General features: G+C 40.7%; 1 pseudogene and 6 gene segments (V, D, J or C); all 7 read right to left on the reverse strand.

Moving 5' to 3' along the window:
* Positions 1-5,116: 5,116 nt before the first annotated feature.
* LOC128106805 (T-cell receptor alpha chain V region CTL-F3-like) lies at positions 5,117-5,748 on the reverse strand. The segment is given in 2 exon segments: positions 5,117-5,532; positions 5,697-5,748. Coding segments are annotated over 2 exon segments (468 nt in total).
* Positions 5,749-16,080: 10,332 nt separating this feature from the next.
* On the reverse strand, positions 16,081-16,606 carry LOC128106821 (T cell receptor alpha variable 22-like). The segment is given in 2 exon segments: positions 16,081-16,382; positions 16,555-16,606. Coding segments are annotated over 2 exon segments (354 nt in total).
* A 6,890-nt stretch (positions 16,607-23,496) lies between these two features.
* Positions 23,497-24,108, reverse strand: LOC128106837 (T cell receptor alpha variable 5-like). The segment is given in 2 exon segments: positions 23,497-23,897; positions 24,057-24,108. Coding segments are annotated over 2 exon segments (453 nt in total).
* A 17,802-nt stretch (positions 24,109-41,910) lies between these two features.
* LOC128106853 (T cell receptor alpha variable 23/delta variable 6-like) lies at positions 41,911-42,543 on the reverse strand (annotated as a pseudogene).
* A 2,459-nt stretch (positions 42,544-45,002) lies between these two features.
* LOC128106869 (T cell receptor alpha variable 22-like) lies at positions 45,003-45,582 on the reverse strand. The segment is given in 2 exon segments: positions 45,003-45,355; positions 45,531-45,582. Coding segments are annotated over 2 exon segments (405 nt in total).
* Positions 45,583-53,740: 8,158 nt separating this feature from the next.
* Positions 53,741-54,326, reverse strand: LOC128106885 (T-cell receptor alpha chain V region CTL-F3-like). The segment is given in 2 exon segments: positions 53,741-54,108; positions 54,275-54,326. Coding segments are annotated over 2 exon segments (420 nt in total).
* Positions 54,327-60,970: 6,644 nt separating this feature from the next.
* Positions 60,971-61,560, reverse strand: LOC128106901 (T-cell receptor alpha chain V region 2B4-like). The segment is given in 2 exon segments: positions 60,971-61,320; positions 61,512-61,560. Coding segments are annotated over 2 exon segments (399 nt in total).
* Between the last annotated feature and the right edge of the window lie 10,071 nt (positions 61,561-71,631).

The raw sequence follows: 71,631 nt of genomic DNA on the forward strand, positions 1-71,631 counted from the left end.
CAAAATGAGCAAGAAAAAGATGTGATAGATGTTGCTAGGAATATTGCAGATGTGTTACCTCATGAGTAAATTAAGAAGTACAAATTCAAATAAACATTGTAAACATATATTTAAAAAAAAAAAGCCAGCAAATCTGCAACAGACAATCTTCACTTTGATGAACTCAAAGTCAAATTCAACATACATCGAACTGATGAGATACTCAGCTCCTGTTCAGTCCCTTGGCTTTTATTATAAAATACAACATAACTTAAAAGTGTCACCTGACATATTCTAGGTCCTGCCCACTGAGGAGACTATGCCATGCACGGACACCAGGGGGCAGGAGTTATGAGCCTTGCATTCCAATTCCACTACCACAATTTCTCTCTCTCTCTCTCTCTCTCTCTCTCTCTCTCTCTCTCTCTCTCTCTCTCTCTCTCTCTCTCTCCTCGCTCTCTTCTCTCTTCTCTCCTCTCTCTCTCTGTATGTTGTCAATCAAAATGAAGTCACTGAGTACCTTAACAGTTAGCATTCAATGAGACTATTTTGTTGCAAAGGAAGAACACAAAGAACAAAATCCTCTTCAGACAGATCAGAGTGCACAGTGTGGTAGCAGTGAGCAATGAGAGCAGGAACATTGGAAGCATATTATATTCAATAATATAGGGAGGTGAGTTACAGATTCCAATACTGAAAACTGGAAATGAATCAATATTACTTTGAGTTAAAAAAAAAGAAGCAACTAGACATAATTTCCATAATAATGGAAAACACCGTTAGCTAAACGTTGTGAAATCTTGATGACATCACCTATGTGTACAATGAATGAAAGTGGGTAACATGAATAAGTCCAACTCAGTCATTCATTCTAGCCAGATCCAAAAGATGTTTATGATAACTTTATGATCACCTGGAAAATGAAAACTGTAAGGAGTATTTGGGGAAGAACAGTCTTCAAAATGTCTTACTTTTTTAGCACCATTTAAAACTCTGGACCATGTGATCATACCACTGGACTCTCCTTAGACCTTGAGTCTGTTTGGGTAAGGGACTTTGGAACATGTGCTTCATTATTCCCTCATTAAGTATTCTTCTAATCTGAATAATTTAATCACCTGCATGTTCTAAAAAGAATATCTTAGTATAATAATTTATCACATTAATAGTCATATTATGATTTTTATGTGCGTAAATCTAGCTTTGGATAAATTAGATGAACTTATTAAACAACAATCTCAGTATCAGGCAAGGGAGTTTTTGTTCAGGGAAGCCATTGAGGTATACAAAACAACACAGGTTATTGTCATGTTTCTTGGCTGCGCACTATAACTAGATGGTGAGATTCTATGTCTAAAGCCTCCAAATTCTACTGTTGCATGACATAGAGAAGTCAACCTGGAACTTATTGACGAAAGTCCTCCATGCTGGTTAGCTTTCCTAGCACTGGAAGGTCCTATGCAGGCTGCTGTGGAAGAAAGGTCCCAAGAGTATTAACCAGAGCTGGACCCTGCATGCTGCAGTACTGAACTTCCAGGTAATATGTGCATTGTGGCCTGACTGCCTCAGAATAGCAATGCTTTCTGATTGGATTTGAAGTCTCCTCAACAGGAGGGAATTCATGCCTAGTCTGTGATATGGCCAAAAATCCCATGGTTCAAGAGGCCTTAGGAACTAGGGGGACTACTATTGTTATTTTGCTAAGTAATCATGTAAAACAGACTTCTAAGTGTGTGTCTATCCTCACAGATTATAACTAGGCTCACCTTTGTTTGGAGCATGTGTTTCAGGAAGTTTCTATCACAGATTTTTCCATACTGATTGGTTCAAATTGTCTTTAGTACTAGTTATCCCTCCCCACATCCCTTCCTCTACCCTGTCCTCTCATCCCCAGCTCTATTAATCCTGTCTGTTCCATTTCCCCATTTATGACAGTTCTTCTATTTCCTCTTCCTCTGAAGATCCCCTTCTCTCTCATGGCCTCTTATTGACACCTAACACGTATGGATATTCCAAATAAAGCACACATATTAAAAGCTAGCATCCACATATTTGAGAAAACACTATGCTTCTTTATTTAATGGATCTGGTTTATCTTGCTCAGCATGACTGTTTCTAGTTCCAACCACCTACCTGAAAATTTCATAATTTCATTTTTCTTATTTTCACCTGAATAATACCCCACTGTGTAAATGTACCATATTTTCAGATTTCTCTCATCAGCTGATGTACATCTAGAGTGTTTCTAACTCCTAGTGATTATGAATAGAGCTGCAATGATCTTGGAAGAGCAAGTATCTCCTTTTCCCCCTTTCTTTTTTTATATAATATTTTTTTCATTTTACATACCAATCACAGTCCCCCTCCCTCCCCTCTTCTGGATTATTCCCTACATTCCCCCTTCATCCACCCCTCAGAGAGGGTAAGGCCTCCCATGGGAGTAAACAAAGTTGGGCATATCAAGTTGAGGCAGGACCATAACACATGAGAGCAAGTATCTCTTTAGAAAGATGAAGATTCTTTTGGTTAATTCCTCAGGAGTGGTATAGCTAGTGTGGCAGGTTTATGGTCAGTATTTGGAGGAACCTCCATTCTGATTTCCATGTTGTTTATACCTGTTTGCATTCACATCAGCAATGAATAAGTCTTCTCCCTCATGTCACTCTCTCAGCTGGTGTCCTGGTCCTTTGGTTCTTAAAATTCCTCCTGCTACATTTCTGTGGTGTTCCGTGAGCCTTAGGTGTAGGAATTGCATTGTAGATGTCTTAACTGGAACTAGAGATGTCGCAGCACTTATTCTCTGCATTGTGAACAGTTGTTAAACTCTCCAGTGGCCTCTATTTGCTTCAAAATGAACCTTCTGTGATGAGGTGTGGTAGCTACACTTATCTCTTTGTGTAGTTACAAATATTTAAAGTACTGTGAGAAGCTGTATTGATTTAGGAGGGTGGCTGTAGTAGGTTCTCCTCTAAGGTCTATGACCTCTCCAGACATGGGTAGTTAACAAGGTTTACAGTATTTGGCCTAAATTCCTTCCTTTGAGCATGTCTTAAATCCAATAAAACATATATTTTTAGTTTCCACCAAGATAAAAGTTCTACTATTGCATCCTTGTGGGTGTTCTTGCCATGATGGTCATTTTGTTGTTGTTGTTGTTCATAGCATTTATACAGTTTGGTAGGAATATGTATTGCTTTTCTCCCTTGGAATCTTGCATATACTTGAAAACTCATCCTCAGGAAGGAGTCTTCAGGTCAATTCTAGATAAATTCCTCCAAGTTCTAAGTCTCAGTTATGTGGTAACATTAGCAAAGGGTTGTTACGTACAATCAGAGCAATAAAAGCCAACAGCAATAGCCCATCTCTTTTGGAAGAGACACTTGAAGCCCCAATGAACAACTTGAAGGCAGGATTTCTGTCGGGGCCTGCCAACAGTCAGCTGGGTAGCTGGGTAGAGGAGTGCGGATTGAAGAGACAATGAAGAAGACAGAAAAGAGTCGAGAGGTCTCCCGGTCCATGCTGGACAGCCCCAAGTTTATTTCACAGCCAGCTTATATACAGTTTTGAAGGATGGAGGTAGAACAATGCACAGCACAGGCATTCAACCGCTATCTATCCTGCCTTGCATCAAGGAGTAGGCAGTTTCTTTTTCTATCTCGATATACCTCTAGCTGGCATCAGCAGCCTGCATCTAGCTAGATAGTTTGTTCCCTCTTGTGGGATAATCAGAACTTTCTCACAGCCTTGGAGCAAACAAGCTTGAACTCTATTGACTCATAATAGACTTCCGATTCAAACTGGGAGACTGAGTCAGTTGTGGGCACCCACAGATTCCCATGCCTGGCACTGAGGTTTTTATTAGATTTAGCATTCATTTTAGGTTGACAAGCTCTCTTATGAGAGAGTCTATTCTATTTTGTGCCATTCAAGTAGTTTTTGGAGTTTAGAAATGCAATTTGACGTTCTATTTTGCTCCCTAGCCAGTAAGAATGCATGTACTTCTTTTCTGTTCTTTTTGTACACAAATATGAGTCTTTCTTGAGGGACACGATAGTCATTGATTTCAGATCTTCCTTCCATTACAGAGAGATAAATATGAGTACTAGAGCATTTTACTTTAAATAAGAATTTTGTTTCAAGAATTGAAATGTAACAAAACTTTTGTTCCTTCCCCATATTTCAGAAGAGTATCTGAGAATCTAGCTCTAATCCTAAGTAACTGACTACACCACATCCTCAGGATTTAGGCAAAGTGCAATGACCTATGAGAGTGGGCAGCCTGACTCCTACACGGTGTGTAGGAAAGAGATGGAGCTGCCTCTCAGGCATCATCTTGAGAGTTCCAACAGCTCTGTCTCCTGAGCAGCTTCACTAATTGAATGCTGTTGGAGAGTGAGAAGGTTTCAATGAGAATGGCCCCATAGGCTCAAAAATCTGAATGTTTGGTTCCGAGATGGTGGACTGTTTAGGAAGGATCAGTAGGCATGGCCTTATCAGAGGAGGTGTGTCACGGGTGGTGGACTTTGGGATTTCAAAGCCCAAGCCAGGCCCAGTCTCTCACTCTCTCTGTCTCTTGTTGGTGATCAGATAGAAGCTCTTAGCTACTACTCCAGGGACATGGCAACTGCCTGCTACTATGCATGTGATCACAATCATCATGGCTCACCCTCTGAAAGTGTAATTAAGTCCTCAGTTATATGCTTCCTTCTGTAAGTTGTCTTGGTCATGGCGTCTCTTCACAGCAATAAAACAGTAACTGAGACCAGAAGTCTGACTGAACTCTCTGTAACATTGGCCAAGGAGAGGAAGAATCTAATAGCTTATAGAGTAAGACTGAAGTAGATTTTTAAATACTAAAGCCTATATTCTTCATTTGGTCATAAATTTGTGGGGTAAGATCAGAAGATTGCTGGACAATTAAATCATTAAATTTTGTAAGACATCTTGGTAGAGATAAATCCCATGTCCAGCTTTTCTTGGAGATGTTTTTCTCTGAGAAGTCCTCACTTAGGGAGAGAACAGTATTTTTGTGGATCAAAGCCTGGGTTGTCTCTAGCAATGACTTCCATCCTATCCTATCAGAGTATCCACAGATTCCTAGGTTTCTAGGAATTTGACCTGAGATTGTTGCTGTTTTTCAGGAGGCTGTGTAGACCCCACTTAGAGAAGGCACAGAGCCCTCCCTCACAGGGCCACTCCCCTCAGCCTCCTGCACCCTGGGTTTGTGTGCAGCTTCCCCTGCAGTCTTCCTCACTGTGTCCCTCAGAGCACAGTAGTACAGGGCAGAGTCTGCCAGCTGCACTGAGGACTTCTGCAGGTGGAAGGAGCTGCTGCTCTTATGGAGAGTGGCCTGGAACCCTTGGTGCTCTGTCCTCTGGTTGTCTGTGGCACTCTTCAGGAGTAGCCGAGGGGCTTTGTTGGGATATTGCACATACCAGAAAACCACAGGAGCTGAACTAAGAGTCTTATAGGTGCAGTTCATCATCACAGGCAACCCCTCTGTGACAGTGACCAGGTCTTCTGTCTGGGTCACCGAGTCACCATTGCTCATCCCTAAAAATCAGTTAAAAAACAGATAAATAAATAAATAAATAAATAAATAAATAAATAAATAAATAAATAAATAAGGAGTCATTTTGCTATGTGAGGAAGAAGGTAAAGACTTCCACAGCTGTAAGACAATGACATTATCCACACTTAGGGTAAATGTAACTTACTGAGCATTAAGAGCAGCAGCAGAACTGAGCAGGTGTCAGGAAGCATGTTCATAGGAGAAAATGACACTTGGTTCTTGAGTGCACCAAACTCACAGGGCAAGTCTCCTGCAGGACCTTACTGAAACTCCTCACTCATAAACAAGGACCTCCTTCTGCACAGTGACAGTCTGCCACGTGAAGCCACCACCTGGATGCAGACATTAACCACATCTGAAGAGACAGCGCCCTCTGCTGATTTCCCTTCAAACTGCACCACAGATGTCTGCACAATACACTGAATAAATTTGAAACCTCTCTTAAAGAGGGAGGTCTCAATTCCACAATGGATTCCTGAAATCACAAATGTTACCAAGCTATGTGTATGCTATGGTATTTAGTAGTATGAATATGTATAAAATAATATTCATACATGTATATTAAATTTAATTTAGAAAATTTATCTACTTTTCTCATCTTATTAGCTCTTAGGGAATATTATCCAATGAATATTTTTTTATATTCACCTGGTCCGTATACTCCTGCAAGATACATCCACTCTTCCCTACCAACCCAGTCCCCCTCCTTTTAAAACAAATACCTTAAGGTTTGCATTACAGTTTGTCCTGCCCATATTCTTGGATATATGGCCTTCAGTGGAGGGTAGTCTAAGCACCAGGGGCTGCATTTTTCAAGAAACCTATTCTCTATTCCAGCAGCTACCAGCAAGCCCTAACTCCTTAGCTTAGGGTGGGACGCCCACCTTCCCTCTGTCCTACTGCAATTGCATCTGGCCTGATCCATTGCAAGTCTTAAGTGTGCTGTCAACCTCTGTGAGTCCATGTGTGCAGCTGCCCTGCTGAGTCCAGTAAACGCTGTCTCCTTGTAGTCATTCCCCACCTATTGCTCTTACAGTCTTTCCACCCCCTCTTCCTCAGTGACCTCTGACCTTCAGAGGAGGGTGTGTGATGTAAACGTCCTATCTGGAGGCTGAGTGTGCCATAGCCTCTTCTTCTCTGTAGCGCAGGAGTTCTGGTTCTCTGTAACAAAATCACCATGTGCTGCAAACAGGGAAAGGGAATGATGAAACTATATTTCAATTTTTAAAACTGGAGAAAACTCTCCTAAATTGTTTAGAGTGACTTGAAACTAACTTTATTTTGTGGTTTTTTTTTTTTTTTTTTTTTTTTTTTTTTGGTTTTTCGAGACAGGGTTTCTCTGTGTAGCTTTGCGCCTTTCCTGGGACACTCACTTGGTAGCCCAGGCTGGCCTCGAACTCACAGAGATCCGCCTGGCTCTGCCTCTCGAGTGCTGGGATTAAAGGCGTGCGCCACCACCGCCCGGCTTATTTTGTGTTTTTAATGTCTACACTATAGTTGGCACTTGCTAACTAAAACCTGGCCAGTGCAGTGGAAGGCCTGCGACACAGTGTATAGATGGAGTTCCAGAACTACTGGCAGGTTTGAGGACAGGCTGGAGGTACCTGTGGAGCAGTGTGCACTTGCAGCACAGAAGTACAGGGCAGAGTCTGCAGGCCAGGTGTCTGTGATGTGCAGGGAGAAGTGTTTGGCTTTCTTATCCTGTAAAACGGTCAGTCTTTCCTCCTGCTTTCTTTCCACAGTTGAACGAATGTCAATGACAAGCTGAGGATGTTCTCCAGGTCCTTGCTTATACCAAAGGAAGTAGGACGAGGCACTGTCTACATAAGTTCAGTTGATGACAGCGCGGGCTCCCTCCTGGACTCTAAGAGTGGAAGGATGCTGCTCCACCTGCTCACCTTGGCTCACCCCTTCTGTGGAATGTCATTCTTTATGCTCTGAATGTGTTTTGATAAGTAAAATGCTGATTGGCCAGTAGCCAGGCAGGAAGTATAGGTGAGATAAGCAGACAAGGAGCATTCTGGAAAGAGGAAGGTTGAGTCAGTAGACACAAGCCTGCTGTCCAGGGAGCAGCATGTAACGGCACACAGGTAAAGCCATGGAACACATGGCAACATATAGATGAACAGAAATGGGCTGAATTTAAATGTAAGAACTAGTCAGTATTAAGCCTGAGCTAATGGCCGAGCAGGTATAAATAATATTAATCCTCTATGCGATTATTTTATAAAAGGCTGCAGGACTGTGGGTGAGAGATTTGTCCTGTCCACGGCCACGTCGGAACACAGAAAAACTTCTGACTACACACCCCTATGCACAAAGATGGAAAGAAAGGAGAGGGTTGTCAGGTCATCACTGTCGAGCATTCTCTTTTTCTACAGTCACTAGAGAAAATCTGACTAAAATAGAGTTCCTCCTGGGTGTCCCAGAAACGTCCAGGAAATAATCTGTTGTCCTAAAATCTTCAATCATCATCCAGCTGCAGCCACAGAAACATGAATAAAGTAGGAATATATGTCTTCATTGTTCTTCCCAAAATTAAAGTAAGATCCAGTTTAGAATGTGATGACTTGTTAGTTGTTAGCTGTTGGTCAGCTACAGCTACGGGTTGTTGTTCTTTCTCAGGAACAATTCTACCTCTTATGTCATCCACTCAGCCACTGAGAGAAAGGCTGGGCTTCTGCCCTAAGCCTGCACAATCAGCACAAGGAAGTGAATCCTCTGCATACTCCCCAGCAGCTGAAGCCTACTACCACATTATGGCTGCATCCTCTACCAGTGAGGCCTCTGGTTAAGTGTCCTTTGATTGTATGAGGAACTCAGACACATAAAACAGCAATATGTTATATCAAGTGAGTCCTAGTACTGAGAGGTCAAGAATGGTATTTGTACACACTAGTAAGTGTTTCTTCTCTTTAAATCCACCACAGTTCATGTATAATATTTCATATATAAATATATATATATATATATATATACATGGTTTCATTTATAAATGTATATATGTGATGTATTCATGTGTGTGCATGAGTGCCATTTCATATGCCTAGAATTGTATTTACTAATGCACTCCCTTATTGCAGAATGCTCAGATAAGTCATCAAAAAACTCCGCCTTTTCTTGGAGACAGACAATTAGGCCAATATTTGTCCTTGAGAGAGCTATGTCACTCAGGAAAAAGCTTTTTTCAGGTCTCTCACAGGCTTTAAGTTGCAAGAGGACCATGTGTTTTTTTCATTTCAATGATTTTTTTCTTGATAATAGAAATATGAAATTTTTTTTTGCAGGCATCATACCTTTCAGAGAAGTTGGCCTAGAATCATAAATCTACATAGGATCTACTCTTTGGAAAGTTCTTAGGCATTATTTGATATTAAGAATAGCAACATCCATTAGGTTTACTCTCACAGCATCCAGTGATTGGAGACTGAATTACTGACAGAACAGCAGTGATGGATTCCCTGGAGAATCTGTGAAACTTTGCAATAAATCCAGCTTTGCTCCTTCCCATGGACCCTTCCATCCCCCGTTTCTAGCCCATTTCCTCTCTTTTGTCTCAACTGTGAATACCCACAAACACTATGTAACTGTGAACCCACTGTACAACAGTCTTGGGAAGCAGAAGGCCATCTTCACTGTCCTTCCTGTCCTCTGTTTCAGTTCCCTGGTACCATCCCCAGTCCTGTAACTGACCACTCACCTGTCCTCTCACTCTTCCTCCCTTCACTGAGGACTCAGCAGACCCTTGCTGCATTTCCTTTCCTCCCTGACATTCCTTTTTGTCAAATGCCCGAAGAGACACTCCACCTGGGAGCCTGGTGGCCACACATTTCTAGGAATCAGGTAGTCCATCTTTATTTTCCTTGCTGTCCTACATTGCAATTTTCCCAGTTTCACCCCAAGCCCTGTAGCTGACCACTTGGCAAGGGCCTGTCCTTGATCTCTGCTCCATTCCCCAGGGATTCCACCAAACCTTGCATACAAACCAGCTTCACTCATTACTATGGATCCTCTCAACACCCCATCTAGCCCATCTCATTTTCTTTGTGTCACCCTCATAAATAAAAACACTTTCTACTGCAGTGACTACACTGGCAGAGACTCAGGTAGTGATTCACTTTATCCTTCCTGTCCTCCATTACAAGCTCTTCATTCTCATCCTCAGTCTATTAAGAACCTGATTACAGGTCCCCTTCCTGAACTTCATTCATTGGACACTGCAACTCTTCGTTTAGATGCAGGGCCCCACCCCTTCCATCCCCATCTCTCCACATAATTCTTTGCCTTACTGCAACCTGCTTGCAGGGTCCCCTCTTTTCACCACACATCAATTCCCTATGGATTATACCTCTAGGTGTAAACAAGATCCTCTTAGCTTGTTAGCTTGTTGAAATAGGTTTCCATATGACGTCTCAGATGGTTGTGAGCTGCCAAATTGGCTCTGGGAATTGAACCTGGTTCCTCTCAAAGAGCAGCCAGTGCTCTTAACTACTGAGCCATCTCCCCAGCCCTTCATCTAATCATTTTATAATGGCATTTTGCAGATACTTTCTTCCTTGAAATGGAATTGGATAAGGGACTTCTATGAATTCTTCTGGCTTTGAAATTCTTTTATGCCACTGAACACAGAAAATACCTATAGAGAGCAATGTCAGGCATAGAGTGATAAGGGACTGGGGAGAAACTGTCTCATAGTGTGAAAACCTAAGGCCATTCACATTCTCGGGCATCTAACATGTCTGATATTTCCCTGACAGGTACCTAAAATATTAGATAAGATGTTATCTGTGTTTCCATAGCTCTCATAACATAAATGGAATGATAGTGGATCATGGGAGATATTAAATTTATAGTCAAATAAAATAAAATAAAACTGAACTTTGCTGAATATAGTGATCATATGTGGTGTGATAAGGTGGTGGACTAGATAGCCTAGGCAGAGATAAGCAGGATGCTCCTTGATGAGGCTCTGTTTTATCATTAAACCTAACATACCTCTCTTGTAAGAAACACATAAATCTTGCAACATGGAGAACCTGAGAATGACAGTTTATTAATATATAATAATTAATATAGATAATTATAATATATAATATAATATATAATAAATATGAAACCAAAGTCACATTGACAGCTTTCTTGGTGGCTTTCTGGAGTTAAGTACCCTCTTTCCAGAGATAACTGGGAGGCTCAAATTCTCAACAGAGGTAGTGATAAAGTTTGTGGGACCTGATTTAAAACAGAAAATTGTTTTCTCTCTCCAGATACAGAAAAGGTGGCCTATAGTATTATAAAACACAACGGAATTTATACTGAGGAAAAATTAGTTTACAAATTGAAAAGTCAGCACTATAACTTATATAAAAATATCAAGACAGGACGTGGTATCACCTAGCAGCTACTGTGCTTTGGCTTGTTCAGGAGATTTGGTGTGAGGATGGCTCTAGATAGAGAAAGGCCTGGCTATGGCTGAACCAGGAGTGGTGGTTGCTGTGGATGGGCAACAGCCCCTGAATGCAAGCTGTGGTTTAGGATGGAAAGACAGTGAAATAATTCAAGATGTCACCTAATATAAACTGGAAAGAATTAGTCAAAATTGATCCAGATGATGCGCCACTTCAAGAAGAGTTGGCAGATAATTCAACGTTCTCCTGAGCGAAGGCGGAAGCAAATGAACTAAAAGATGAAGATAACGTGATACATTTCTTCAGAACTGCTCAGTCACTGATGAAGATGACAGCTCAAGAAACAGCTGGCTTTGGAGAAGTTGAGCAGGCTAGAGAAGGACAAGTAAACTTTGAAAATCAACTAAATAAGCCAGGTGGTGGTGGGGCACGCCTTTAATCCCAGGGAGGCAGAGGCAGGCGGATCTCTGTGAGTTCGAGGCCAGCCTGGGCTACCAAGTGAGTTCCAGGAAGGGCGCAAAGCTACACAGAGAAACCCTGTCTCAAAAACAACAACAACAACAATAATAATAATGAAAATCAACTAAACACAAAAGAAATGAGACTGGTAAGTGAACTGGAGATGGTTCAGCAGGTGGATGTGATACTTGGTTTTACAATGATGAAATTCATCATCTTGAAAACGAGTTGGAATAAAAAAAAGGAAGTTAAAGAATGTGGAAAATGAATCAGATCATGAGAAGAAATTTAATGAACAATTGGCTCTTCAAAATGAAGAGACATAAAATGGAAACAAGAAATTAAGAAGAAAAAATGAACATCTTTGTCAGACATTACTGATGACCAGAAACAAAAAGGTTCACAAAAGGAATCATTTTGATCAGGAGAAGAGAAGACAGTGAAACCAATCACAGTACTCTAAAAAGAAACAAACAAACAAACAAACAAACAAATAAATAAATAAATAAATAAATAAATAAATAAATAAATGAATGAATGAATAAATGAATAAATGAATAACGTGAATTTGTTCAGTATCTGGATGAAATTCGAGCTTTGATAGAAGCTAATGAGAAACTTTAAGTTTAGGAAGAAGAAATGAGAAAGAAATCTAGAAGAGTCGGTACAGGAAATGGAGATGATTAATGGCTATAACAGGATGATAGCTATTGTGCATCAGACAGATACTACTGTGAACCAGACTTAAAAAGAGAATGGGCATTGTCAACTTCAAGTGTGAGAGCTCACAGGCCTTCTAGAAGCATGGGATGGACAGAATGATCCAGTCAGATGGCTGTGGATGCAAAACTAGAAGAATGGAAGGTGCTTTTCTCAATTGATACTTTTTCTCATTTTGTATCTTGACTGAACTTTAATTTTGATTTTTATTTTAAGGATTTACAACAGAAAATAACATTTACATTGCTTTTTAAAAAATTTATTGTATGTTTTGTCTAGAAACATTCTAAAATTGTTGTCTTTAATTGTCAAGTTCGTTTCTTAATTAAAAAGTGCTTTCAAGTCCAAATTAATCAGGAATGAGATAAGAAAAACATCTATCAAGATGATGTTAGACAACCTTTTCAGAGTACCTCTTTCTGTGCCTAATTGCCAAGTACCAATCTCACCTAATTCTACACCATACACTATCAAGAAGCTAGGATTATGGTTGTTGCTATTTGTGAACCCTCTGAGATGACTGAATCAGCAATTCTTATTGCAGAAGCTATCACTACTAGGGTCAACACTTCTAGCCATCCTCATGTAAATCTTACTGACAATTAGGAATTGTTTATTACCTGGGAAGCACAGATAATCTATATTTGAAATAGATGTACATGCAATGGGGATGAAGCTAAATGAATCAAAAGGGGTCAGGGTATTTGTAAAACTCTAGAAAGTAAATGTTTAGCCAATCCAGTTGCTGTTGTAACCACTCAGCTGCTGTTTCAACGTGAAAACACAATGAACAGATAATTTCTGAATGAGTGAGCATGGTTGCTTTCCAGTTCCTTACAGAGACAAGTGGCAGGCTAGAGTTTTCAACTGTGGAATTTATTCTGTCAACCCTTGAGAAACAGCAGTTGTTTAGATCTCATTTAATTATTGTATAATGAATTAGTCCCCTATTGTGTGACCTTAGGATGTTTCCAGTTTTTCTTTGTAAGCAATGTTTTTGTTATTGTTGTTGTTGGGGGCGGGGGCTGCTCTTTTTCTACTGTACCACACACATCCACTTCTTTTAATCTATTTAAAAAACATTTTTATTCATTTTACATACCAACCACAGATCCCCCTCTCATCCCTCCTCCTGCCCCCACCCCCATCCCTTATCTCCTTCTCCTAAAGGGTAAGTTCTCCAAAGGGGGGACAGCAAAACCTGGTACATTCCTTTGAGGCAGGACCAAGCCCCTTCCCTCTGCATCAAGCCAGAGCAAGGTGTCAGACCACAGGTAATGAGATCCAGAAAGCCAGCTCATGCACCAGGGATAGATCCTGATCACACTGCCAGGGGCACTTCGAACAGATGGAGCTACATAACTGTCTCCCATATACAGAGAGCTGAGACCGGTCCCATGCAGATTCACAGTTGTCGGTCTAAAGTTCTTGAGTTCTAGGAGCTTGGTTCAGTTGTCCCTGTAGATTTCCCCATCATGATCTTGACCCCCTCCCCCCTTGCTCATAGAATCCCTCTTCCCTGTCTTCCACTGGACTCCTGGATCTTGGCCTGGTGCTTGGCTGTGGATCTCTGCATCTGCTTCCATCAGTTACTGGAGGAAGACTCTATGATGACAGTTGGGTATTCTCCCATCTGATTACCGGAGTAGGCCAGTTCAGGCACCCTCACCACTATTGCTAGTATTCTAATCTGGGGTCATCCTTGTGGATTCCTGGGAACTTCCCTAGCACCATGTTTCTCCCTATCCCCATGATGTCTCCCTCTATCAAGTTATCTCATTCATTGCTCTCCCACTCCATCTCTTCCCCAGCTCAACCATCCCATTCCCTCATGTTCTTGTCCCCCATTCCCTACCCCTATTGCCTCTCCCAATCCCTAGTTTACTCATGGAGATCTCCTCTGTTTCCCCTTCCCAAGGTGATCTGTGCATCCTCTTAGGGCCCTCCTTGTTTCCCAGCTTCTCTGGAGCTGTGGGTTGTAGTCTGATTATCCTTTGCTTTACATCCAGTATCTACTTATGAGTGAGTACATACCATGTTTGTCTTTCTGAGTCTGGGTTGCATCACTCAGAATGATATTTTCTAGTTGCATCTATTTGCCTGCAAATTTCATGCTGTTACTGTTTTATACAGTTGAGAAATATGCCATTGAGTATATGCACCACATTTTCTATATCCATTCTTTGGTTGAGGGGCTCTAGGTTGCTTCCAAGTTCTGGCTATTACAAATAATGCTGCTATTAACATAGTTGAGCAAGTGTCCTTGTGATATGATTGAGCATTCCTTGAGTATATGCCCAAGAGTTATATCATTGGGTCTTGAGGTAGATTGATGCCCAATTTTCTATGAAGTCGCCATACTGATTTCCAGAGTGGCTGTACAAGTTTGCACTCCCACCAACAGTGGAGGAGTTTTCTCCTTGTTCTGCATCCTCTCCAACATAAGCTGTCATCCGTGTTTTTGGTCTTAGCCATTCTGAGAGGTGTAAGATTGTATCTGAGTCGTTTTAATATGCATTCCCCTGATGACTAAGCATGTTGAGCAATTCCTTAAATGTCTTTTAGCCATTTGGAATTCTTCTCTTGAGAATTCTCTGTTTAGCTCTGAAACTCATTTTTTAATTGGATTGTTTGGTATTTTGCTGTCTACTTTCGTGAGTTCTTTACATATTTTAGAGATCAGCCCTCTGTCAGATGTGGAGTTGGTGAAAATCTTTTTCCATTCTGCAGGCTGTCATTTTGTCTTATTTACTGTGTCCTTTGCCTTACAGAAGCTTCTCAATTTCAGGAGGTCCCATTTATTATTTATTGCTTTCAGTGTCTATGCTACCGGTGTTATATTTAGGAAGTAGTCTCCTGTGCAAATGCATTCTAGGCCACTTCCTACTTTCTCCTCACCCAGTTTCAGTGTAGCTGGATTTATGTTGAGGTCTTTGATCCACTTGGATTTGAGTTTTGTGCATGGTAATAGACATGGATCTATTTGCAGTCTTCTATATCCAGATCTGCCAGCATCATTTGTTGAAGATGCTTTCCTTTTTTTCATTGCACAGTTTTGGCTTCTTTGTCAAAAATCAGGTGTTCATAGGTGTGTCAGGATCTTCAATTTGATTCCATAGGTCCACATGTCAGTTTTTATGCCGTTATTAACTTGTTTTTATTATGATAGCTCTATACTAGAGCTTGAAGTCAGGGATAGTGATGCCTACAGAAGTTGCTTTATTGTAAAGAATTATTTTAGACATAGAAAGCAATGTTTTAATGAGAAATTTTGCATGTATATTACATTGCAGATACATAAATGTTTTGGTAGAAGAATCAATTGCTGCAAATATTATTATGATATAAATTGTAAATTCATCTCTGTAGTTTGTGATATATCTTTTGGCTCACATAATTTTTATGTGAATTATTTGTTTTATATTGCACAATTAAATGTATTATATTTTTTAAAATATCAAGACATTGTGGAAATCATGTCTTGATTTAATGATAAGATTTATTTTTCTTGCCTGATTTATTAGATTCTCAAATTAATTTTTTATCAACCTCATATTGAGCAGATTAGTTGGAAGTGTTGTCTAATGTTCTCTAAACACAGGATGAAAACAGTTGCTCTCAGTTTCCAATTTTGAGGACAGACCAAAATAATTCTGGAGTGTGCAAGAGGGGTTTATATTTTATGACATTAGCACAGCATTTGATAAAATAAAGTGTAGATTTTAGTCATGTGAGCTGATGTTTCTGAGCATCTATCCTTCTACAAATCAATATCACATCAGCTGAATTTAAGCTTAACCATCTGCAGCAGTATTTTCCTGGTTCCTCACACCTTCTTTGTAATTGGTGGAGATCTCATAAAGCCACAGCTGTGCAAAACCTGCTGTAGAGTCTGCCTGTGGCAGGGCTGTTGCGGCACAGACAGCTGCAGTTTGGGGCCAGGCTTCAGGCTTGCTGGGAGCACTGTGCCTCTGCAGCACAGAAATAGATGCCTGAGTCCTCCAGCTGGGCATCTCTGATGTGCAGGGTGCTGTAGCGCTCCTTGGAGTTGAATGTTGACTTTAACCTCCCATCCTCCTTTGTTCCTGAAGCCAGGTAAAACAGATTGGTGAGGCTGCCCCTGGGATTTTGCTGGAACCATTGCACACTTCTCGTGGTGGTAGAAAAATTGCATCTCAGAGCAGAATTGGTTCCCTCATGGAGACTCAGGGCTGAAGGACTCTGCTCCACGTCAACTCCTCTCACCCCTGTTGGGAAACAAAAGCAAACCAGAATCAGTGAGGATTTTTCACCCACACCTGTCTAATATCCCAGGAGACACCATGAGGTGACTGCACAGGAGCTTTGGGTTGGCTCATTCCCCTCCACCACTGACATTTATGGAGAATCCCTAAAGCAACTTAGGTGAGCACAACTCACAGCAAATCCACACCCACAGAATCCCCAGCACAGCACCCAGTTTCCTCTCCATGGCCCCTGTCCAATTTCTGGAGTGTCCTCTCTCCAGCTATGAGGGTGTCAAGTCTTGTGGGCAGACACACTTGTGCTTACACACAACAGGTTCTCTCCAAATCACCTGCCTTCCTCTTTCATCTGAGCAAGAAACCCCACCTACCTCCACACATGACTCTGCATGGTAATTGCTCCACAACTGTGTAGGCCAATATGCAGGTCCCAGGACAGTATATTTCTGATGTAACACTTCTTAGAAGAGAACTTGGGAAAAAATTGTGTGAGGAAGGGGAATACATAAATGCAAAATACTGGTGTGAAAACTAAGAACTCCAGTGGCTTAAGCAGAGCCTTGAACGTTTCCAGCACTATTTTTTATTTCCTAAAATAATTTCATACAATATATTAAGATCATAGTCCACTCTCCTCCAGTTCCTCTTAGATCTCTCTCACATTCTCACCCAACCAACTGCATGACTTTTCTTTTTCCCTCTCTTTAGAAAGCAAACAAATAGGCAAACAAACAAAATATCCAAACACCAGAATTTAAAAACAATAATGAAGAAGAAACACACACACACAAACCCATAAAAACACAAGACAGAAAACCATATAATACAGATAAAAAATCAATAGGACCAAAAAGAACACACAAACTATGCAATGTGATATAAAACACCTTTGGTTTCATTCTGTGTTGGCCACCTACTGCTGGGAATGGGCCCTCCCTTAAGTGTGATTAGTACACCCAGTGAGAAAGTCCTAGCAGGATTCTTTAATTACACAATGAAAAAAATCAGCATGCTGTAAAACTTGATATTAGCAGATCATCATGTGCATAGAAAATGTTCCCAATGACAGTTTTGTTGACTACAAAAAAAATGAGATATGGCCATATTTCCACCCTGACTTTTTTTCCATTGCTTGCCTTCTGCCTAGCTGTTTTGGACTGCTGTGCAGGAAAATACAGCTGATTCTAATCAGCCTATGAATGCCAGCTCAGGTTCAGTGAGGTCCTACTCCTTTTATTTTTCATACCTAATATTTTCCAGTTTTTCTCAAGTAGTTGTTCTTTTTCTTTATAGCTTAGAGTATATATATTCTCTCTACTTGTGTGTGTGTGTGTGTGTGTGTGTGTGTGTGTGTGTGTGTGTGTGTGTTATAAAATGTATTGGAATAATTTCTAGTTCTTTGAGTTTGGGGGATTTTCAACATGAAATTTTTTTAAAAAATGAAAGCAGTGAAGTTGTTCTCTCTTGAGTGTTCATCATCATAATGCCCAGTGAGATTCAATTTTGTTGAGAGAATTGTTCTTAAAATAGATTTGTAGACACACAGGATCTAGTGAAAAGGCTCTAGATATCTGTGGTTTAATAAAGAATGATTAGGAGCTAAATATCTGGTGAAATCCACACAGTCACCCCTACTCCGTGCCTTGTGAGTGGATTGCCTTATGTCCTTATGTCTCTTCTCAGCTCTTCAAACCTCTAGGCACCTTAAGAAAAAGTAGTTTCTAGGAACCTTGCAGTGCCCCCTAGTGGACCGACACCACCACCAAAAGTGACTTCCGGCCATCTCCACAAGTCTCAATAAACCAGCCTTTTCATTCCATCACTTCCTGGTGAAGGAAATGCAGATGGTCAGAAGACAAGACTGTCCAGATGGAGTTCTCAAAAGAAGAAATAAAAATGGCCAAGAAATATCTCAAAATTGTTCATCATCTTTAGCAATTTGAAAAATGCAAATTAAAACAACTTTGAGATTTCATCCCACAACAGTTAGAGTATCTCAAACCAATAAATACAACTGACAATGAAGGCTAGGGGAGGTTGTGGGAGGAAAGGAACCCTCATGCACTGTTGGGGGAAACAAAAATTGGTGCAGGTACTGTGGAGAATCTTCAAAGCACTAAAGACAAAATCTACCACATGACCCAGCAGTGCCACTTCTTGGTATATGTCTAAAGCACTCTACATCCTGCTCCACAGATACTTGATTAGCTATGTTCATTGCTGCTCTGTTCACAGTTACTAGGTAATGGAAACAACTAAATGTCCTTCAGTTGATGAATTGATAAGGAAAAGGTGGCCCCTATGCATTATAGAATATTCTTCAATGTAGAGGAAAATCGCATCATAAACTTTGCAGGTAGGTGGATGGAACTAGAAAAGATTATTTTGAATGAGTTGACTGAGACTCAAAAAGACAAATGCCACATGTTCTGCCACTGAACTCGTAACTCCAAATCTTCAGATGGAAATGTGTAACTTGGAGAAACCACAGAAGCCAGAAAGGTACAAAAGGGAACATGGGGAGAAGCACTAGAGAAAGGAATAAGATGACAAGCGTACTTTAATGGGAGAAACAGGAAAAATGAGGTGGGGTATTTGGAAGGGGAAGGGAGGTCAACACAGAAGGAGAGAGAGCAGGGAGGGTGAAATAACAGTAAAAATGTCAAAAATAGTTATAAGGAAACATATTAGTATCTATTTACCAAAACTACATAAAATACACATAATTATAAATATCTATGCATACTTATACACACACACAATTTACATTAACTGTTTTCATCTGGGCTGACAATTCTTCCCCCAAGAGCCATAGATATTTCTAAAAAGAACCTCAATATCGGTCACATGAATCCCTCATTCAAGTTGTTGGTCCCAGAATTTCAGGAGACTCCTAAAACATTATAGACTATTGTATTCTTGACCTTGGTTTCATCCCAGAAGCTGCCAGTGAGTCCCTATTGCTGCCGACACCATGCATTTGAAACACAAGATCCAGAGGATCCCAGCTTGATCAGACTTGAAGTCCTTCTCCTGATGACTAACTTTCATAGTACCAGAGGTTGACCTGCAAGCTTCCAAAAGTTAGAAGCAATCAATTATTCTACCCAGCTACGATGCCTATAAACTACAAGAATCAATATGGCGTGAAAACCTACAAATGCAATAGCAGCACTCATAACTTGGTGGCAATCAACAGTTCTCTAACTGGACATATGAAATAACAAGAGAAATACCATTCCTGGTGCTGGAAACCTAGTCAGCTACCCAGGACAACGGACGACTGCTAACTTACTAAATCAGTGTAATCCCTAAATACATTCTAAATATCTGTCACTGTACCCACAGGTAAGTGTAGTCCTCAGCCTTTATCAAATAATCTCTTCTTTACAAAAGACACAGACCTGTTATAGAAACCATAACCAATCACAGGAGAGTCAGCTCTGAGGGCATGAAAGGGGCATAGCTGGTACTGGCTCTGCTCCCTTGTATGTGGTGCAGTGGTTGGAGTGAGAGAAAGATGCCCAGTTTTGCCCCTCCCACTTCTAGCTGATGAGAGAGCTAACTGACCCTCCTCTTTATCAGCTGCAACACTTGAGAAAGCAGGCCCTGCACCTCGTTTGGACAGCACAATAGAGATGATCTTGTTGATGGGGGCACAGGAGAGCAGCCCCAAGAATGAAAGCATGGGAGATCTGGTCCTGCCCATCACCTGACATATGGTGGTGTAGGTGAAGGAGAGACACCCCCATCCTGGCCCCCACACCTTGATGCCTTATGGCAGGTGGGAGAGCTGGCCCTAAGATAGTAAGGGTGGAAGGGATGTCCCTGCCCCTCACCAGCTGCAGCACTCGCCAGTCCAGGGTAACAACAGGATATCCAAGAGGAGTCCCAGTGAGGATCCAACATTGATTGAGTAGTAGAAACAAAGACCTCAAACTAGAACATTGAGTCTTTGTAATGAACACATATACATAAAAATATATGGATAAAAGAGTTACTGCATGACTCACTGTCACACTACAGCTTCTGTGATAAGATTTTCTTTTTTTTCCTCTTAAATTCTATTTTATGTTATTTGGGGTGGGGAGATTGCAAGGGCAGAGGGTGGATACAAGGGAACGAGAAATGAATGGGATCAAGATGCATGGTGTGAAAGACACAAAGAACAAATAAAAAGAAAGAAAGGACCAGAAATAGCACAAAGAAATGACTTAATGATGCAAGTCATAATTTGGAAATTAACCAAGTTCAGTAGACAAGAAATAATAAAAATCAGAGTAGAAATTAATAAAATAGAAACAAAGAAAACAAGGAAGGAACCTTTAACGTGTTGATGGAAGGAGAGCAATATAGAGAGAGAAGGGAAGAAGAAAGAATAAATAACAGCAGGTATTTTTTAAAAGCCATAGGGGAGCTGGGTGTAGTGGCACACACTTTTAATCTCAGCACTTGGGAGGCAGAGGCAGGTGGATCTCTGTGAGTTTGAGGCCAGTGTGGTCTACAAAGTGAGTTCTAGGACATCCAGAGCTACACAGTGAGACTTTGTTTCAAAATAAATAAATAAATAAATAGCCATAGGTGATCATATTTTACATTCTGCTGTGGAATAATGCTTTTGTATACTGGTTTAATAAAATGCTGATTGGCCAGTAGCCAGGCAGGAAGTATAGGTGGGATAAGCAGACAAGGATAATTCTGGAAAGAGGAAGGCTGAGTCAGGAGACGCCAGGCTGCTGTACAGGGAACACCATGTAATGGCACACAGGTAAAGCTACATAACACGTGGCGACATATAGATTAACATAAATGTGCTGAGTTTAAGTGTAAGAGCTAGTCAGTAGTTAGCCTGAGCTAATGGCCAAGCAGTTTTAATTAATATAAGCCTCTGTGTGTTTACTTGGTTCTGAGTGGCTATGGACCGGGCAGGACACAGGAAAACTTCCAGCTACAGTGTTCAATTAAAGTAATGTATAGTATATGTAAATATATTACACACACACACACACACACACACACACACACACACACACGTTAAGTATGCTACTTGAGGTGGTAATGCACTCCCAAGAGCCCATCTAACAAAAACCCAGTGCTGTGGATGAAAATCCTCTTTTCAAGTTGTTCATTAGGGAAGTCCAAGAGTTCCCCCAAACAGTATAGGGTATTACAGTTGCCTATAGTTGCTTCCCAGAATTTGAAGCTAAGTCCTTATTGTTAGAGACAGTGAAAGGTACTCTGCAAACTGCCAAGAACCAAAAGCAATCAATAGTGATACCTTTCTGTAAAGCTTTTGAACAATAGCAATGACCAGCTCAACAAGATATTCCCAAGGATGCAAAAGTGGCAGTCATATCTCGATTTCAACAAACAGTCATCTAATTGGACTCAAGGCCCACTCATTAAGAGGGAATTTTTGTCTGGCACTGTAAACCTAACAAACTTCTGGGATTGGGGGGGGGCATGGAACCTAGAGGAAAGCCTACTACTGCTGCTTTCCTCAACCCATATAATGTCTAACTACATTCTAAATACTTAACCTTAAGCCCACAGATAAGCACAGCATTCACCGTCAGAGAAGCTTCTTTCTGCAACTGGTAGAGGATACTACAAAGATACCCAACAGGTCAAAGATCAGAGACAACTGAACATAGTTTGCCCAAACCCAGCTGATGCATCTACAACACAATTCTACAACTAAGTCTCAGGGATCAGGGAGGATGGAGGGGACAGAAAATTTGTAAAAGCCAGAAGACCGGAACAACCAATATGGGACTGTGTCCTCTGTATCTGAGAAAGAAGATGCATCCTAGCAAGTCATGGAGAGCAAGCCAGTACGCAGCACCCTTCCAAGGCCTTCGTATCAGCTCCTGCCTCCACGAACCTGCTCTGTTTGAATTCCTGTCCTGACTTCCCTCAATGATGGACTGTTATGTGGAACTGTAAGCTGAAATAAACCCTTTCCTCTCCAGGTTGCCTTTGTCCATGGTATTTCAGCATAGCAATAGCTACCCTTACTAAGATAAATGGTCATTTTGATAAAGGAACAAGAGATTACATATAGATATAAAAATGATAGTAACAACAAGCGAAAGCATCAGTGTGTCTAACATCAACTGTTAACCATAAGGCATTTCAGAAAATAAACATTTGAGCTTGTTTTTAAATATGTCTACCCTGAAGAAAAATATGATCTGACTGTTTTCCACTCAGAGAACACCAGCATCAGCACTGTCACTACTAATGATCTAAACAAAGGATCTGAAGTGCTTAGTACTCTTCTCACAGTAATGATGGCATCACACAGGAAACATAAGTGTCCAGTAGACCACCCTGGGAGACTATACCCTTCTATGGTACAGACGTGGCTGAGAGACCATTTCTGCCAAGGACAGACATGCTGGACTCTGTCGTGATTATTAATTCTAAAGTCCACTCTGGCCTTCTAGTCTGTGCGTGGAATGTTTGTAACAACGCCTCAATAAAAGGAAACCTTAATTACTATATTAGAAAGAAAAATTTTCTTTTAAAATGTTGTGGAAGTGGAAAAATTCAGGGAGGGTTTGGTGGCACAAATGAATGAGAGCTCGGGAGAAACAGGGGAGAGGCTGAGAAAACTCTTATTCTAGAGGAACTTAAATGACTTCAAGAATCAACTTATCTTTGCAAAGGCAACATCACACTTCAAGTATCTCCATTCAGCTCAAAGTAAAGGGGACTACAATAGGAATAATAGAGTGCTGTGTAAAATAGATCATAACAACATAAAAAATAGCCTTATGATTGGCATTGTGAAATAGTCATGCCAGGGTACACATGGAAGTCAAAACTGCTCTATATGGTGTTAATTGTAGTGATACTTTACAGAAAATTTTGCTTTACATTTTAATGGTTGTCCTACACTGTGTGCTTATAACCTTCTAATAGATACATTAAGTACCTTCATTAAAAGATAAGAGCCTTTCCATCATGATGAATATTCTCTACAAGTGACACAGAGATGTATTTGGAGTAGGGGCAATCTAGTTGGCACCCGACAGTCAGCTCTACATGTTGATAAATAATTAGTTATTCTCATTAAGAGGTCATTCAAGATGCTCTAGCACTTGTTGTATGTTTAGAAACAGATAAAATACAGAGAATTCCTCATCTCAACAATGGGAAATATATCTGTCTCCGGCCCTGGTCTCCGTTTTATGTACAGACAGCAGATGCCTGGGGAGCACTGTGCACTTGCTGCACAAAAGTACATGGCTGAGTCCTCAGGATAGGCAGCTGTGAAGTTCAGGGAGAGTTGTTTGTCCTTCTTATTCAGTAGGACAATGAGTCCTTGTTCTTCTTTTCTGTCCACACTTGAAGGAACATTTATAAGGGACTGGAGACCTGCCCCAGGCTCTTGCTTGTACCAGTAGAAGTAATAATTAGTGTCTGTGTAGGTGCAGTTGATAACAGCACTGTCTCCCTCCTGGATACTCAGGAGAGAAGGTTGCTGCTCCAGCTGCTCTCCTCTGCTCACACCTGTGCAAAAGGAAACAGCAGAAAAACCATCAGGCCAGTATTCTCCAATCTTTGCTTTTATTCCTGTGGTGACTATGGGCAATCTGGAGGAACCAGTCTGCTCCTCAGACTGATAATGAACATTGCCAAATGCCTTGTTTCCCAAAAGTCCCCACTCACAGTTCAGCTGCAGCCACAAGCACAGGGCAAAAGGTCCAGTCAGTGTCTTCATTGCTCTCCCTGGGGACTGTGGTTTTCACCAGGCAAGATGCTTCTGTGATCAGCTCTCCTCCTCTGTCCTCCACAGCACTGCAGCTTCTTCAGTTGTCCTCAAAGAAGGCTGCTGACTGCAGCAGCTCTTTCAGAAGTCAACCAAAAAGTCCCTAAGTTTGCACCAACAGAGATGCTCTGCCACCTGGTGGACAGTTCCTACCAGCTACACTAGTGGCTCCAATCCTCCTTTATACTACTATATTTTATTCATGTGTTTATTTTCTGCTTTTAGTCAATATTTGTTCTTAAGAAAATAGAATGCAGAGCTGAGAACTGATTTAATGTTGTCTACCTATAACAGTTTCATAGGTTGGTATAATCTTAGAATAAATATTACTGAGACAACCTCAACAGCCTCATTCATCACAAAGGATATTTATTACTGAGCAGAATTAGAAAACATTGGACTGATTCCTCCAGTAACAGATTCCAGTGCTCTCCTGCCTCCCCAAACCCCAACACTCTCAGGAGACAACACCTGGTTTAGACATTAGACACCCTAAGGTTTACAAATTGGACAGATTCTGGAGCCAGTGAAATCCTGCCTAATGAATAGGTTGTAAAACTGATAGGGATCAGAAACAAGCCTGGTACATAGAAAGGGGAATCACCTTAAGTGACTGCAGCACTTTGGAGCAACTGACACTTGCCTTCCCCAAAAGAAAACAGAAACACACATACACCCCCCCCACACACACACACACACAAGGATGTGTCCTGGTGCTTAAAACTTAGTGACTATAATAGCCACTCATCATTGGAACGTAGCTCAGCTCAACTTTACAACACCAACACCCAATAATCAGGAAAAAAATTCCAGAATTAAAAGGCACCATGGATCAAATGGCTTTACAAACATTTATACAGCATTCCACATAAGTTCCAGAGTATACATTCTTCTCAACAGATATGGAACTTTCTCTAAAATAGATTACATTGTTTATCATAATTAAAGCCTTAAGAAATACAAAAGAATTAAAATTATCTTATTTTTTATAAGATTGTGGTAATATTATGGATTAAAGCTAACTGTTCACAGCAATGGGAATTACAGAAAGTACACAGGTCATGGAGACTATATATCATACTACTGAATAGTAATGAAGCCAAAAAATGAAATCAAAAAGGAAATTTAAAAATTCCTAGAATTGAAGGAAAATGAAAACACAACATAACAAAATCCATGGGGTACAATAGAGGCATTCATAAGAAGAAGTTCATTTATTCAGTTTTGAATTTTTGAGACAGGGTCTCTCTATGTGTAGTCCTAACTATCATGGAACTCAGTATGTACATAGTTGTCAATTCTTACCAGGTTAACCTAAAAATCACAAGATGCAACTGCATATGCCTACTGGGGGCTAGAATTAAAGGCATGATTGCCATATCCTGCAAGAGAAAAATTTATAACAGTGTCCACCTATATGGAAAAAATGAGAAATCTTCAATCGATAGCTAAAGAAACACTTGAAAGCCTTAGAAAAACATGAACAAACAACACCCCTAAAGTAATAGATGGGAAGAGATCACCAAATCAGGGATGAAGTTAATTCAAAGCAAGCAGTGCAATTTGTTAATTAAACCTAAGCTTGGTCTTTGGAAATACTAACAAGCCTTTACCTAAGTTAACAAAAAATACTAAATACTAAAATACTAAAAGTCATAATACTAAAAATAATAAAATTGGAGATGACAAGGAAAACATCACAGACACAAAGGAATTCAGAGTATCAGAAGAATATACTATAAGCATGTATATTCCACTAAACTGGAAAGTTTAAAGAAAATAGGTGAATTTCTAGATGAATATAACTTCTCAAAGTCAAATCAAGATGAAGTAAAAACATTGAAACAGATGTATTGCAACAAATTCAATTACTGGAAGCAGTAATTGAAAATCCCAAAACTATCAGGGAACAGTGGGTTATGCCTATAATCACAGAACTTGGAAAGCAGAGGCAGGTGGATATCTGTGAGTCTGAGGCCAGTCTGGTATACATAGTAGGTTCCAGGAAAGCCAGAGCTATATAAAAGACTCTGTCTCAAAAAGAAAAAAAAAGAAAAGTAAAATAAAAGTCCTTCAACTAGGAAAAGCCGAGGGTCAGACAAATTTAGCAGAGAGTTCTACCAGAACTTCAGCTAACTAACATCGATATTTCTCAGATTATTTCATAAATCAAAAGAGAAGGAACTTTTTCAAATTAATTTTATATATCCAGTATTGCCCTGATACCAAAACCAAAAAAAGAACTAACAGAAAGAGAAAGGTATAGACAGATTCCCATAATGCACAGAGATGCAAAAAAAAATCTCAATATAGCACTTGCAAACTGAACTCAAGAGCACTTCAAAAAGATTGCATCAATTGTGATCAAGTAAGATTCATCCTAATAAGCATAACAAGATGCTTTTCACCCTGAGCAAAATTAAGCTCCAAATGTATCAAGAGCCTCAGCATAAGACCTGGTGTCTTGAACTGTTAGCAGAGAAAGTAGGAAATTTGTTTCAACTTCAAAGCACAATAAAAGAAAAGTCATTCTGAACAAGACTCTAGTAGCATGAATGTGAAGACCAACGATCAACAAACAGGACTCCATCAGACTAAAAAGCTTCTGCACAGCAAAGAACACCATCACTTAAATGAAGAGGCAGCCTAGAGAATGGGAAACACGTTTACCAGGTATACATGACAGAAAATAGGTGTGTATAAAGAACTAAATATCAAGAAAAAAACTGCTAAAAATTGGAGATTTGAAATATGCAGAGATTTTTCAAAGGAAGAAATACAAATTTGAGGAAAAAAATTTTTTTTTGGTTTTTCGAGACAGGGTTTTTCTGTTTATCTTTGGATCCTGTCCTGGCACTTATTCTGTAGTCCAGGTTGGCCTCAAACTCACAAAGATCCACCTGCCTCTGCTTCCTGAGTGCTGGGATTAAAGGTATGCACCAACACCGTCCAGTGAGAAAATTTTTAAATGGTCAACATCCTTATCCATCAGGGAAAATTAAACTTAAATAGTTATGCATATATACAATGAAAATGAAAATTATTTTAAGAGTTCATTTTATTCCAGTCAGAATGGCTGGAGAAAACGACAACAAACGATGACATGGGTGTGGAGACAGGGGGATACTTGCTCACTGTTGGTGGTAGTGTAAACTAGTGTAGCCACTATGGTTCTACTCTATTAGGTTTCCATAAGAGCCCTCAAATGGCCCATAATTTTAACTATCCCTCCCAGTATTTCTTCACCTGCCCTCTTTCCCTCTCCCTCCTCATTTCACCATCCTGTTCCAGACTCCTTCCTCACCTATCCATAACAATCTATTCTATTCCCCCTTTATGGAGAGCATCCCTCCTCACTGTTCCCTTACTCTATACCTAACCTGTGGTTATATAGATTGTAGCTTACTTATTCTTTGACTCAACAACTAACTTCCACATATAAATGAAAATCTACCATATTTAACTTTCTGGGTCTGGGTTATGTCACTTAGTATGATTTTTTCTAGCTCTCTCCATTTACCTGTGAATTTCATGATTTCTTTTCTGGTACTGAATCCAAATGATACATCTGCAATGCAACCCCTACACCTAAGACTCAAAAGAATCACAGAAGAGGTGGCGGAAAGATTGTAAGAGCCAGAGGACAAGATGTCTGTGTCTACACAGTTTCCCATAAGCATTCTAAGGGAAATGGCCCCATGAATACAAAAATAGGGGTTGCCTTAGCAAAACCAACATCATGATAACACTGGTTGGCATGGCAACATGGATGGGGAGAGTCCACATGGTTCTACTCCTAGATGAAGACCTACAGATTGTCAAAGATGCTGGCAGAAGTAGAATAGTTTAATAGTTTCCCACAGAGACAAGCTTTCACTGTGGTTTACCAATCCTACTTTGTTATGTCTGAACACATGTACATATGGACAAAACAAATGGACTCCGTAGGCTACATATACCTCAGATGGATCCGATTTCTATTTCTGTAAATAACTTTCCTTTTTTGGCACATGCTACTAAGCATTGGCAGCCATTATTATGTTTATCCATCATAAAGAAATTTGCAGTAGATATTACCAAAAATCATATTAGGGATGAGGAACTCAATCATAGGAATTATGAAACAGTCTGCCAAATTCCCCTCAACTAAATAAATTATACGGCAGTCTTCCAAAATCCCCTCAACTAATAAATGGCAGGCCCAGAACTTCAACCCAAGTCTTTTTCTCTGGAATGTCACTATGCTGTTCAAGGAGGCAAGCTTCAAGAACTTTGGCATGTCCAGTGATCACTAAACAGGAAGACACATGGAAATCACACAGCACAGTAGCTCCAGTACCTCAGACACTTGCTGGGTCTGCTTACTGTTTCCTCCACTAAAGACCAGCAGGCACTCAATGATGTTGCAGTGTCTGCCCACAAGACAAAGCCCATGGGAAGTCTTCTGAGATCTGCTTAGCAGTGCATCCTAAGGACAGCTTCCCAGCTTCTCCAAGATGTCTGTGCTTCATCACATGTCTTTGTGCCCATCGGAAAAACTTGTATTACCTTGGAAGGGTGGATACAGATTGGACCATGACAAGAGCTCACTGTGCCATGTTTCCTATGGTGGCTTCTTCTCCATCACTGACTTGTTCTTACCTCCCAGGATACACCTGGAGTATGAAAAGGGGCAGCATATAAATACAAATACAATTAACAAAGAAAAACACCATACCTTGGGCAACAAGGCTGAGCCCAATATCTTAAGCAATTTTCTGCTCTCCAGCCCAGAACACCCAGGAATCACATTTGGCACTCCTACATGAATCACAGTCACATCTGACAGCAGTGAATCAAACACCACAACCTTCTTTCTCAATCCTCCTGCCATGATTATCACCAAGTTGTAACTTCAGATCAGAAAAGATAGCTGCTGCCACCACTACGTGTTCTCACAATTTAACTCACAAGCACTAGAAGGCAGCCAGGAGCTCAGTTCAAATATCAAACTTCTTCACATCTCTGGTGGCAGAGTTTCAGTAAAAACTACTTCCTTTTGAGTTTCAAAAGGACAAATATTGTTTGTTTTTCTCATATACAGGTCCTAGATATTAATGATTATACATACATAGATATGTGAAGGAATGCCACTGGTCATAGACATAGAAAAGGGCATGAGAAAGAAGAAAAGAGAGCCTAGCAGAGGGTTGAAAAAGGAAAAGAAACAGAAAATTATACAGTAACAGAATAAACAGGACATGAAACCAGAAGGGGCATGAGAGATCCAAGGAGCTAATATGAGGGTACTAGGGAAGCAGATGTAGCAGTGATACTGGTGGTCATCTAGGGTTTTACAGAGTACATTCCCAGGAACAGACAAAGTACTGGATGTCAGGGTAAGGCAGAAGATGAGCCTCAGAGGAGTAGGAAGTAAAGCTTTATCCTTTAGGCATGGGGATACTCTAAGGCTGGGAGTATACTAAACTGATTCTGAGCTGAGTCTTTGGTAGCTCCCTGGGTCCTCCTCTTTCCTCTGTTGGTCCTGTTAAGATACAACACTCTTAACTTTCAACCACTTCCATTCATGTGTCTTCTAGGAATTAGAAACTTCCATCTCAGGAAGCTTCTTATAATTTCCCATCCACAAATATGACTCAAATTCTTCTAGAAATTCATTACATTCGGTAAGACATTTTAAGACTGATAAAATTATTTAAGTTATAAATAAAAAATTTTGAAAATAAATGCTTCCCTTTTCCACATTTGGAGTGGGCTAGAGCCTGATTTTCATTGAGGAAAAAGGGAAGTCTTCATAGGCAGTTGCATTTGATTCAAGACTTATGGGAAGTGCAGAACAGCACCATGCTGGGAGTTGATGGGACAGCACTATGGGCAGGCAAGGCAAAGCTCAGAGTAGAGAATATGAATTTTGCATGTGTTAAGAAGATTTCATTGTTTGCATTTAGTGAGTTCTCTAAGTGTCTATTGCCTTACCTTGCATTCCTTGGAGGGATTCTCCTGCAAAAATAAGTGTTGTAGCCTTGAAGAATCCCTTAGATCTGAAGTTTCTTTGCTAGGTTTTAGTTTGGGAGGATTTGCTAAAGTCATGGTGAGCCATTGAGGTCTCAGATTATTACTGATTATGGACCAATGTGAGATTTTATGTCACTTAATGTTTATTTTGTTGAACTGGAGCTCCAACGCTCCTTGCACCCATATGCCCAGTGCTTACCCTCCATGGCTATGTAGTGGCTTTCTTCACCTCTTTCAATTGCTTTGGTCTGAAGTCCACTTTTTCAGATGAGACTTGCTGTCCCAAGTCTACAGATATCACTTTCTTGGCCTGCTTATTCCCATCCTATGTTTTTGATGTTCTTGTTTATGAGAGGTGTTTGATGGAGACACAAATGGTATTTTCTTGATCCAGCCAGTTAGCCTATTGCTTTTAAATGGTGAGTTGAAGCCATTTACATTTATTGTATTATTTATAATTTATGTAATATATCATTTATATATAATATATGTAATTTATGTAATACATCATTCAAACCCAGTGCCTGAACATTATGCATTTGAACATACCATCCATGTTTGTCATGAGTCACCTGTGCTCATGTTGCATTGGTGACACACACAGCTGCATATGGTTTCTGGGTTTAATGTCAAAGCATCACTAGCATCTGCTCTTCTATTCAGTGAGAAAATTCCAGCATGCGTCCACTTCTTAATTCTACCCTCCCCCAGCATATAACAGACAGACCTAATTGAAACCTAAACACAACCACTCTAAAGTATTGCTTGTTATTAAAGGGTATGTGCGGAACTTTAATCAGTAAATGTCTCTACTTTCTATATGATATTGCCTTATGCATATAACCTCCTGCTGCTGATGTAGTTCTCCATCTTCAAAGATTTAGAGTGGATTAACCAGATCAAGATACCTTAATATAGTAAGAATCATGTACTTTTAACTTGATTATTGATAGTGACTTGTCGTTGTCATGATTTTGTTGGTTGATACTTTGGTTGTGTGGTTCATTGCTGTTCTTTCCTTCTGAGTTCATATTAGGGATTGTTGGCTGTCTGTGTTGGACATGATGGATTCCTTCCTGGCTCTCCTCCTTTATCACTTCCTCTCACAAAATACATTAATTTACGTTCTTATGGATGATACTTCCTTTGTTTTTACACTTATAGTGTTGCTCTAAGTATTTTCTGCAATGTTGTCTGAGTTGTTTGATTTGTTTTAATTTGTTTTTGTTAAAATGTTTCATTTCTCTATTGAATTGAAGAGCTCACTTGCCAAGTAAAGCAATCTTGGTTGATAGTTCTTTAATTTCAGGCCTTAAATGATATTATGGCTTTTTTTTTTTTTTTGGCTTTTAGAGTGATCTAGTCTTGTCTGATATTTCTTCTTTGAATGTGGATTTGTATTCTTTCCCTTGTAATTCTTTTGAGATTATTGTTTGTTTGTCTTGTTTTTGAGACAGGGTTTCTCTGTGTAGCCCTGGTTGTCCTGGAACTCACTCAGTAGACCAGACTGGCCAAAATTCAGGGATCCTCTTGTCTCTGCCTCCAGAGTGGGAGCATTAAGGCAAGCACTACCACAGTGTTTGTTTCTTGTTGTTTTGTTGTTGTTGTTGTTTTCTTTGGTTTGGTTTGGTTTGATTTTTCAAGGCAGGGATTTCTGTGTAGTCTTTTCTGTCCTGGAACTCAGTCTATAGACTAGGCTGATTTCAAACTCAGAGATCTCCCTGATTTTTTCTCTCAAGTGCTGATATCAAAGGCATGCACAGCCTGGCTTTCCTTATATTTTTTAATCATTTCCTTACTTGTCAAGGAACAGTTGGTCTTTGGTCATGTCTGTTTAGGAAAAATGCACTTTAATTTGGATCTCTATTTCTTTCACTCAGTTTGACAGATCTTTTGTTATCCTTTGATTGAATAAACTGTCTATGTTTTCAAACTTTTTCTCAGCTCCTTCTTCTGCCCCATGGATCCTTGTGTTTGGTCTTATGTATGTGTCCCACAGTTCTTGAAAGGTTGGGATACATTCATTATTTTTGTATATAGTTTATGATGGTATTGCCATCTCAACCTTGTCTTGTCTCCAACCTTGTCTTGTCTCAACCTTGTTTCCAATCTGAGGAGCTACATTCTGTTGGTGCTTGCTTCGGGAAGGGAAGTCATATTCCTCAGTGGCATATACCGATAAGCAGTTGTTTTTATTCAAGTAACTCCACTGCCCAGGTTCATGCTCATGGAAGAAACCCTACTACAGTACAATAGGCCACAAGAAAAGGATATAAATATAAGATAAAAATAAGACTTGTTGGAAGAAAGTTTGAGGCGAGAGGGAGAATAGTCAGAGAGGATGATTGGGGAATACAAACGATAAGTGTGTGTAAAGTGCACAATAATAAAAAATTTAAAACATTAAAATACCCAGCATCATGAAATAAAAGTCAGGGAGCACACAGTCATTGTTTCATCCTCTTCAGGATGGGGTTGTTTCTCCTTCTGCTTGGGTTGATTTTATATCAGTCTCTACAGACGGGAAAGACTGCAGTCTCATGAATCCAAACAAGTCACCAGTTGGTCCTTCCAAAAGAGGATTTCGGTGATGAAATACAACTTTTCTGTCAGAAGTTTATGATGTGAGGCCCTGTTCTATTTTGGTTTGGGTTTCTGTGATAAAACACAGATCCAAACCAATCCGGATTAGAAGGAGAATATTTCAGATCATATTTCTACCTCACTGTCTGTCATTGAGGGAACCAAGTCAGAACTCAGGGCAGGAATTCAGAGCCAGGAACTGAAGCAGAGACCATAGAAAATATATTAGGACAGCTGGATTTTCTTTCTGTGGCTCCCAGGGAGACCATGCAGGCAGACACTTCAATGCTGACTGCACGTGGTGGTAACTGGCAGGAGCAGCATGTCACAGCTCTGTTGCTTGACTGGTTCTTTGTGGAGAAAGTAAGAGCTCAGATACTTTCCCTTTGCTTTATCTCCTTCTCTTAAATGACTATTGTGGTTTTACCTTGCCTCTATTGCCTCTTATCTCAGAAATCCAACATCTAATCCCACAGCTTACCCAGAAACCCTATGGTATCTTTGTAGTCTCAATGTAAACTATCTGAAAACAGGGGCTAGAATATTGACTCGGTAGTTAAGAGCACTTGTGGCTCTTTAGAGGCCCTCGTCTGGCCTCCATGAGCACCAAACATGCACACAGTACACACACATACATGCAAGAAAAACAGTTATACAAACAATATAAAATAAATAAACAAATCTTTGAAAACACATTTCCCAGAATTTCCTTCCCCATCCATGTGGTTCTGTTTGGAGATTGGACATGGAAAAAGCAACTGCAGAGGAGTTGAGATTCAGGTGGGAGATATTTGTATATAGTTGTATTTTTTATGTACCTCAGTTGATTCAGGCCCAGGCACATATGATTTCAATGAGGTTCCAACTCAATTTACCATTCACTCTCTGCTCCTCACTTGAAGAGCTTTTCTTTATGTTAGGTCAAATCTGTGTGTAGCGTGTTGGCAATTGATGGATCTTTTGAAGTCCCCCAAAGTGAAAGGGATTGATGTATGAACCTCACTGTGTGTTTCAAAAGTATGATTACCATCAGGTGCTGCCCTCATGCTGCCGTCCTTCCCTATTCCGGTCTAGCTGTCCTTCTGTATCTCAGGCTCAGTACCAGATGCAGACAGTGATTTGCAGGGACTCCCCAGAACCAGCAGTTTCCTGGGGTGAACTCCTCCTAATGTGTCTCTGACAACTTCCCTCATGGTGGCTCTGCTTCTCTCAGATTCACAAGGAAATTATGTTCTTTGCTCTTCCAGATGCCTAGTATGAGCTCTGTGCTGTGACCAACTTAAAGAAAAACTAATATTTTAGATTATTGTGGTGTAAGATTCCCATGCTCTCTGTGTTATATTTTTAGCCAAATACTTTCAAGACAAAGAATTAAAAGAAAGACACTCACCAAGACGGTTTCGAAATTTCATATGAGGTTTTACTCAGAAACACACTTCTGATGCAGACCACAGATGAAGAAGCCATGGTTGGGAACTTCTAGTCTGGGTGTGCAGGTGTGCTTCTCATCTGGGCTACCTGAGAGAGGCTATGCTTAAGGAGCTCCAGTTTTTGTTCAGCTTGTGCTATCATTTCAAACACTGTGAGTGTGTTCCCAGAGTGCACAGAAATACTTCACTGAATCTTCTAGCTGTGAGGCTGAAATAACAAGTCTGATGGACTTGGTTGATTTCTGAAAGACAACAGAGTAGCGACTGCTCTTCTCCATCTGAGTAGAAGAAGAAATTTGGCGAATAAGAAAAATCATCTCTCCACTAAGAAGCTGCTTGTACCAAAAAAGATGGTATAAGTTTTGACTTGTCTCATATGAACAGTCCAGGGTGACCTCTTCCCCCTCCTGTGTGCTTATGGTTGGCTGGACCTGAGTCACTTTCTGGCCCAAATTGGATCCTGCAGAAAAATCAAAAGAAAAAGAAAAAAGCTTATTCTGTGATAGTGTGAGTAAAACACTGTTGGTATTCTGTACCTTAAGGCCCAAGATAAACCTAACTGAAGACATATTCTGCTTGCTTCTCTCTAATCCCTGTTCCCCATCATGTCCATGTGAACTGCTATATGCCTAGAGCAATGTTTCCTGCATATACTTAGCTATATGTGAGTCATCCATACCTGAGAAGACCAAGGCCACCAACACACAGAGCAGGCTGTGAGGAGGCATGAGGCACATGTCCCTCTCTGTGAGTCTGTCTCCTTGGCCTTAGATCAGCGTTGAGTGTCTCAGTGCCTGACACTGCACGTGTACTGACTGTGTTTCCTACACCACATCAAGCAGGAAATGGGGCTTTGTATGATCACAGGCCACAAGTTCCTTATACAGAGAGAAAAAGTGTCGTTCACCATGGACTTTTACTTGCTTCCTGTCTTTCTTGGTATTTAAAAGAGGCAGCACTTAAAAGGGAGAATGGGAAAACCCGTCCCTGCTGAGCATAAAGCTGCTTTGAACTCGTGGTTGTTATTTAACGGGATAATTTGGGCAACCAAAGTCAGATTCATCATGAGCCATGTGCAGTCTTTAATGCACTTACAGACCATTGTCTTATGTTTACTTCTCTACATCTATTATCTAATAAAGCTTACTTTAAAAATAAAATGTCCTCACAGGTCTGTGAATTTTTTGTGACTCACTGGGATCTGAAATAATCTTTCTCCTTTACTGCTAGGGTCCACATAAATCCAGCAATTAACAGAGCTACTTTTAAATCACATGGTAAAGGGCAGTCTATCAGAATGTTAGAAGATACCTGTTTATGTTCTGTGAAACTGTAACATGAATAAATTCATAGTCCTTACAGACTAAAGAGAGACTCAGTGTGTCAGTAGCCTGCTGTGAATCATGAGGACCTATGTGTTGATCTGCAACAGCCACTTAAGAATCCAGCTGATGTGGGTGCACCTGCAGTCAGAGCTCTGGGAAACAGAGACAGGAAAATCATGGGGTCTCACTAGTCAGACAGTGTAGTACAATTTGTGAGCTTAAGTTTCAGTGAAACCTCTACCACATAAATAAATAAATAAATAAATAAATAAATAAATAAATACATACATACATACATACATACATACATACATACACACATACAAATAAGAACATGAATAAATAAATGTGGAGAGCAATAGAGGAATGTTAACTACTGGATTACACACACACACAGAGAGAGGGAGAGAGAGAGAGAGAGAGAAAGAGAGAGAGAGGGAGGGGGTCATATTAATTTGAAAACTCACTTTTACAAAACTTGATTACTTTGCAAAAATCTAATAACAAGTTTTATTCAGACAATGTCCTGTTCTCTCCAAAACAAGAACTTGCTTATTACATGACCTAGAAGCTTCTATACTATTGCCCTGAAGTATTCAGTCTCACTTGTTAAATTCTGGGTATTTTTTTTATGTACAAAATGGTCTTATGATAATCTTGCCATGTTTCTCTGTGACTCCCGCCTATTATGTGTACATGATATATATAACCTGAAAGAACTTAGGAGCATGTTAATGCCACATAAATTGGTGTTTGGATTTTGGGTACTTCTTTATCATCATTTAGTCTGTAGCTCTTTTTTTACTAAGAAATTTTTTTATTCATTTTACATACCAATCAAAGATCCCCCTCTTCCCTCCTCCTGCCCCTCCAAGCTTCCCCTCCCAACCCTCCCCTCATTCTTTCCTACAAGAATGTAAGGCCTCCCATGGGGATGTACATTTAGTAGAGGCAGTTCCAAGCCCCTTGCACTGCCTCAAGGCTGTGTGAGGTTTTCCATCATAGGCAGGGAGGTCCAAAAAGCCTAGTCTGTAGTTCTTAATTATTCATTTGCTCTCATCCCAATGGACGAAATGAATCAATAGTCAATCAGAAGAGAAAGTACAAACAAGGTCTCTGAAAGAGCTCCAGGTCTCATTATGAGTTTAAATAACTGGTCAACATGTACAAGGGGATGAGTTTCTGGTATCTGAGGTATACTCTTCTGCCCACCTCACTGCTGAGTGCTGACAGGCAGCACATGCCCTGGACTGCAGTCTCTGTGGATGAGCAGGAGACCATGGGAGCCACAGCAGCCTGGGGAGCTCAGGATGGCAGGATGTACCCATGCCCTAGTTCTCCACAGAGCAGGTTGATGCTTTCCATGCTGCATGGCCACAGCCTCTGTGGTGAGGCTTTGGAGCACATTGGATTTGAGTGAGGGGCTGGACAGTTGGTCTCATGCTAAATGCTGCCTTGTGTTTCCTTGAGATTTAATTGAAAAACAATACTTTCTAGTGAAGATAAAGCTTAAGGTTGGTGGAGAAGTGGCTTAGCAGTGAAAGGCACTTGCTGCTAAGCATAAAGATGGAAGTTCAGAACCTGTTTTAATAAGCTGAGCTCCCAGCAAAATTTGCAACTCCAGCTTTGAGTGATTTGTCATCGTCTTCTGGCCTTCATATGCACACATGTGCAACAATGTGTACACACAAGTTTGTGTAGACACACATGGACATACACACACATATGTAAACAAAAATCAAATCTTTAAAAAATAAAGCTTAATATTTTAGGAATCATACAAAAGAGATCATTCATTCAGGAAAATGAGGATTAAGTATACTGTCAGGGTTGGATCTTTGTCACTGATCTACTGCTGTGAAGTTACACCATGACCAAGTCAACTATTACAAAAGAAAGCATTTAATTGGAAGCTTGATTACAGTCTCAGAGTTTTAGTCCATTGAGTTGGAACATCATTGTCTTAGGATTTCTGTTGCTGTGAGGAGACACCATGACCACAGCAACTCCTATAAGAAAACCTTTAATTGGGGTGGCTCACTTACAAATTTAAAGGTTCAGTCCATTATCATCATTGTGGGGAGCAGTGCAGTATGTGGGCTGTAGTGGTATTTGCTCTGCCCGTAACTTTGGGCTATGAGGCCCAAAGAAGGCGATGCTTCTTGCCATTGTACATGACCTCTTTTTTATTTTATTTTTTATTATTTTTTTCTTTTTCGAGACAGGGTTTCTCTGTGTAGCTTTGCACCTTTCCTGGATCTCGCTCTGTAGACCAACCTGGCCTCGAACTCACAAAGATCCTCCTGCCTCTGCCTCCCGAGTGCTGGGATTCAAGGTGCGCCACCACTGCCTGGCTGTACATGACCTCTTAAAAGGAAAGGGAGAGAGATCAGGTCTCTTCTCCCTGCTTCCTGCTTCCTGGTGTGATGGAACTATGAGGTGGATTCACTCCAGTTCAGAAAGGAGCATGACTTCAGCTGTCTACTGGGTTCTGTATTTGTGAGTGTATTTCCTCAATTTATATTCTAATAAATTCCATAATACCCCCTTAGCAGATTCCAGCGGATATCTCACGATAGTAGGCAGACATGGTGCTGGTTACGTATTGATCAGAAGGCAACAGGAAAATGGTCTATGACACTGGGAGTATCTTGAACAACAGAGACCTCAAAGCCACCCACACAGTGATATACTTCCTCCAAACAAAGCCAAACTGTCTAATAGTGCCACTCCCTTTGGGGGACATTTTCTTTCAAACCACTATAATGGTTGAAATAATGATGTGTGGTGAACAATGTCTTGGGGAACTATAAGAGAAGCTCCAGGAAACAAGACAGAGAACCTTCTACCTTAAGTGCACCGTGTTACCTGGATTGGTCTTGGACATGAGTCTGCTGTGGCATGTCTTTCTGTTCCCTGTGAATATGTGTTGCTATGATTGGTTAATAAAGAAGCTGCTCTGGCCTATGTCGAGTCAGGTTATAGCCAGGGAGGAAATCCAGGAGAGAGACAGGAAGAGGAAGGGCTGAGTCAGGAGCTGCCAGTGAGACAGAGGAAGCAAGATGACAAAGCAGAACTGAGAAAAGATACCAAGCCATGTGGCTAAACATAGATAAGAATTATGGGTTAATTTAAGTGCAAGATTTAGTCAGTAATAAGCCTGCACTAATGGCTGAGCAGTTATAAATAATACTAAGCCTCTGAGTGATTATTTATATAAGTGACTGTTGGTCTGCAAGGGGCCCAGAGGGACTGGAGAAACGTTCTGACTACATATGCCTAACATTTACATCAATTTATAAGACATGTTTATTACTGTTGAATGTCAGAACATAGCTGTAGAAACCAATCTGGTCAATGTACCCTCAATCTGGATTCAGCCTTCTGCTTTGCTATTGTGCTTTCCCAGATATGATCTATAGTTTGTGCCAGTCAATGTTGTTAAAGTTGGCCTGTCCTGAAAAAGTTCAGGGACAGGGCTTCTCTGTTAATATTTAGTATGTGCTTACTGGCACTTACTATTTACATGTTTTCCTAATCTTTTTTTGTTTGTTTTTCACTCAAACATCCTTCTTTGAATCATTGAGGTCTTTGTTACATTCATGTATAAAAGTACACTGTAATGGGTGGCTGTTGGAACTATGCCCTGAAGTACCACACCTAGTGAGGTAACAGACAGCTGTTACACCTGCCTATGACCTTGACATACATGCCGCTGGGGAGTGACTGTGGAAGGACCATTAAGACCTGGGATGGACGAATATGCTCTCTCTCTCTTTGCTACCTTGTGGATTTGGATGCTGAGACCTTGGACCAGGCAATTCAGCGTGGGACATAGCTCAACTTTCATGGACCCTATGGTAAGTCTCTCTTGGTTGTGAGTTAACCCGCAAATAAATTCCTTTGCTCATTAAATAGACTCTGTGGATTAATCCCATTATCCTGGGGGTTAACTTGCAACTTCTAACATACAACAGCATAGAATATACATTACTATTCCAAAAGGGAGGAAATGCTGGACCAAAGCAAACTGAAAACCAGCTGGGCAAAGTCCAAAATCTGTATTTCTATATCTGATGTCAAAATACTCTTCAGATCTCCAACTCATGTCAGCTTTGTTGACTGCAGCACACTTTTTTTCTCTTGGACTGACTCCATTACCTGTTAGCAGCTTTCCTTGGCAGGTATCCCAAGACTCTGGCATCTCTAATACCCTGGCCGACCCAAGCAATACAGACTTCACCTTTACAGCTTCATGCGACTGCCTTTCTGGACATCTTCAGGTATACCCCTGACATGTGCCTGGCCTCAGTGCCTTTCCTTAGTTGCAGAGGGAGATTACACAAACCCTTTCTTATGTCCTTGATTCTAAAGCATGAACCCATGTGGCCAAAGTTGCTAAGTTCTGCTGCTTACTGGGACTGAAGCATGGTCTACTTGTTGAATTACATCTACACCAGTTTTGTGTTTTCAATTGTCTCCTTCACCAGTCCTCTTGTTGAATTACATCTACACCAGCTTTGTGTTTTCAATTGTTTCCTTCACCGCCTAAGTTGGATGTCCTGGCACTTATTCTGTAGAGCAGGCAGGCCTCAAACTCAGAGATCTACCTTGACTACACATGAAGACACCCGCGTGGTAATGATTATGTTATTATAAATTACCTGTCTTCACTGTTTCTCAGATTTCTTTAAGTATTTTCCAGCCTCTCATTCCCTAGGAAGCTCTGGGTTCTGACTTGAGGTATCCAGAGTTTCAAAGTTCTCAGTTCTCCATCCTCAAAGATGCCTCTTTTCTTTAGCTGACTTCTGAGCTAGGTGTTTGTATTCAGTGAAACCTATTCCAATCTGACACATATACTGTTCCCAATTTCTAGCTCAAGTTTAAACTTGAAACGGCTATAACACTTTGAAAGACTTGGGGAGTTCATCCACTGGTATTGTGAGATTTATCTCCTACTGCTAAGAGCCAACTGACTTTATTTTCCTTCTTAACTTTCCTTTTGCATACTGAAAGCTACTTACTGTGGATGAGAAGGGAGCTTGCAGGCTTTACAAGTTAAATATTTTCCACATTGTTTTTGTTGGTTTTGGTTTTCTAAGACAGAGTTTCACTATGCTGCTCAGGCTAGACTTCCAATCCTAGGCTCAAACATTCCTCCTATCTCCACTTCTTAGGTGGTTAGGGCTAACATGACCATCAACTACATGGTATGAAAACATTTAAATTTATAAACTAATTTTTTTCTAGTGACAATTTTGTTAGTATGTATGTAGCATTAAGTGGGTAAACCCTGCAAAGTGTTAGGCAATGAGAAGCACTCTTTTCCATTCTGTGCACCGTGAAGGCCATAAAGACCCCAGCTGCTTCTGTTAGCTAAAAAAAAAAAAAATTTACATTACAATTTTTATTTTTTTTAATCTATGGAATACATACATGGAATAAATTCTTTAGTGAAAGTTATATATTTTCATTATATGAGTAAATTGAATTATTTTTCCCCATGGACGTCATTTGTCTACTGTAAAATAAACCTGCATCCTTGTGAGTGCCTCCTGGCTTAATACTTGAAAATTTTTTAATGTAGATGGGGGTAGAAGATTCAAAAAAAAAAAAAAGAGAAAGTAGGAGTTGGTGGTCATGTAAATGACCACTTTCCTTGTCATCAGAGGATATTAAGGTAAAAGACAATTCTATGTGATTTCTATCAGTCAAAGTGACTGATATTGGGCTGTAATAACCATTAACAACACCCTTGACAAGAGTGTAGGGTACTGTGAGATGGTCTGTATGTCAAATGCTCTGATTGGTCAATAAATAAAACACTGATTGGCCAGTGGCCAGGCAGGAAGTATAGGCAGGACTAACAGAGAGGAGAACTGAGAGAACAGGAAGGTGGGAGGAGACACTGCCAGCCGCCACCATGACAAGCAGCATGTGAAGATGCTGGTAAGCCACTAGCCACGTGGCAAGGTATAGATTTATAGAAATGGATTAATTTAAAATGTAAGAACTGGATAGCTAGAAGCCTGAGCCATTAGGCCAAACAGTTTAAACAATGTAAGTCTCTATGTGTTTACTCAGTTGGGTCAAAGTGGCTGTGGGACTGGCAGGTGAGAGAGATTTGTCCTGACTGTTCACCAGGCAGGACTGGAGAAAACTCCAGCTACAGTAGGGAGATGGGGATGTTATAATTTCCACTTGGTACAATCCATCCACACAGACAACTATTTGTACAATTACTCAGAAAAACAATTCAACTAAGACAGTTAAGGAAATACATGTATGACTCCAGTGGTGCCTGACGAGCAAAGGAAGTCTGGAGTAAAGCAAGCCGTGACTTCACCTAGCTTGGTCTCTGGCCTGAATGAGTCTAATCCTTACATTCACTGTGTCACCTGTCACCTGCTCCTGCAAATAAAAACCCTCTGCACCTCTGCCAGGCTCTGCCCCACAGCAGGGTTTTGCTGGAGCCTTAGCTGCAGGGTTGGGTGTGGGCTGCAGGTGTCTGGAGAGCACTGTGCACTTGCTGCACAGAAGTAGGTGGCTGAGTCTTCAGGCTGAGAGTCTGTGATGTGCAAGGAGAGCTGTTTATCACTTTTCCTGAAGAAGACGGTGAATCTTCCATCTTCCTTTTTATTCGACATGGATCGTATGGCTATCAGAAGTGTAGGGCCTTCACCAGGGAACTGCAGGTACCATGGGAAGTAGTTAAATGCACTGTCTTCATAAGTGCAATTCAGAACTGAAGTCCCTCCTTCCCAGACTGTCAGAGATTGGGGACTTTGTCTCACCTGCTGTTGGTCACGTCTGTCCTATTATTGGCCACTCACCCCTGTGTAGAGAAATAACAAATGTCATTAGGTTCCCGGGTATGTACTTGGTGTTGATGCTTTTAACATTTATGATTTTGTCTGGTGCCCCAGTTCCCTCATGCATCCACATAAATTCCATATTCTCAAGTTTCTCCTTCATGACTCACAGGCTAGGTGAAGGGCCAGGACTAAAAATGATGCTTTCAGGATCTTGTCCATTCCTCCTAGACTGAAGCTTGGGGAGAACTCGGAAGGCCTTTTATCTCCCCTAGAACACAGACTCTAGCTTCACAGGCTCTAAGTTCTTTCAACAGGCTTCACCCCTCACAAACACTTTGTCTAAAGCTATTTCTGACATAGGAAGTATTCCCAAATTTTGTTCAAAGTTACTATTGCTGAAAATACAGTCACTGAGAATCAGAAATCCTGTCATTGTAATACTATCATTATACACTGTTGGCAGAAATGTGTATTAATATAGTCACCAAGAATAGCAGTGTGAATTTTCTGAAAAACACAAAGAAAGAAAGAAAGAAAGAAAGAAAGAAAGAAAGAAAGAAAGGGAGGAAGGGAAGAAGGGAGGGAGGGAGGAAGGAATGAAGGTAAAAAAAGAAGAAAGAAAAGAAAGAAAGAAAGAAAGAAAGAAAGGAAGGAAGGAAGGAAGGAAGGAAGGAAGGAAGGAAGAAAAAAGAAAGAAAAAAAGAAAAGAAAAGAAAAATAATAAAATTCTGTCTAAGTAGATTGTACTTCAGCATCCTAGAGGTTTTTTGTTCCTTCTTTATCATTTTGATGTCTTTTCTTTTTCCTTTACTCCTTTCAGCCAGACATCTGTCCAGCACACACTACCTCCATCATCTATGGGGAACACCTTCCATGATGTCCTAAAGTCTCAAATCACAAATATTGCCGAGCCACACACACACATTGTGTTTTCTTCTATACATACATATGCATCCCTGAAAAGCTTTAACACTTTTACTGAAATGAAATACATGTGCCTTTTCTTATGCATATCTAAATGGCAGCACCACCCAGCACTGATACCTGCACAGTCGTTCTGATGACACAGATGGCTGCTCAGTGAAAACAGACCAGCGGCATGGACAGCAGAGAGATGCAGAACAAAGAAGATCACAATTAGTGGTGGGGGATTTCTGATAGTACCAGGAAGAAGGGGTGCTTTAAAACAAATGGACTTCTTATTTCTGAAGTTTTCACTAGCTATTAAAATATCGAATGACTGAAAACAGGGGCATGAAACTGAAAAAGGTAAACAGAAAGAGGAAGAAGTTCTGTTCATTTGCTGAGTGTCTAACTGCCTACTGTACAGTAGTGCTCGGGTGTCTTTCATGACACACACTGTTCTATCTTCATTCTTGTCTCAGCACTGAAGAACAGAAAACTGAAGCCTACCGAAGTCACCTGTGTGTCTAGACAGGATGATGAAGGAAGGGTGTGGACACTGCTTCCTGATCCAGTCAGAGAAGATCCTGATGGAGAAGACTGAGCTGACTTCAAACCATGGGTAGATTTCCCAGTGGAAAGGATATATAACATAATTCTAGGCACAGGTCATATCAGGGTGACTGGAGATCAGACCAAGTGTGGGTGACAACCTTAGAAATGTACATTAGAGAAGGTGATGTGGCCCCAGCCATGAAGGATAGCATATATCTTCATAGTGTTCACTTGCAAATTCCTACTTGTCCTCACTATGGGCCCAGGATATTCAGGTATAATATAGGTAAAAGGCTAGACAGATGCATGTTTTCTTCTCTAGTTAAACTTAAGGGCGGAGGAGATAATGGTTTTGTTATTTAAAATAATCATCTCTAGCTTATTGAGCAGTGTGTGGAAGAGCCACAACCTTCACCTGCTCTGAAGCAGCACTGCCCCTCTGTGGACAAATAAGGTCTTCACTCAACAGTGTCCTGAGCTTAGAAGACCAAGCCTTGAAGAAAGAAATGCATTGAATCTTCCCCTGGAGCCAATATTTTTGACATGGAATGTGAATGTGTCTTTGCTGAGGTCAGGTATAGCCTAGTTTCTCTCTACCCCTTCCAGACTTTCCTCCATGTGTCCACATGGTTCCCTATCTTTCTATTGAGCCAAAAACTACCTCATTCTGGAGAATGAGAGAAGCCAGTCATAAGACAAAAGGAGGTGACAATGCTTGTTATTTACAATAAAGCTTATAAAATAAGCAAATGTTTGGATTTCATGTAAAATTTATTGATCCCTTACATAGACTAATTGTATACATGGTGATTATTAAATCATAAACTTTAGTTTTCTTTCACTCATTTTTTATCATTTCTTTATTTTTGAGATTATAATATAATCATGTCAATCCCTCCCTCCAAAACTTCCTGTGTTCCCTCCTTGCTCTCTTTCAACTTTATGGCTTTTTCTTTCATTAATCATTGTTACACATATGTGTATAATCATATTTATTCTAAAACACATAAATACAATATGCTCATCTGTAAAATGTTACTTATAAGTCCTCAATTAGCTCTAAGATGGATATTTATGATTCAGGAGGGAGAATATATTGAGAATTTAAAGACCCAAATCCTTAACCTACATAGTCAAAAGCTTACCAGAAGTTAAAACTCTTTCTATACAGAAAACGGATATTAAATCAAGCAGATATACTATGTTAAAATTTTCATGTCTCATGATAGGGAAGAGCCACACCCACCCCGCTGAAGGTTTTTGTACTGGCTGCAGGTGTGTGGGGAGCACTGTGCACTCATAGCACAGAAATAAGTGCCTGAGTCTGTGGTCTGGGAGGAGGAAATGTATAAAGAGCTGCGACGTTCCTTAGTGACTGTTGTGGACATCAGTCTTCCACTCTGCTTTGTTCCAGAAGGATTGTAAATCAGAATCTTCAGATGTCCCCCAGGACTTTGGTAAAACCACTGCACACTGCTCAGAACTGTGGAAAAGTTGCACTGCAGTTCTGCACGCTCTCCCTCCTGCAGAACCAAGGACACAGGACTCTGCTTCACTTGTTGACCTTTCACCCCTGGTTAGAAACAGAGAAAGAGACACAGATGGGGTCACTGAGCATCCACAGAACCCTGAACACATCCCATGTCCTCTGAGAAGGTGGGAGCTCTGCAGGACTCCTGAGCTGCTTCCCCACCCTCCATGTGCTGACAGAATCCTCTCTGTCCCTGAATGTGGACAGCCAGACTCACAGCAAACCTGGGTGCACAGCAGCCCCAGCAGAGAGCACAGCAGCCTCTTCATGGTGCTTGTCTGGCTGCTGGAGACAGAAGCAAGGAACCAAGCCCTGGGCTGTGGTGTCAGGATGGCTGTTAAATGTCCCTCCTCCTGCCACCAGTCAGCTCCACCCAGGAACCCTGCCAGGCCAGACACTGCAGAGTTCCCTCCCAGCCTTCTGAGCCTGAAGCTCCTCCCAAGCCAGACCTGCCTGAGAGTCTGGGTGGAGTGCAGTGGGGGGCAGGGCATTTTGAGATGACCCTGGAGTTGAATGGAGTTAGGGATCCAGGAAGCAGGAGAGGACCAGCTCCTCCCAGGAGAAAAAGCCTCAGCCACACACAGAGCCAGGCATATGCAGAGAAGCAACAGCTAAAGGTTTAACTCAGGAAACAGATGCACGTTCTGACTAAAGACCCTTTACTGAGGCCTGAGGAATGGCTTAGCAGATAAGGGTCCTTGTCCTTCCAAGAGGCCTTAGTTCCCTCTCCAGCATCTACTTTAGGTGACTCACAGCTGTCTGTAGCTCCAGCTCCTGGGACCTGATGCTCTCTTCTGTCCTCCTGAGAACCTGTACACAGGTACCATACATTTTACATAGACCCACTCTCATACACATTGAAAAATAACAAGAATCTTCACCCATGAAATAATTTAAGTAAAATCACTGCAGTAGCAAAACAAACAGCATTATAATGATAGAGTAAGTATAGATGTAATGGTTTAATAGTTTTAGCATCATTTTAAAAATTGGGATACTCCTGCACCAGTAAAGTTTTGTTCCAAATATTGTTTTAAATATTACTGTTGGGAATCTCTGCTCAGGCTCCACTCCTCCAATTCCAGATCCTGCCCCTCAGAAAGCCCACCAAGGGTCGGTTCCTCTCCTAGAGATGTTCAAGACCACATCTACAGGGTACTTACGACGTGGTCTCTAGACCTGCAAAATGATTTCTCTCCTGCTTCCTTTCCAAGAGTCACCCAGGAGTTGCTTTGCTCACATTAAAACTGATCTTATTAATTTGGCCTGATATGATTTATTGCATCAGCGGAGAAATCCACTATCAGGGTACAGAAAACATTCAATGACAGCATAAGAAGGAAGTGCAATGGGGAAAACCAATATAGGAATCCTGTGTTCCAGAGCGACAGGGGCAGCAGTGCTGGTGTGCTATTGCACATGGTGACTGCTTGGAACAATGCACTAGAGTTCATAACAGTAGAGGAATGCATTTGAAAGTTTTCACTACAAAGACAATTGCTTGAGAAATGAGACTAGACGTGAAACATGAACAGCATGAGGACTGGGAGAGGTAGGACAGGGGTTGCTCTGAGCTTGAGGAGGTTTAGATACCTTTGTCATCAGGACAATGCAGAGACAATGGGGAAGAGACACTGTCTTTCCCTTGGCCTGTCTCTGGCATCTGCATAAAGTATGTTCTGTCAGAACACCTACCAGAGCAGTGGAAAAGATTTTAAAATGTAGCTATTCAGTAACTTCATCTGTGAACATAATGTATTCAAATCATACTCACCACTACCACCCTGCTCTCCCTACAACTCCTCCCAGAACCCACTAAATCCCTCTCCCCTGCATAAGCAAGGAAGCCAGAACAGGACCATGAGGGCCAGAAGAAAGAGCTTAGGAGAAAGTGGTACGGCAGTAGAACATAGGTAATGTAATGTCAAAGGGGCAGGAGAGGCACTAAGGGGAGAGGGATGTGACAGGGTAGGGGGAGAAGGAACGTTTCTGTGTGTTTATTCTAACCTATGAAAACATCATTTACCTTTTAGAAAGGAGTGTCCTCTAGAGGCCCAATTGAGAAATAGCAAGTTCACAAGGGCAGTAGACTTCCCCCTGTCTTTGCTGACTTCTGAATGTGAATTCCAAGGCTTTCTGATCACGCACAGAGGAAGCTTAATGCTCTCTAAGCAGAGACTTGTGAGTTTTTAGAAAAGAAGAATACAAAGTTATGAACTGAAATAGGAGAATATGATACTTTAGAGTGAGAAAATTACAGAATCTTTACATATTTCAAAACAAGTACCAGGGACATAGAAATCAGAATACTGCATAGTTACCAGATTTCTACACAACGCCATCAAAATAACCAAGAAAAAGATGCGATTGATGTTGCTAGGAATATTGTAGATTTGTTATTACATGAAGAGTAAACTAAGAAGTACTAATTTGAATAGTTTATAAAAGCACAATACAAAAAACAAACCAGCAAGTCTGCTACAGACAGTCTTCACTTTGATGAACTGAAATTCAAATTCAACATGAAGAGAGACTTAGCAACCTATGCAGTCCCTTGACTTTTCTTATAAAACATAACATAATTCAGAATTGTCACCTGGCACAGTCTACGCCTTTCCCACTGAGAAAACTATGCCATGCATGAACACTAGAGGGCAGGAGTTATGAGCATTGCATTCCAATTAGACTACCACAATTCTCCCTCTAGCAAGGTATTTTGAGTGTTAATTGGAGGAATAAGTCCCTGTCTCTCCTCCTCTCCGTACCCCTCTCCCCCTCTCTCCTTCCGTCCCTCCCCCTACCCCTCTCTCTGTAGTCTGTGTGTGTGGTATCAATCAAAATGAAGTCGCTGAGATCCTTAACAGGTAACATTCAATGAGGTAATTTTGTGCCAAAGGAAGAACACAAAGGACAGAATCCTCTTTAGACAGATCAGTGTGCCCAGTGTGGCAGCAGCAAGCAGTGAGAACAGGAAAGAATATTGGAAGCTGTATTATATTCAACAATATAGGGAGGGGAGCTACAGATTCCAACACCAGAAACTGGTGATAAAACAACATGACTTTGAGTTAAGGAACCAACAAGCAAATAGTCACAATGTAAAACGGCATTAGCTAAAGGCTGCAAAATCTTGATGGCAGCTCCTATGTGTACAATGAATGACAGTGGGTCACGTGAATAAGTCCAACTCAGTCATTCATCCTAGCCAGATCAAAGACATATTTATGGCCACTTTATCACCAACTGGCAGGTGAAAATTGTAATTGAGGGGTATTTGGTGATGAACAGTCTTCAAAATATTTTACTTTTTGAACACCACTTAAAACTGAAGACAATTTAATCATCACTGGGCTCTCCTTAGACCTTGAGTTGGTTTGGGTAAGGGACTCTGGAGCATGTGCTTCATTATCCCCACATTAAATATTCTTCCAATCTGGATAATTTATCACGTATGTGTTCTACAAAGAAATCTTAATATAACAATTTATCACATTAGTATTCATATTATGGTCTTTTACATGCATAAATTTAGCTTTGGAAAAATTAGGTGAATTTATTAAACAATAATCTCAGTATCAGGCATGGGAGTTATTGCCCAGGGAGGCCTCAGAAGTATACAAAACAGCACTGGATATTGTCATGGTTCTTGGTTGCCCACTATAACTAGATGGTGAAAGATTATGGCTAAAGCCACCACATTCTACAATTGCATGACGTAGAGAAATCAACCTTGAACTGACTGAAGAAAGTCCTCCTTGCTGCTTAGCTTTCGTAGCTGGAAGGTCCTATGCAGGCTGCTGGGGAAGAAAGGTCCCAAGAGTATTAGCCAGAGCTGGACCCTGCATGCTGCAGTACTGAACTTCCAGGTCATACGTGCTCAGTGGTGTAATTGTGGCCTGACTGCTATGGAATAACAATGTTTTCTGATTGGATTTGAAACCTAATCAACAGGAGGGAATTCATGCCTAGTACAGTGACATGGTCAAAAATCCCATGGTTCAGGAGGCCTTAGGTACTAGGAGGAAACTACTATTGTTATTTTGCTAAATGGTCATATCAAACTGCCTTCTAAGTGTGTGTTTATACTCGAGGATTATTGCTAGTCTCCGCTTTGGTTGGAATATGTGTTTCAGTGAGTTTCTATATAAGGTTTTCCACACTGTTTTGTTCAAATGTCTCTAGTGTTAGTTATCACTATGCCATATTCCTCCCTCTACCCTGCCCTCTCATTCTCATCTATTAATCCTGCTCGTTCCATTTCCCCTTTTATGGAAGTCATTTTCTGTTTCCCCCTCATCTGAAGACCCCCTCCTCCCTCATGGCTTCGTATTGATACTTAACATCTATGGATATTTCAAATGAAACACACATGTTAAAAGCTAGCATCCACATACTTGAGAAAATACTCTGTTTTTCTCGGTCTGGGTTATCTTGCTCTGGATGACTGTTTGCAGTTCTACCATTTACCTGAAAATTTCATAATTTCATTTTTCTTATCAGATGAATAAAACCCTACTGTGTAAATGTACCACATTTTCACAATTCACTCATCAGTTGATGGACATCTAGAGTGCTTCCAGTTCCTAGTGATTATGGATAGAGCAACAGTGAACATGGAGGAGCAAGCATCTCTGTGGAAATATGTAGAAACTTTTGGTTAATTCCCCAAGACTGGCATAGCTAAATCTTGTGGTAGATCTGTGGTCAGAATTTGGAGGAAACTCCACACTGATTTTCGTATTGTTTGTGCCCATTTGTATTCACGTTGACAATAAGTTTTCTCCCTAATGTCATCCTCTCAGGGGGTGTCCCGGTCCTCTGGCTCTTCTGCTCCTTCTCTGTGGTGCTCCCTGAGCCTCATGTGTAGGGATCGCATTGTAGATGGATTAACTGGGACTAGAGAACTTACAATATTTATTCTCTGATTTTTGAGCAGCTGTCTATGACTATAGTAGCCCCTCTGTGCTTCAAAGTGAAACTTCTTTCATGAGGGTTTAGAACTACACTTATCTGTGTGTATTAGTGGTGACATTTAGGAGGAGCTGCAGTCACCAATGAAGCTTATGGAGTAACACTCACCAGTGAGCACAGCTAGGATGAGTGTATTATGGAGAGGCAATGCCCCCATGGGGGTGTCTCCATAAAGCCCCTTACTTCTGCTAGTCCTTCTCCTGCTTGCTGCTATCTTGTACTTACTGCATTTGTCATGGTATAGTTTCATATTGGGAGAATCCCACTGTATTTATTGTAGTGAGATTATTTTATGGGAAAATCTCACTCCTCGCTGGACAATTTAGTTGCAGATCATAACAAAGATGGTTTTTATAGAGCAATGGAGCTTAGAGATGTGAGACCAGCTGATGGAAACAAGGAAGTTTCAGGCATTATAGACACATGAATTATGTCTGTGGAAAAAGAGACTGATGATTAAAAAAGGCAATTATGTCCCTACATCCAAGGTTAGGTCTGAGTTCCTTGGTCATGTACCTTACAGAATTAATCTCAGGTTTCAATGTGCACTTTGAGAAAACAAATTTGTAAATGGAAGTTAAATGCCCTTACTGTGTGTAAAGAAAAATTGACGGTTAGCCAGTCCACTTGATTAAGGTTCTGTTAAATAAAATCAGGATGAAAATCTACTACACTATAACTACAAACTGCTGCCTGCCAGTCCACAGGAACTGGCTGAAATATATTGGCTTGCTTAAAACTTAGTTAATCAATAATAAAAGAATCATTGCTTTAGGGTGAAGATGTTATGGTTGATAAATTAATACAAAGGATAATGTTTAATTACATGTGGGCTTCTAATAAAGCATGTGACTTGTGATCATAATGTGATTTCTTCCTGTATAAGGATTTTAATTTGATTTTAGAAAATGTGTAACTTGCAGTTGTAAGGAGATTTCCTTCTTGCATGAGATTTTTGTCTTAGGTTGTATAAAATGGTTAAAAGAAAAATGAAGACACAGATAAGTATTCTGTGTGTGTTTAGCCCCTGACTCCACATCTCCTTTCCAGTTTCCCTGACCTGCTGTATAATTATGAGTATTTAGAATATAGTTAGAAGCTGTATTGATTTAGGAAAATGGCTGTAGAAGGTTCTCCTCTAGGGTCTATGATCTCTCCAGCCACGGGGTAGTTAACTAGGTTTACAGTATTAGGTCTGAATTCATTGCTACTGAGCAATCTTGAATTCAATAAGGCATACGTTAGTTTCCCCAAAGAGAATAGTGCTACTATTGTTCCCTTGTGAACATCTTGCCATATAATTATTGTTTTGGTTCATAGTCTTTACACAGCTTGGTAGGATTATTTTTTGCTTTTCTCCCTTGGATTCTTACATGGCACCTTCATATACTATGAGAACTTGTCCTCAGGGAAGAGTCTTCAGGTCATTTCTAGCTAAGTTCCTCCAAGTCCTATGTCTAAACTATGTGATGTCATTAGAAATAGTGTCTTACCTTGAATTACTATGAGGCAATCAAAGGCAATGGCAATAGCCTATTTCATTTGGGAGAGCCTCTGGAAGCCCCAACTTACAACTTGAAGAGAGGTTTCCCATGCCTGGCATTGTTTTTTTTTTATTAGAGTTGGCATTCATTCTATGTTTGACCAGCACTCTTCTGAGAGATTCTATCCTATGTTGTGCCTTCAAAGTAGTTTTTGAAGTTTAAAAATTGAGTTTGACATCTCATTTTGCTCCCTAAAGATAAGACAGCAAATACTACTTTGTTGTTCCTTTATAGGGAGATAAATATGAATACTAGAGCATTTTACTTTAAACCAGTATTTTGTTTCCAGAATTGAGATGGATCAAAACCTTGACTTCCCTTCTCACACTGAAAAATTATCTGAGAACCTAACTCTAACCCCAGGTAAGTGACTGCACCACACCCTCAGGATTTAAACAAAGTGTAATAGCTGTCGCGTCTGCCTCGACCAGCAAGGAAGACGCGATGCTAGGCTCTTCTCCAAGCAGTTTATTCAGGAACCTTGAACAATCTTCTGACCCCAGGGAAAGCCATCTTCTTCTTCTTCTTCCTCTTCTTCTTCTTCTTCTTCTTCTTCTTCTTCTTCTTCTTCTTCTTCTTCTTCTTCTTCTTCTTCTTCTTCGTCTCTCTCTCTCTCTCTCTCTCTCTCTCTCTCTCTCTCTCTCTCTCTCTCTCTCTCTCTCTGTCTCTCTCTCTCTCTCACTCTGATCTCCTTCCTCTCCTCCAATCTTCCTCCCGGAGAAAGCCAGCCCACACCCTTTATAGCCACTGGGCAATCAACCCCCTAGTGCCACGTGGACAATGCCGATAGGGTCAGATATACGCAAGCAAGCCAGATTAGGTCCAGGTGTGCGGAAGCAAGCCAGATCCTAGCCTTAGTCAAATAAGGAGCACCTGCCATCCAGAAGGCAGAAGCCAGACACCGCGCCATCTTTGAGGCACGGCTGTGCACTGCTCTCTACAAATAGCCTATGAGAGTGGATGTTAAAGGGGAAGAATTTTTTAAAAGAGTTCTTCGTGACCAGGTTGCCTCCTACATGGTGTGTAGGAAAGAGATGGAGCTGCGTCTCAGGCATCATCTTGAGAGTTCCAACAACTGTGTTTCCTGAGCAGCTTCACTAATTGAATGCTGTTGGGGAGTGTGAAGGTTTCAATGAGAATGGCCCCATAGGCTCAAAAATCTGAATGTTTGGTTCCAAGATGGTGGACTGTTTAGGAAGGAACAGAAAGTGTGGCCTTATCAGAGGAGGTGTGTCACTGGTGGTGGGCTTTGGGATCTTAAAGTCCAGTCCAGATCCAGTCTCTCCCTCTCTCTGCCTATTGCTGTTGATCAGATAGAAGCTCTCAGCTACTACTCCAGGGACATGGCTGACTGCCTGCTACTATGTATGCCACCACAATCATCATGGCTCACCCTCTGAAACTGTAATCAAGCCCTCAGTTATATGATTTCTTCTATAAGTTGTCTTGGTCATGGTGTCTCATCACAGCAATAGAACAGTAGCTGAGACCAGAAGTCAGAGTGAACTCTCTGTCTTATGAACCAAGGACAGGAAGAATCTAAATTACTTGTGGAGTGAGACTGAAGCAGATTTTTAAGTACTGGAAATCTATGTTCTTCACTTGGTCATAAATTTGTGGGATAAGGACAGAAGATTCTGGAGAGTTTAAATCACTAAATTTTGTAAGACATCTCAGTAGAGATAAATTCCTTGTCCGGATTTTCCTGGAAGTGTTTTCTGTGAGAGGTCCTTCACATAAGGAAAGAACAGTATTTCTAGGGATCAAAGCCTGGTTGTTTCTAACAATGACTTCCATCTATCCTTTCAGAATATCTACAGATTCCTAGGTTTCTAGGAATTTGACCTGAGATGTGTTGCTGTGTTTCAGGAGGCTGGGTAAACCCCACTTTGAGAAGACACACAGCCCTCCCTCACAGGCCACTCCCCTCAGGCTCCTGCACCCTGGGTTTGTGTGCAGCTTCCCCCGCAGTCTCCCTCACTGTGTCCCTCAGAGCACAGTAGTACAGGGCAGAGTCTGCCAGCTGCACTGAGGACTTCTGCAGGTGGAAGGAGCTGCTGCTCTTATGGAGAGTGGCCTGGAACCCTTGGTGCTCTGTCCTCTGGTTGTCTCTGGAGCTCTTCAGGAGTAGCCGAGGGGCTTTCTTGAGATATTGCACATACCAGAAAAGGAAAGTATCTGAGTAAGTGGTCTGATAAGTGCAGTTCATTATCACAGGCAACCCCTCTGTGACAGTAACCAAGACTTCTGTCTGGGTCACTGAGTCTCCATTGCTCCTCCCTGAAAATAAATAAATAAATAAATAAATAAATAAATAAATAAATAAATAAATAAATAAAATATAAATAAATAAGGACAAATTATTTTGCTATGTGAGGAAGAAGGTAAAGACTTTCATAGGTGTAAGAAAATGACATCATCAACACTTAGGGTAAATGTAACTTACTGAGCATGAAGAGCAGCAGCAGAACTGAGCAGGTGTCAGGAAGCATGTTCATAGGAGAAAATGACACTTGGTTCTTGAGTGCACCAAACTCACAGGGCAAGTCTCCTGCAGGGCCTTACTGAAACTCCTCACTCATAAACAAGGACCTCCTTCTGCACAGTGACAGTCTCCTCATGTGAAGTCACCACCTGGATGCAGACATTAACCACAACTGAAGAGACAGCGCCCTCTGCTGATTTTCCTTCAAACTGCACCACATGTGTCTGCACAAAATACTGTGAATAAACTTGAAACCTCACCCAAAGGAGGCAGGTCTCAAGTCCACAGTGGGATGTCTGAAATTACCAATGTTACTGAACTATATGTATCCTGTGGTATTTAGAGTGATGAGTGAACATATAAGAATACACACAGACACACACACAGATATGCCTCTGATAAAATGTATCTACTTTTTCTCATTTTATTGTTTTTTTTGAGAATGTTATTTTGATTATACTCACCTGCTGCATCCACTTCTGCCAGATCCATCCATACTTCACTCCCAACCCAATTTTGTGCCACCATTTACAATAAATCACCTCAAGGCTTGTATTAAAAGTTGTCCTGTCCATATACTCTTGGTGGTGTGGCCTTCAGTGGAGGGTGGTCTATGTACCAGGGGCTGCAACTTAAAAGAATCTCGATTCTCTCTCCCAGCAGCTACCAACTGTCCCTAGCTCCTTTGCTAAGGGTGAGATGCCCACATTCCCTCTGCCCTACTGCAACTGTGTCTGGCCTGATCAATTGCAAGCCTTACATGTGCTGTCAACCTCTGTGAGTCCATGTGTGCAGCTGCCCTGCTGAGTCCAGTAAACACTGTCTCCTTGTAGTCATTCCCTACCTATGGCTCTTACAGTCTTTCCACCTCCTCTTCCTCAGTGACCTCTGACCTTGAAGGAGGGTGTGTGATGTAGATGTTCCATCTGGGGCTGAGTGTGCCACAGCCTCTTCTTCTCTGCAGCACAGTGAGTTCTGGTTCTCTGTGAAAATCACAATGTGCTACAAAAAGAAGCTTCTCTGATAAAGACTGACTGATGCACCATTGTATGTTTATAACAATAATTCATTAAGAGTTGATCTAATAATATGTCCATTTAGCAGAGTAATAGTAATAAGTTCTTCCATAGGGTCTATGTCTTGTCTAGTCACAAGGGCTTAGAGCCCCAAATGGTGCCACATATGAGCTTCAGCTTATGGAGCAGACCTTAAATCTAATCAGAAGTTAGGTGGTTACTCCCATGACATTTGTGCCACTATTGAACTAATAGGCATGTCTGACAAGCTGTGACTGTAGCTCATAGGATTTAGAGATCAGAAAGACTAGCAGTTCATTTTCTACTCCAGGAGTATGCATAGCACATTCTAGCACTATGGAGGCTGTCCAGTAGTAAGGAAGCTCAAGATGAGTATCAGCTTAATTTCTCCACGTTCTTTGACTTATTCAACAGGTTCTTACCATCGTGTTTCAAAGGGTGATCAACAGATTTGACGATATCCCATAATATATAGGGATATATGGAACCACACTAGTCAATAGGAAGTAACTATTCCTGGCACTTAGCTTTTTATTTGTTATCTTGTATTGTCTAATAGGGGCATTGTTGCCCCATTACAGGGTAACTCCACTGACTCTTTATGTATGTGTAAATGTATTTATGAAGCTTCTATAATACATTTCTATGTGAATTTTCAAAAGGTATAATGGGAAAATCTTTTCCAGTTATATATCTGAGAAAGGTAAATATCTAGAATATAAAAAGAACTTTGAAAATCTAAACATCATTAAAACTAACAACCCAATGAAAAATAGAGCATGGAATTATACAAAAGTTCTCAAAAGATGAAGTACAAATGGTGTAAACACTACTAGATATCATGAAAATACAGATTAAAATCACTTTGAGATTTCATTTTACTGAGAAAGGATGGCTAGTGCCCCCCAAAACCCCAAATGAATGAACCTCTGTTTAATTACCCACTCTTGAGCTGGTGGTCATCTAGGCTGTTTGTATTCCCTAGATATCATGAATATACCAGCAATGAACATGACTAATCAGAGATCTATGGGTATATTCCAAAGAATACTTAACTGGACTATCTGGTAGATCTATTTCTAGATTTTGAGAAAACTTTACATAGACTTCCATAGTGATCCACCAGTCTGCATGCCCATCAGCAGTGAATATATATTTCCCTTTCTCCAAATCCAAGCCAGTATTTCTCTTCATTTGCTTTTTGGATCCTAGCCATTCTTCCTGGAATTCTATAAAATCTCAAAGCAGTTTTAATTTTTCATTTATACAATAGCTAAAGATGCTGAACATTTTTAAATGTTTCTTAGTCATTTGTAATTCAAACCTTCAGTATTCTCTGTTGAGCTCCATGCTCCATTTTTAAATTGGATTTGTTTCTTAATGTTTAGGGATTTTTAGTTGTTTTTATATTCTACACACTAACCTTTTGTCATATATAAAGCTTAAAATGTTTTTCCCATTCACATGGTAAAGTCCTTAGCTGTGCAGAAGATGTTGAGTTTCATTTCAAGTGAAGAAATACAAGGTCACTACACTTGAAGATATTTATGTAAGAATGGCCTGAGCTGAGCCTTGCATTTCAGTTTTTTAATCTAAGTTCATAGCACTTTGCTTCAATCACAGATGCTTTTAAAGTCACAAGTTTGAAAGGGTTTGCCTTTCCTATTGATAACAGACTTTTCCTCATGGGAAGACAGAAGTACCAACTCTATCCATAGTTGGGGTTTGTAGGAAGCATCTCGGGGGGGTTGCATTACAGCAACAGGTACATGATAAACACTCCATCTACAGCACAGGAGTAAGCCGCAGTGTGCACAGCTAGGAACAGGACAGGAAAAGATAGACGTCTTCCTACTATCTAGGGGTTCTTGATCAATTCTTTTTCTCTACCAGTTAAAGAATTACAAAGCAGCAAAAATCTCCAGTGTAGAACATGGCAGTCGGGAAGAGACAGTAGACAGAATCAATTCATAAAGAGAAGCTTGTATTAGGAAGAGGAGAGAAAGGGGAAAACAGGATGGAGAGAGAGAGAGAGAGAGAGAGAGAGAGAGAGAGAGAGAGAGAGAGAGAGAGAGAGAGAGAGAGAGAGAGAACACAGAGAAAGACACTCTGCAGTGCAGAGAAGGCATTCAGGAACCCTAAACTCTGGTGTCTTCTCCAAGGCTGGTATTTAAGGGTCTCTAAGAGGTTTTCCTCCCCTAACTTATGGTTGGTCAGTTTGAATAAAGACAAGATAAATGATTGGCCCACAGCTTTGACACAAACATGTGCTGATCAGGCCTTGAACTTGTTCAGGTTCAGCAGCAGCAGGAGGCCTACTGATAGAGAAAAGTCTCACCAGCCCTCTGTTTTAAATTGCCAAGCTTTATCTCAGATCAGCAGGGTGAAGATAAAGCCAGCCATCTTGGAAGTTCACCGTTTTTGTTAATGATGTGGCCCCTCTCCCTATCTCTCAGCCTATCAGTGAATCTCTTTAACTCCTGGTCCCTCCCTCAATGGTGATTTTCAGTCTTTCACTGTTTTTCTTTCAAAGTTAAACTGATTAAGATTAGCAGGGCAGGGCCTCTACCTGAGTCCTGTCTGGGCTGCAGTAGGGCAGCTATGAAAGTTTTGTGACTGCAGTTCCTGGTGACATTTTCAGCATCTTAGATGCTTAGGGCCTGAGGATTCTCTTCTGCTTGTAGGCTGTTCACCTCTAGACAGAGACACAAGCTAGAGATCAGAAGTCAGCATTTATACTTTCCAAGTGCATGTTCAAATTATCAAAAACACCTGGCCTCTTCAATGATGCATCCCCTGAACTTAGATATCCCTGTTCCCATTACCAATAGATTGAACTCACTAGCTACTTGTAGGCATACAGCCACCAGAACTCCCAGAGTTTATCCAGTCCCCCCGCCTTTTTTTTTAAACAGGGATTGCAGCCTTGGACTCTGATTTGGAACTAGGTTCCTACAAGAGAAAAGTTAGTTCCCTCAATTGAGTGTGTGTTTAGTCTGTTTCCCAGAGCCCTGGTTTTAACCTAACCAGTGAGAGGAAAGCTCATTCTTCACACACACACACACACACACACACACACACACACACACACACACACACACACACAGGGGAGTCATGGCTTAACATCAAGTCTTAAGGCACAGAAGCACCACCATCTTGCCATCTGTCATCTAGTGTTTGCCACCTCATTTTGCTACTTGAACATGGTATGAGAGAGTTGAGGGTCCAGAGCTGATTCAGAAGAAATTGCAAAGCTTTTTCATTCTCTGCCTTGTCCTAGAACAGATTAAGAGGTAAGAGTTTAATTCATGTCTTCATGAATGAGGAAAAAGTTGTATATAGATCCCAGGAATGCAGAGTTTGGGGTTTTGTTGGTTGGTTGGTTCGTTTTCAGTTTTTTGGGTTTTTTAGGTGGCAGGCCCTTTCACAACTCAGTTGTACATGACCAAAGGCCCTGGTGCCAGACACTGACATTCACCAAAGATTGACCTGGGACAGTGGCTCTGAGTTTGTGATCTGCTATCAATGAAGGCAAAAGACGTGGCTTCTTGTATGGGAATGCAAAGTCAAGGTAATCTTTATTAAAGAGGTTACAGAAAAGTGAGAAATTAAGAAAAAGCACAAGAAATTTCAGAGAAAGAATAATTTCAGAGAGGAGGGAACTGTCATCCTCCTTGTCTAGGGTCTTTATAGGGTTATGGAAGAGATTGGACAAGTGCTGTCATAATTGTGTTGGGATTGGTTAGTTTTCTGGGTGATCACAGGCTGAAGCAATCGAAGCCCCACATGCTCTATGCATGTCCCAAGTTGGGAGATGATCATGTGATGTTCAGGTACTACCTACCCAATTAGAAGTTGTTAAAGCCTCCCTCTACCCATCTCTGAGTTGTGCTTTCTGGAATGCTGACCTTGGCTGCCTCATAGCTGATAGTCACTGACTGGTATTGATACTTATACCTTGCAGATGTCTCTAGTGCTGGTAAATATATTAAACTTTTTATTTTCATAGCTAACAAGAAATAGATTGTGGAAAACAGAAAATACTGTGAGATTGCAAAAGGAAACTGAATTTAATCTACACAAAATTCAGCAAGGTGGAAACTGATGGAAACTAAAATATACATGAGAACTTTGACACAGGCTCCAAGCAGTACAAAGGAGGTTGCCATGGACTCAACAGGATCAGAGCCAGTGGTTTGCGCCTGGATCCCTGAGGAAATTCATAGAGGTATAACCAGATCTGAGACTCCATCTATGAAGCACTTGTCTTGAACAAACAGTGATAATGTGATCATCCAAATTAAAAGTCCAAGTTTATCTCCCAGCTGCAAAGAAGGAATGTGACTGAGTTCAGACCAGAGCCAACAATCAGATTAGTGTTGTTCTTAACCTTGGTCAAAGATGCTTTCTTTCAGTGAGTTGACACAGAGATGCATAACCACACAAGGTATTGAGAATAGGTGTTGAGTATTCAAACCTAAGTGGGGTATCTGTATCAGCCCCTCCAAGGCTAGGAAAACATCACAAAGGAGGGGGTTGAAAAATGTAGAAACCCAAGGATAAGAAGAATGCTCAAAGTGCTAAGAAAAATAGACTGTGAGTGCTCAGCCACAGATGAAACACCTCTACCAACTCTTCATCCCAACAACGCTTAGGGAATATCTTGGAAGAAAAGTGAGACAAAACAAACAAACAAGAAACAGTTAGAACTAGAAGATGGGGAGAAGAGCTTCCAAATACTTTTCTCTAGACATGACAAGGCTGCTACACATGAACTCACAGGACCTGTGGTTACCTGTACCAGACATACACAAAATCAAGACAGCTTGAAATTCAATCGTGGAGGTGAAAGGGGCTCCTGAGGCCCTTTTCTTGCTGAGGAGCTATTGGCAATTGATGGCTGTTGGCACAAGAAGAGTCATTTTTCTTTAACAAGGTACGCACTTGTAGGTTGCCCATATATCAGGAGATGATCCCACAACCATAAGCACATGGGCAGCACTAATTAGATTCAGTGGGTTATGAAAAAAGAGAATGAGAAGAAATTTGAGACATGAAGCTTAGAGCACTATTGTTGTCCTTTTTAAAAATTGTTTCTGCCTTTCAAGCCACAGCTGTCTGAATCAGCAACTGCAACTCTGCTGCTACCAACAGCAGTTAGGCCGCAAGGGCCATAGCTGGAGGACATTCCGTCCCCTCTGGTTCCAACTCTTGCAAAGCTATGAAGGGAACTTCACTAAACCTCTGTCCCTCTAAAGAACTCAAGATTCAAAGGTTAAGGTGGTATTCTGCTCTTCAGAGAGGCCGAATAGCAAGTAGCTCCCCTCTTGTACCTGCTCGAGTGCTCCAAAAAGTCCTTATGCTTCTCCTTGCCCCTCCTTATAAACCCCCTTTCACCTGTCTCCCCTTACCACATCCTGTCAGCTCATTGCTGACTCAGCCTCCTGACTGCAGGTGAATTTTGTTCAATCAAACACATCTTTACATCATTCAACAAATATTCCAGACCATACAAAAGTAACATACATTGAAATTATAGTCTACAACACACTATGTGTTGAGGGTGAGACATTTTCATAAAGTAAATACTTTTCAAATAGCGTGCTCTAGGTGCTCTAGTTCAGGCCTTGTCAGGGCCCAATAGGTTTTTGTGCAGGCTGCAGGTGCCTGGGGAGCACTGTGTTCTCACTGCACAAAGGTAGACAGCTGAGTCACTGGGCTGGGAGCGTCTGATGTGCAGGGAAACATGCTGGCTGGCTTTGTTGAGGTGAACTGTGAATCTACCTTCTTCCTTCTCACCGTTGGAGATGATGGACACAAGCGACTCGGGGCCTTTCCCAGAATGCTGTTTGTACCACCAGAAGTAATCAGAAGTACTATCACTGAATGTGCAGTTGAGAGAGGCCATGGCTCCCTCTGGGACACTGAGGGATTCCGGGTTCTGCTGTACCTTCTGCTGGCTGCTCACCCCTGTGAAGAGAGACAAAGGTCACACAAGGAAGACTAGATGCACATGGATGCTAACAATCTACAATGACTTTTCCATGGGCCTCCCACTCCTTAACTAGAGATGAAAAACATCTGTGTTCCTACCATTATCCTAGAGTAGGCAACAACTCCACGTATCACACCTTATATCTCAAAGAAATGCCAAAACTCACAATTAAACTGAAGCCACAGGACCACTAGTGAAACACTCAAGGATTTCATTATTCTTTCTTCTCTCTTCACTGAGGATCCAGATTTTAAGCCTGGTTTAAAAAAAAATCAGTTTCACGTTTCTAATGTTTCTCCTTCAGCAAACTTCAAGATACTGTGCCACCAAGTAGGAAGACAAAGCTCTTTTCCCACCCTTGTGACACCAGCAAACCCCTCCCCAAACTCTGTCAGTCAAAACCACTTGAGAGGTCCCCCATGTCTCTAAGAAGAGACTGCCACCTTGTGGATACTGACAGTGATCAACGATTTGCTAAAAATAAACACTCATGTGAGCAGCTAAAAGTAAAAATCTGTTATCTTAGTTAAAAACAAACTTAAGAGACATTTGCTCCAAGTCAATGTGGGGAAACATGTATGTTTTCATGAATTTCAAATTAAACTTCAAAAATTTCCTGAGTTACCTCAAGCAGCCACTTCCTTGTATTCAGTGATTCGTACTATTTCTATTACCAAATTCTTGTAGCTGAGGAGTATTTCACACTCCATAACTTCTCTCTGAGCCAGACAATGCAACTGTTTAAAACACTTCCTCTTTGACTTTTGAAAGAACTTCTTCTAATTGAAGGAATTCTAGAGAAACTGACTGGGTTAAAATCTCACTTAGTAAATATGGTTCCATGTCAAACTCTGAGGAACATTTTTTTTTTTTTTTTGAGACAGAGTCTGATATGGTGATTTAAATTTAAGCGCCCCCGCAGGCTCATATGTTTGAATGTGTGGTTCCTAGTTGGTAGAACTTTTTGGTAAGAATTAGGAGGTGTGGCCTTCTTGGAGGAGGTACTACATTGGGATTGAGCTCAGACGTTTCGAAACCCCAAGCCATTTTCAATTAGCTCTTTCTCTCTGTCTCTTGCTTGTGGATCAGGATGGAAGCTCTCAACTACTGCTCCAGCACTATGCCTTCCTGCCTGCCTGCCTGCTGTCATGCTACCTGCCACAATGGCCATGGACTTACCCTCTGAACTGTAAGCCCCCATTAAACTGTTTTCTATAAGTTACAGTTTCTATAAGATACTGGTCATGATGTCTTGTCACATTGGTAAAAAAGTGACTAAGACAGTATGTAGTAGTGTGAATGAAAATGGCCCCCACAGATTCATGGGGAGTGACACTATTAGGAGGTGTGGTCTTGTTGGAGGAAGTCTGTCGCTAGGAGTGGGCTTTAAGCTGTCAAGAACTTAAGCCAAGCCCAGGGACTCTCTCTTCCTGCTGCCTGCAGATCTGGCTGTAGAACTCTCAGCTCCTTCTCAAGCACCATGTCTGCCTGTGTGCCACCATGCTTCCTGCCATGCTGACAATGGACTAAAATGTTGAACTGCAAGTCAGTCCCAGTTAAATACTTTCCTTTGTAAGAGTTGCCATGGTCATGATGTCTCTTCATAGTAATTAAGACACAGGGTCACTCTTTATAGTTTGGATGGCTCAGAACTCAGTTTATAGGCCAAACTGTCATATTACTCACAAATCTACCAACCTCTGCTTCTTGAGTTTCACCTTTAAAGGCATGTACCATCATGCTTGGCTATGAGGAACACTTTTTATTAGTTGCCTTTATTTTTTGAAATTAAAATACAATTTTAACAGGCATAAACTTCAGAGTCCCTTACAATGCATCATTATATTTTGTATTATGACACACTTATGTCCAACAAGTAAGCCAGAACTATTTGATGGGTAGGGCAGAAGCCAAGAAGCTCATGCTAACATCTTTTTCAAGAATGTCTTGCTCTTGAAAAACAAAACAAAGGCATTTCTCAAGACATGTGAGAGCCATAATAGGCATGGCCACAGCAGAAGAAAGCATCCATCATGCCTTAGATAAAGTCTGAAAATTCAATATGAAGCCTTAAAGACAAGACATGGGCTTGAGGCACAGTGTTTATGATAAGAACACCTATTTGTAAGGCTTTTAACAAAAGACACCATGAAATAAATAAGACATCAAATGCAGTAGAAGATGCAAGAACCATGTCATGCTACAAACTTTTGAACAGAGTTGATCCAGCTGAAATCAGAGTTGTCCTGCAAAAGCTAAACATGATGGTAAGAGAATATGAAGTCCTACAGGTATGTAGAGGGTGGTATTACCTTTGACCATGAACCAAAAAAAAAATTCAATGTCACAACTTCATTTTCAATGAAGTAAATATCTATTTATTCCACAGGAAAAGCTGCAATGATCCTAAGATTACATGAAGTTCAACTATGCAAATTGTATTGAAATGATGTCAGGAACCTTTTATACATGTAAAACTACACATATATTTACCTGTTATGTTGCTAGAAACACATCTATAGTAGTATCTTCTGAATTTACCTTTTAAGCTAGGTAAAAGGGAGCATGCTACAAAAGATATTAACTTTTTATTTATCTATGTAGCACTGTGTATCATTGTTCATTAATTTTGTATGGCTCCAAACTATTGCATATTCCTTTTTCATTTCAGCCTATAATATTATCCTTATGATTTCAATTTTTAAATTTTAAAAATACCTTTTATTAATTCTTCTAGAATTTCACATAATATATTTTAATCCTATTTACCCCCATCTACTATCCATGGAAACCCCCAACCAACCCAGGCTGTTGTCAGGACTATATATTGTTCTCCACTAACTGATGACAAGGCCACCAAGCTGAAGACAACACACAACTCATTAATCATGGAGAAGATGAGCTGATGCCTATGTAGAGCCTTCATCCCTAGGTTATAGCAATATAACCTAGGTTATAGGGATATAGGCATCTTTGTTATGGAAAGGTACTCTGCAAAGTATCAAAAGAAAAATATAAACACCAAACCTGTTACAAACCCTTTGATCCTCAATGGTGCCCTGCTTAGATATACTAAGGCAAAGGTAGTAAATTTTGTGAGAGTAACCAACCAATATCAGGTTTAACTTAAGGTCTACTCCAGGAGATGGAAACCACACTTGACACTGCTTCGGTGACCAAGAACCTGAGACTAGATACCCAGGGACCAAGGGTAAAAGGAAATACTACTGTTTTAAAAACTGTAGCAATAAAATCATTCCTAAAGACAGTCTTCTGTACTCATAGATCAGTGTCTTGCTCAGGCATCATCAAAGAAGTGTCCTCCTGCAGCAGATAGAAACAAATACAGAGACCTACGACTTTGGAACACTCAACCACAAATAAAATGTCTACTTCAAATTCCTCCACTCAGGGATTAAGGAACCCTGTTGAAGAGGAGGCAGAAAGAGTAAAAGAGTCAGAAGGAATGGAGGATACCAAGAAAACTAGGCCCTCTAACTCAATATGATCAAAGCACATATGAATTCAGAGAGACTGAGGCAGCATGCAAAGGACCTGTATGGATCTTCACCAGGTCCTTTGGGTATATATTATGGCTTCCAGTTTAGAGTTTCCATGGAATTTCTGAGTGTATGAACAAGTGGGTGTCTGTTTCTTGTGCCTTCTCTTGGGCTCTTTCCTTTGGTTGGTTTATCTTATCCAACTCTAACATGTGAGTATTTGTTTTATCTTATCATGTTTTATTTTATCTCTATCCTTTAGAAGGAAGCCTGGTTGTTTTCTAATGAGAGACAGAAAGGGAGTGGATCCAGATGAGAGGGGAGGTGGGAGGAATTAGGAACAGAGGACAGCAAAACTGTTATCAGTATATGTTACATGAGAAAAACATCTATTTTCAATGAATAAAAATCATGGAGCAAAAACAAGAGAATGCAGCATGGTGGATTTCTACCAGCTTTCAGCTACCTTTCTCCTAAGTTCTGTGCAGTACAAACGTTAGGTGTTTTTTGGCTACTCTAGACTACTCAGCTGGCATAATAATAATAGGCTCTCCTTGTCATGGACCTCTGACTGCAGGCAGCAGGCTCTTCCCGGGACAGTGTATTAACCTGTACCCACTCCCCGTTCCAGTTTATTACTCTTTTCATGATATGATGGGTGTTGTGAAACAAAAAGAAACCCAGGAAATTCACCAGTCTATCATTCCTAACGTCCAAAGTTTCTTAGCATTTCTAGCCCTCCTTTCTTCCTCTGAAGTCTTCTTGTGTTTATTTAATTTTGTTGTTGTTTGGGGAGTAGTTTCACTTTTTTCAGACAATGTATTTTGATCATGCTTTTACCCTCCCCTACTTCAGATTCTTCCCTTCTCCCTACCCACCCAACTTTATACTTTCCCTCTTTCTCTTTCAAACCAAATAAATAAATAAATAAATAAATAAATACCCCATAACAACAAAAATCAAAGCAAACAAACACAACCAAATGAGACAAAAAACAAACAAACATGGAGTTCATTTTTTGTTGGTCAACTACTCTTGGGTATGAGACAACAGCGTGTGGTTCGTATACTCAATGAGAACTAAACTGAAGGAAAAAAAAAAGCAGGTTTTCTTTTCCCCAGCAGGTATCATTTCAAATAGCATCTCAGTTATGGGTAGGACCCCATCTCTACTTCCTGCTCTTATCCTCTCAGCATTGGGGCCCTGTCTGGTTTGAACCTATGCAGGTCTTCTGCCTGCTGCCACAGTCTCTGCGAGTTCACATGAACATCAGTTCTGTTTTGTCAAAAAGACACTATTTGCTTGGAGTCAACTACCACTTCTGACTGTTACAATCTTTCCACCTCCCCTTCCACATAGACACTTGAGTCTTTAGGAGAGGGGAATGATGAAGACAACCCATTTGGGACTGAGGACTCCAAAGTCTCTCACTCTCTGCTCATTGTCCAGTGGTGAATGTCTGTGTTACTGCTCATCTACTGAAAAAAGAAGCTTGTCTGATATGGTTGAGCATGGTAATGCACTCATCTATGGGTATAGAAATACGTCATTAGTAGTCGTTTTATTGCCATGTCCCCTTGGACAGATTAGTAGTACTAGGTTTTCCCCTAGGCCAGTGACCTATCCAGTCTCAGATTCTTGCACACTTAAGCAGTAACAGATATAGGTTGGAGGTTAAATCCACTTTTTAAAAGTGTTTGCTTTCTCCCATAGCATCTGAGTCACTATTGCTCCAATATATCTTGCAGGGGTTATTGTTAATAGAATTTGTAGCTGGTGGTAATGACGATTACCTTTCTTTTCTAGTACCATGCAGCATACCTTCTAGCACTGTGAATACTAGTCAGTAGGGATGAAATTTCTAGTTGAACACTAAACTCACCTTCTCTGTGTTTAGTGGCATGAGAAGTAAGGCAATAGGAATAAGCAGTGAGCAATAGGGCCTTACGATTAGGTTGTGTAAAGAAATCAGTAACCTTGGAAATAGGCTGCAGTGTCTGCTGGTGGGAGTGCAGACTAGTATAGCCATATGGAAACCAGTGTGGAGGTTCCTCAAAAACCTAATAATAGATTCAATACACCACTCTTGGAATGATACCACAAAATATTCCATATCTTACTAAAGAGATACATGCTCATCCATGTTCATTACTTCTCTGCTATGAATAGCCAAAATTGGAAACAACCTACACATCCATCATCTGATGAATGGATAATGAGAATGTGGGACATTTACACAGTGAAATACTATTCAGCTCTAAGAAAAAAGAAATGTGCTGGCAAGCATATGGAACTAGAAAAAAATCATCCCGACTGAGAAAACTGAGACCCAAAAAGACAAAAACTGCAGATTTTCACTTGTGAATGGACATTAGCTTTTAAACTTTTGATATGTGTGCTATAACATGAATGATCACATAGGTTGCATACTTAGTAAGGGACTCAGAGAGAAGAGAGAATCTCGATGGAAAGGGGGAATAGAATACAGGGTTATGAAGAGATAAAGGGAATACATAACAAGGCGGGGTGGGAGAGAAGGATAAAAGAAAGAATAAAGGGAGGGACAAATAACACTAAAGCCATTTGAAAAACCACATGGAACCCTGCTACTGTGGAAGCTTCCTAAAAATATACATATAGGAAAAGAATCAAAATGAAGTCATCATGCAATAGGGAGAGAAAGTCCCAACTAATGTCTTATGCCACCAAGTGAAACCTTCAGTTCCAGAAATGGGAAACATCTTGTTGAGTCATTGGCCAAAGGGCTCCCATGGACCCCCAACACACGTACACACACACACACACACACACACACACACACACACACACACACACACACTCACACACCATCCATTACAGGCTCTGAAGTCTCATTAAGCTTGGTTTTACCGGTCCTCCAGGCTTGCAAACTTTACTATCAGAAGAAATGGGAAGAAAGCGCTACAACTTTCTAAAAGCACAAAACATGCTGGTTCTTTCCTTTTCAAACCACAACCTCAGCAGCACTGTACATCCTTGTGCTATCAGCTTCATCAGAAAGTTGGTAAATTGGCCTCTATGTCTAGCATGGTGACACATGCCTTAATTCCAGAACAAGAGGATCTCAAATTTTAAGCCAGCCTGAACATACTGAGTTTTGTCTGCATGCTAAGACCTTGTTTCCAAAATCCTCCACTACCATCACCAACAATAACAATAACCTGAATTGTAGTTAATCTATCTGGATTCTCTTACTGGAAGATATGATTTTAGATCACGACAATAAGTGCTTTTAGTTCACTATCCCATTAGGCACTGCAGAGTGGTCCAAGAGGGTCTAGTGGTAAACATAATGAATCTCTGCAAATCTCATAAAATTCCTTACCCTTGTTCTCTTTTTCCTTATCATCATAGTTACTTTTCTATTATTGTGAAGAGGCATCATGACGAAAGCAACTTAGAGAAGAAAGAGTTTGTTGGAAGCTTCCACTTCAGAGGGTGAGTCTAGGACCATCATGGCAAGGGGCATGGCAGCAGGCAGGCAGACATGGCAATGGAGCAGAAGCTGGGAGCTTACATTTTGATAAACAAGTATGAAGCAGAAAGAGAAATCTAACTGGGAATGGCATGAGTCTTTTACAGCTTCAAAACATGCCCCCAGTGACCTCCTTCAATAAGCACAAACCTCCCAATCCTTCCCAAATAATTCTACCAACTGGTAACCAAATAGATAAGCCTATGGAAGCCACTCTCATTCAAACCACCACACTTACAGAACAAAGTTCAGATATAACTAAAAAATTACAAAGAAGAGAAAAGGAAGAAAGAAGGAAGTTAGGAAAGAAGAAAGGAAGAGAAGAAAGAAAGAAAAAGAAAGAAAGAAAGTAAGAAAGAAAGAAAGAAAGAAAGAAAGAAAGAAAGAAAAGAAAGAAAGAAAGAAAGAAAGAAAGAAAGAAAGAAAGAAAAAAAGGAAGGAAGGAAGGAAGGAAGGAAGGAAGGAAGGAAGGAAGGAAGGAAGGAAGGAAGAATTTTATGATTTTATGCTAGTAGAGAAAAAGAAACAACTTTATCAATTGGCAAGGGAGGTTCCTTGTTGCTTCTAGGTGTGGAAGGGTATGCGATTAATGCTCTTTTGTTCTTAATCAGCTATTATAGCTCATAAAAATAAAAAGAGTCAGCTATGTGAATCTCTTGTGCACTACATGTTTTATTGGGTTTGTCAATAACATGACTACCCTACCTGTACCATTTCTCTAGTTATGCCACGAGGATGCAACTAAAGGGATACGGTAGTGTCGTAGTTAGGGTTACTATTTCTGAGATGAAACACCATGACCAAAAGCAATTTGGAAAGGAAAGAGTTTATTTGGCTTACACTTAACACTGTTGTCCATTGTTGAAGGAAGTCAGGACAAGAATTCAAACAGAGTAGGAACCTAGAGGCGGGAACTGATGCAGAGACCACGAAGGGGTGCTGCTTACTGGCTTGTTCATCGTGATTTTCTCAGCCTGTTTTCTTCTAGAACCCAGAACCATAAGCCCAGGCATGGCAGCGCCCACAACTGGGCTGCCCCACCCAGTGAATCACTAATTAAGAGAATGACTTGTAGACAGAGCTTATCGGGGCATTTTCTCCTCTGTGGTTCCCTCCTTTCAGATAACTCTAGCTTAAGTCATGTAGACACAAAACCAGCCAGCACAGATAATATTTCCCTCTGAGACAGAAAACTCACTCACTACTTCTATTGAAGCAGGAGAATCACCAAGATCAGAGTTCTATTCAATGTAAAGAAAATGAAAGCATTAAAATTTGTGGGTAAATGGACAGAAATCAAAACTATTACACTGAGTAATGTAACCCTAACCCAGAGAGAAAAACACCACATGTTCTGTGTTATTTGTAGTTCCTTGCCCTGAATCTTCAGATGTGAGGACACAGCCTGTAGTAACTGCAGAAACTAGGAAACTAAAAACATGCCATTGGGAGAAATGGAAGAAGGAGTCCTAGAAAGGTGGACAGTAGGATACAGGTGCTACAAAGGGGAAAATTTGAAAGGCAAAAATAGTATTTTACTGGGAAGAGGGAAAGAATAAACTACAGAAGGTGCTAAGGATGTCTGAAAAAAACATAGAAAAGCATATAATCCCATCTTTATTTAAAAACACATGCTGTGTCTGTGTGTGTGTGCATGTGTAGATAGTTGACAGATGGTAGACATATAAATTGATGATAGATAGATAGATAGATAGATAGATAGATAGATAGATAGACAGACAGATAGTAGATGAAAGGTGATAGAGAGTCTGGGTGAATTTACTCCACTTGGAGGAATAATGGTCTCCCCAAGAGTCACAAACTATCTAACAAAGCCCCTGTGCTAAGCATGGGAAACTTTCCTTGAGATGTTGGTCAGAGAAGTCAAAGAGACTCTCAAAACAGCATGCTTTATTGCCATTGTCACTGATTGCCTCCCAGAACCTGATGGTAAGAGCCTATTGTTTAGACAGCACACACTTGAGAGTCAAGATTTGGGAGAATCAAGTTGGGCCCATCCTTGAAATCTCTAAGAATTAGCTCTCACAATATCCAAAGGAGCTATTCATGCTTCTGAAAGAGAAAAGTAATCCAGAGTTCTACTTATGTATACTGTGTATGAACCACAAAAAAATGACTACCTTTATACAGTGTATATCTTGATAGCTACCAATATCGGTCTAGCTGGACTTAAAGACCACTCAATAGAAAGAAATCCATTGTAAACCTAGCTCACTTACCCATGGCTGATGAGGCCATGATCCCTAGAAGAGAACGTACTAATGTCACTTTCCTAAACCAGTATAATTTCCAACAAAATTCTAAATATCGATTTTGCAGAAAACAAAAGAGACCATTTCAGATGTCCAAAACTGGTCAAAGCGCACAGCACAACGGATCATAGAGTGTTCAACCTCGACTGATACGTCTACACTCCAACCCCCACACACAAGGGTCCAGGAACATTGAGAAAGGAGAGGATGAAAGATTGTAAGCACTAGAGGGACCAGAACATCGGCTGTGAGAGTCTGTCTTCTGTATATGTCAGGGAAACTGCACCCAAGAAATATCAAAAAATGTGATCAACTAAACAAGACTTGAAAAATGACAGTGCCAGCTGACATGTCAGCATAGATATGGAAAATCTCATAAGGTCCCACTGCTGGATGAAGAGATGCTGACAATTAATGACTGCTGAGATGGGGAGAATCAGCTTTCTCAGGGGTAAGACTTCTGAATAGGTTATCCAATCTCAAGAGGACACCCTAAACACATAAACACAGGAGCAAAACTAAATGGACTCAGCAAGATGTATTTGTGTGTGTGTGTGTGTGTGTGTGTGTATGTGTGTGTGTGTGTGTGTGTGTGTGTGTGTGTGTGTGTGTGTGTGTATGAAACAGTAGTTAAAGAAGAGGACATGAGTGATGGAGTAAGGAAAGTGTGGGAGGGGATGAAGAGGGAGGGTGAAGTAGAAATTACATAAGTATCGTACTCCTGTATGAAATTCTCAAAATGTTTAAATTAGAAATAATGATTACTCTTTGTAAAAGGTTAACATATGAAAGAAGGAGGACTGGATGCTTTTCCTCACCTGGACCTCATCTAAGGAACTTGGGTTGTGCAAAAACACTGAGGCAAAATGCATAACAGAGATGGGGATTCTATGGGTCTTATGAAGAGCTGTACACGGTGTGGTCAGATGTTTTCGGACTCTCTTCTCAGCTCATGAGCACACATCCATTCTTAGGAGTGTTTTTCCTCCGTAATAAGTT

This window comes from Peromyscus californicus, unplaced genomic scaffold, assembly GCF_007827085.1.
Source record: "Peromyscus californicus insignis strain IS unplaced genomic scaffold, ASM782708v3 Scaffold_12__1_contigs__length_115047231, whole genome shotgun sequence".
NCBI lineage: Eukaryota > Metazoa > Chordata > Mammalia > Rodentia > Cricetidae > Peromyscus > Peromyscus californicus.